Below are 60,486 nucleotides of genomic sequence, written 5' to 3'. Positions count from 1 at the left end.
GGGAGTTCTTATAGTGTTTTTGAATTAATGATGCTAAACATGTACTCCGATCTTAAATTAACAATTCCTTTAGCTTTAAAAAACTATCTCAAAAATAATTGTCATTGATTCTCCGCCTTGTAATTTCCTACCCCGTACGTATAAGGAAATTTAAAACAAAAACTTAAATTATTCAAGACTAAAGTTGATAATTATTTTCAACTGCACACTTAACATTAAAAAAGCAGTTATTTTTTATACTGCTCAATTCTCAAACAAAAAAAAACATCTAGTAATAAATAAGGATAATTTTCTGAACAAAATTTTGTGTTTATATATTTATTTATTAATGGGCATGAAAAGAATTAAAGCGACAATTATAGAATAAAAGGAATAAAAGGATATTTCCTACGATTGATTTTAGGTCTTAAAACTTCGACTAGCACAAAATTTAAGAAAATATGGGAGACTTTTCCATAAAAATTTAATTAGTCAAGCCGTCAAGGATTAAAGCATAATTACAAGTAGAATCCAATACATTAGTTGTTCTTCAATCATATTCCTTCTGGTTCTCCTTTGGTACCTTCTAGTTTACCATCATTATTATAATTTATAGTACCACATAGTAAAATTATAAAATGACTTTGGCCCAGTAAATCATCATTTCTTAGTCAAGAACATCAATTAAAGATGACTACATAAATCATTATTATATGGCCCCTCAATTAGAGCTCTCTTCTTCCATTGTGTTCCCTCAATTGAACAAATGTTTACTACATGTATCCAATTTTATCATTACTTGAATATTAAGAGATTTGGACCTTACTTTGCCACTACATAGTGCTTTTATTTCTTCATGGACTTGTTTTTAATTATTTTTTTCGATTATCATATTATTTGTTGTTGTTATGATTCTCTTTTTCATTAATTTTAGTATGCCTTTGTAATTACTATATTTGTTTTACATACTTGATTTTTGATATGTTTTATGTAAGCCAAGGTTTTATCGAAAATAGCCTCTCAACCTTTTTCTCAAGTTAGTGGTAAGGTTACGTACACACCATCCTATCCAAACCCCACTTGTGGATACATTGAAAATGTTATTGTTGTTGTATTTCTTCACGGACTTTCATTAGTGTTTAATTTACTATTTTTCTTTATGCATTTCTTCGTTCATAATTTGATATTCTGGTATCCTTGGCATAAAGAGCTTACACAAATTTATATCAAACTTGGAGGTTAATCTATACAACAATAACGATACTATGAGAGAGGTCTTGCAGAAAAATAGTTCGATATCAGGATGATGAAAAGTTTAACGGCTCTCATTTATATTACTTTTCAAACATTGATCCTTTTAGTCGAAACTAAAAATACCTTCTTAAACAAGGTTAATTAGCACACTGATGGATAGAGCTTACATCTTGTGGTATATAGTTCCATAAAATATGTATTTCGCAAGAGGCCTTTTTCACTATACAATAATTGTTATGCCTCAGTCCCTAACAAATAGGGTCAATTAGCATATTGGTAGAGCTTATGCCTTGTGGTATATATATAGTTTCATATTCCGCGTCAAAAAAATTCCACTGTATAATAGTTACATCCCAATATCTAACAATTAGGGGTCCATTAGCGCATTGATAGCGCTTACACCTTGTGGTATAATTCATATTTAGCATCAGGGGTTTTTGCGCTATATAACAATTACGGCTCAATATCTAACAAATAGGGGTCAATTAACACATTGGTAGAGCTTACACCTTAAGGTATAGTTCCATATTTAGCGAGTTTTTCACTAAACAATATTTGTTATGCCTCAACTCCTAACAAGTAGCTAGGGGTTAATTAGCGCACTAGTAGTGATTACACCTCATGATATATATAATTTCATACTAGTGAGTTTTCACTATACAATAACTACGTCTTAATCCCTAGCAAGTAAGGATAAGCTACATGAATTTTCATCATTAAATGTCCACATAAAATAACATCATCAACAACAACAAGCCTAGTATAATCCCACCATGTGGGGTCTGGGGAGGGTAGAGTGTGCGCAGACCTAACCCCACCTTGAAAGGTAGGGCGGTTGTTTCCGAAAGACCCTCGGCTTAAGAGAGAAGAACAAGAGAGGAGAAACAAGGAAAACAAGACATAGGTCAGTAGAGCCAAGCATATCGAAAACAATATAAAAATATGAGAAATGAGAGCGAGAAAGTCAGAGTAGGAAAGACCAAAAAGAAAGGAGCATTAACTACTATAGATAAATAGGATACCCAAAGTAAACCGGACCAACAAATACAAGCAGTAATCAAATGCAGAAATCAAATGTTAATAAACAAATGAGCAAAACTACGGCTACTATGGAGAAAAGATAAGCCACCTAGCCCACTATCTTAGTCTGAATCCTCCACAGCCTCCTATCTAAGGTCATGTCCGCTGCAACTGTGTCATATCATGTCTAATCACATCTTCCCAATACTTCTTCAGCCTCCCTTTGCCCCTCCTGAAACCGTCCATAGCCAACCTCTCGCACCTCCGCACTGGAGCATATGTGTCTCTCCTCTTCACATGCCCAAACCATCTCAGTCTCGCTTCCCGCATCTTGTCCTCCACCGATGTCACTCCCACCTTGTCTCGGATATCTTCATTCCTAATTCTATCTATCCTAGTGTGCCCACACATCCACCGCAGCATTTGCATTTCCACATAAAATAACATCAAAGATTCAAAATATATGCAATTAAGTTCATGCAATTGTACATATTGACTAATTAAGAGGATTCTTGATATAGTTGATCCTTCACCAACACATAAGCTAACAGTATCTCAAGTCACCAATACATATTACAGAATTTCTCATTGTGACAAACAAGATTATTATTTTTTTGTGAGGGATTCAAGTAATTAGTATCTAATTGTAAAAATTAGACATATTAGGGGTAATTGAAACCCCAATAGTAAGATCACTACATGAAAATGCACAGTTTTTGTCACTTTCTCTAACGATCCATTAGGTCGTTTGGAGTACTAGGGCTTTTTATTTCATAAAACTCATTCCGTAAATTTTTAATGGGTATTTTGGACTATTCGATAACTACGATTAATTAATTGAGGGTGATTTTAGATAATTAATTTAGTTGGTGGACTAAATTGCTAATTTATTTAATATCCTATACCACTTTATTTATTAAAATAAGTAGTAGGGTTTATCACTTTTAGTACATAATTATTTTAGAAAAGAAAAAAAAAAGGGGGAGGAAATTAGGTTAAGAAGACTTACCTGTGTGGCGTGAATGCAGAACAACGAGGAAGAGAGAGCATAAAGTTCAGGTAACAAAATCTCAAAATCAACCTTTGATTCTTGTGCATATTGATTGTTAGTTGGATAACGTATTAATTTAATGAATTTGGTTGAAAAATTTAGGTGGACAGTAAGGTAAGTATTAATTAAAATAATGGTATATGAATATAGGGTAAACGAGCCATGGGGAATTAGTGGTAGAACAATGATCGCATATTGATCTTCCAATTTTATTTACTACTCACACACTTATCTTAGTGTTATACACTATTCTTTTGTCAGTTTGAGGCCAGCAAGGTAAGCTTATAGGATATAGCATATAATTCATGGTTTAATATATTGAGATAGATAATTAAATATCAGGTGTATTGTATTATATGAATACCATCAAATTTATGATATTGGAGGAATTGAGGCGTAACCCTAGGCTTGAATTTTAGAAAATTGATTATAGAATTAGATGAATTGTTGGATCTACGTTAAACATATAATAATATGGGTTCTACAGACTCGATTACTTACGAATATTATATATTTGATAGATTGAAAACGTTTTGAGGCATCAAAAAAAGGAAAGATATTGGTGAATTAGCTTGCTTGGATTCGTTTCTTCGGTTAAGGTAGGTTATGGTTTATTCTATATCATAGATAGACTCTTAATAGCGATTGATAGTCATTGAGTAATGTGTGAAGTTTACTATGCATTTAATTTTTGTGGTTTGGATGGTTGATATGTTATTGTGATTGGTCTAAAATCCCGAGGCCATGAAATCCACAATCTTGAACTTGCCCTATCAAAAATGGTGCCTTGAATAAAGAAGGCTTGATGAAATATTGTTAATGAAGTGGAATATAATCATAAGGAATGATAAATTAATTATATTTGGATCGGGTATCATGAGCCGACACGGTATGTTTGGATCGAGTGTCACATTCCGGCGCGATATATTTGGATCGGGTGTCACGTTTCGACACGGTATATTTGAATCGGGTGTTACGTTCCGACACGATAATATTAAAGGAAAACAAATTAAAATGACTTAATGCTACCCAATCTCCAATAACTCATTTTCCAAAAGAGCGTGATGTGGAGGCCTAAGTCCTCATGTGTGATCTTAATATTGTTGATTGGTTATGTAATTGTTCATTGTGTTGTCACTTGATCTTGATCTTGTTGGTTGTCACCTCTTAAGTGTTATAGTTGATTTCCCGCTATTACTTTATGCATATTGATTTCTATTTTGAGTCGGTCGATGATACCTACTCAGTACATGTTGTCCCGTACTGACCCCTACTTGTATTTTTCTTTGTTTTATTTTGTGGAGTGCAGCGAGTGTTCCGTCGACTTCGACTCGACCTCAGCTCTAGACAGTGTCCAGCACATCAGGGTGAGCTATTTCTTCTAGCTCGTGTTGGATTCTCTCGGGCATGACATGATGTCCATAGTTTTTGGACACATTAAGTTATTTATTTATTCTGATGTTTGATATTTTCAGACGTAGTATTTTAGAATTAGATGTCCTTGAAGTGATGACTTACAAGTTTTGGGAAGACGTATCTAATAGACTTTAGTGGTTTTATTGTCTCTTACTCTCATAAATTGAGCTTCTGCGTAATTATCATATTTTATAAGTTGGGGTTTGTATCGTTGGTTCTTCCACCTAGGAGGTTAAGTGTGGTGCCACTCATTGCCCATTTTGGATCGTGACACTTTCTTAGGGCAGTCCAACCCCAACACCAAATTTGGTGTAAATCAACTCCAACCCACTGCACCAAATTTTATACCAAAAAAGAATATTTTTTTCTCTTCATTATTATATTATTATTTCTTATTTCATTTATATTTTCTTATTTCATGAAACAAAATTCTTTCTAAAAAACATTCACTATATATAATTTTCATATTGTTTAAATTATAGTCATTTAATATAAAATTAGTTTATATCATAAATTTTTAAATAATATAAATTGCTAGCAAATATTACATATTATACATAATAATGGATAACACAAATAAAAGTGAAATTATTAACGAAATATAATTAAATAAATATTACACAATTGAAAATTTTATTTTAAGTCTACATGAATATTCAACTTTCAAGATCACTACGGTGCTCCCATAAATGCTCTATTAATACATTACGTCGTTCAAAATGAGCTTCTTTGTCCTTAATTTTTTTATATCGAGATTTATATTTTTGCATATTTAATTTTTGTCAAGGTTAATTGTACTTATATTTAATTCAAATTTATAGTAGAATTAACATAAATTTAATTTCAAAAAAATCAAGTAAAGGAAAATAATATATTAAAAAATTAAAATTTTAATCGAAAATTAATAGTATAAAAATATTGCGTAAAATTAATAAAATATTTTAGTTAAAACATACCAATTTATATAATATTTAATTAAAAGTATTTGTATAATAAAATAATAATAAAGAACAATTGGTGTGATAAATCACACACCAAATTTGGTGCAAAATTTGGCGTAAAATTTGACATAGGTTAGAGCAAACTTTCAACCAAATTTTACACCAAATATAATAGATATAAAATTTGACATGAATAGGAGATAACCTTATCAATAAATTTTCAAGAAATCAAACAAGTACAAGTCCACTGATTTTTTTTATATATATATATATATATATATATATATGGAAACACCTGACAAGTCATTGGTTTCTTTTTCTTGTCAACTCTATGATACCTTTAGCTCCAATCATGCATTCCCTTTTTCTCTCTCCTTAGATTAATTAGTAGCACAAGTTTTAGATATTCGGAATTCATCCGGAAAGCTTCGATTAAATTTGAATTGTATATTATAGAATTTATTTGGCGGTAACATTTTCAATAATATTTTTTTTATATTCAGAGCTCAAACTCAAGATCTCTAGTCAATGACGGATCCTGAATTTTCACTTAGGGGGTTCAATTTTTTGGGATTGTTTGATTATTTTTTTTGAGGAAGGGGGGATTAAATCCACTATTTCAGCACTTTTTTGAAAAAAAAAATAATTAATGGTGAAAGATTTGGCCGGGCTAGTAGTTGTTTCCAAAATTAAACGAAAAGAAATAACAAAAGCAAAAAAACATAATATAGACAATGAGATTCGATCCCTAAACATGTGTGTTCATTTGAAGGTATTGTACCACTACACACACTTTGTTTCTTGTTTAAGGGTTCATCAAAATTAATATAGGTATATAAATACATAAAATTTACTTTAAATATACAATGTAATTTTTTACTGAAAGAATTGAGATAAACTTCCTCCCCGCCTCCTAGATCCTTCTCTGTCTTTAATTAAGGGTGAATCAATCCACTTCTGGGTTATCAAGTACCTCAAGCTCTTATGATGCGTAAAGATCTGGCAGACCACAACTCAGATTGGTCTTTATTAGCACAAATTAGTCAGTCAACAAACATATGTACTCCAAATCAAACCCCACCCAACCCCACCTCCCTCTGCCCCTACCCCACACAAACTCTTCAAATAATTCTTTATATTTATTTTATAATGATAATCTTTGTAAAAGCTTATGCACCTTAATTCTTTTCAGGAAAATGATTTTTCGTAGAAAAGAAAATTAAAAATAAATGTATTTCTTACTTATTTTTTTTATATTATAAGTAAGCAAAAAAAAAAGAATTCAAGAACATTTATACGTAACTTAAGAGGATAATATGAAGTGAGGTGAGGGGGAGGGGGGTCAGGGGTGGTCAAGAGGTGGGGTTGGGGGCATCGTGGGAGTGGGGAGAAGATAATGAGATTGAAATGCTTTTTATCGAACTTATTTTTTCTACTTCTAGTAAGGATTATTTTTTTTAATTTGTGTGCTAGGATTTTGTTTTTTTTAATAAAAATATTTTTTGAGAAGAATATTTTGATCAATCAAACATGATAAAAAAAATAGAAAATATATTTTCTCCCTTCCAAAAACACACACAAACTTCTTTTATTTTTTGTTTTTCCTTAGTATGTAGGAGGGTCTTGAAGGGAAAAGGTAGTCAAACAAATTGAGTGGAGCTAATATAATTGAGCATAGTCTTATATTAAAGATTTTCACTTAGTGGGGTGGGTACCAAAATGAGTAGGAAATAATTGTTATTTTTAACTAGTTGGCTTTGTATGAGAGGGGAATAGAGCAACTATTTAGCTAGTACTTTATAGCAAATTCACATGATTCTTTGCTTTGGGCTTGTCTTCTAAAGTAGAGGAACAATTGTAAAAAGCATCCAATATAGTTGACAACCCTAGCCCCACATTTGTCTCCCTCACTTTTAGGTTACTTTAATTTGATATATCTAGAGAAATAATTATCATGATCTATAATTCTATATATATGACTTCTATTACTTGAAAATGTAGCTAAGGGAACCCCTAGCACCCTTTTTGAAAAATAGGAATTTTCAAGAGTTTATTGTCAAAAAATATATTTAAATTATTTATTTTTTTGTGAGTTTTATACCTTAATTATATATTTATTTGTTCTTTTTACCTATTTATATTATTATTCTCTTTATATTAAAACACATTTCGATATTGAGTTATTGTTCAAAGTATTTATTCTCAAACGAGAATATGCATGTATAAGTCAACTCAGTATCGAGGTGTGTTTATAGTTGAGGTATGAAACTCATAAAAATGTGATAGTTTAGGCAGACAAATAGAACAATGGATAGTTGAGGTATGAAAGTCGCAAAATGTGATAATTTAGGTATGTTTTTTTACCATTATCTCAATTTTAGATGAATATTCGAACTTCATACAAAAATATGATATTTTTGACTCAAAGTTCTTTGAAAACATTTCTAACAAGCTATAATAATAACATACTCAATATGATTCCACGAAATCTGAAAAGAATAGTGTGTATGCAACACTTGAAACACTTCTTACAAACTAATTTTGTGTTTTTTTTATAAGTGAACCCCTTTTGCCTTTAAAATTCAATCTTATATAAGTTACTATAGTATTTTCAAGAAATGATATGTGAAGAGAAAAACAAAGGAAAGAACATCTTCACGACCTTCATGTAAAAATTTGTAATAACCTATCCTCTTATTAGTTATGAATTGAATATCAATCAAATAATTTTACCTCCATTCAATACTAGTTAAGTTAATTCATGTGAATTCTCTGGATTCATTTTACTCTATTTAGATCCGCTATATATACAGAATACCTCGAAAGGCATTCATCATAGTAAAACTATTTTTATATTTATCACTTTCACCCTACCACCGCAATAATTCGAATATTTAACTCACTACACTTTGGAAAACACATAAATAATAAAAATTCAACTTAATGAAAGCCAAAACCTTTTTGGTGAGAATAAGAATATATTTAAAGGGATTTTTTGCCATATGGTTTGCTTATTTGAACGAAATTGGTATTTATTCCCATTACTTTAAATCCTTTTTCAAAAAAAAAAAATCTTCTAAACCTTTAGTTGTCCCTCCCTTTATTAGTGCTACCTTTTACAATCCAAATTCCTACTCCCACCAAATAAAGTAGAAGGAAGAACATTTAGTTATCTTCTAAATACACCCCCACCCACCCCTTCTTGTCTCAAAAAAAGTTCCCTCTATTTCTACACTTCATTAAATCCATTTATATCCTTTTTATAAGAGTTTAAATTATATATATTAAAAATATAATTAATAATATTTGCACAAGTCGTCACTTATTAGATAATTATAAGTAAATCTCTTGATAAACATCAATCGGTGTCGTGTTACAAAAAAATATTATAGTAACTTACCCTCTATCACTATATATTTTAAATTCAATTAGAGAAAATAAATTTACACTATTAGTGTTAATACGGGTACAAGAGATCCATCCAAACTTCTTTCGCCGAAAAATTAAACTATATATATGGTTAAAGTATTATCTATGTATATATATATATAGTTAATTTTGAAATTTTTAGTAAAATTTCTAATTCTGTTATTGATAAATGTGATACTTTAATTCGATTATTTCATTGAGTATTAATTGAGTTTTCATTAGAATATGTATCAAATAACTTTTGAGACAATGAATTATAATTGGCCTACAACTATATATTATCAAGATAGACCATGTTGATCCCTAAAGAGACTTTTTATGATGCCTCAAGACATCTAAGTGCTATGCACTTTTCTATAAATCTAGTAGTACATCAACTTTCATTGAAGAAAATTTGTTGTGCTTTTTCCCTTCTCCATTATTCTCTTTGGCTTTTTTGATTGTACAATCACTAAAATTGTATATTGCCCTATATTATATTGAAGGCCCCAATAGCCAATTTGTTCCATTTTCCCCACTTGTCCCATTGATGTTACTAAAGACGTACCACCTAATCTTCTTTAAATAAAATAATAATCTGATTAAACATTTCTTTAGAAACATTAGAGAAGAAATAGTGCAAGAATTTATTTATAACTTGTTCTCGGCTAAATTATCAAAATTTGTTTATCTTAAAAAGTATTTTTATTACAATTTTGGAGAATATCATTTTGTGTTTGGCTAAATAATTTGAAAAGCATTTTTATTAATATTAGAGCGGCAATTTGTACTTGATCAAAGTTTCAAGAATAATTTAACTTTTTTCAGCTTCTGATACTATTGGAAATCACTTATTTCCCCTCTAAAAGCTTGATCAAGTACTATAACTCCTTAAATAAATATTTTAAGAAATAAGAATTTTAATTTCCTAAAAGCTTAGTCAAACATTAAACTATAAGACAATAACAAATTATATATATAACTTATTACAAGGAATAACAAATAGACAAACAACATTTGTAACAAAATCTAACCATTGGGATCCATGCATACATTAATCATCACTAATACCATCTAATCAATTTGTTAAGGAGAAAATATCCTGTCTTTCAACAGGATAATCTTTCAAACAATAATTATACAAAACGTGAGGCAATCATTGAAGCAACAATAATTAATTAATTAGTTAATTTGCTTAAGGAACATTTGCATAATGATTAAAATAAATGAAATTATTAACTACGAGCTTTGTTGTTAATCCATCGATCACTAATTTGTTTGTAGCGGACAAAATTTTGTAATAATTCGTTCGCTATATAAGATTAACAACGAATTTTGTTGTGTAATTATAAAATTTGTCTAGTCGCTAATTCCTGCTCTCTTTTTTTTTGGTGTATCCCCTTGGTCAAGATATTTTTGATTCATCATCTCATGGTTTAAGGCTATAACATTATTATCCAGAATTTAAGGGTGACTATAGTTGTAATTATTAGAATTATTGTTAAATATTGTTAATCCTGCTGAAAATTGGGTAGAATTAGCATAATAGAAACAAAATGATGCTTTACATATCCCCCAAAATGAGGGTGTCTTTTAGTATTATTTGAGTAAGAAATAATCAAAACATGCACAAGATCCAATGCAGGAATTAAAAAATATGCTTGAGAATTAAACAGTAAATAAAAATTTAATCTAGTATATGTTGTCATTGTATTAAAAACTTTCCTCTTTTATTCATCAATATGCATGTTCAAACCTTAATTTTTGGGATTCTAATGTAGCGGGAGCTTAGCATATTAGACAGACTATTTATTCCTTATCGTAACTTTAAATCAAAATCCATCGAATATATATCGAGATAATTAATTAATAAATAAATATCATGATCCAAAAAAATAATTGAATGAGATCAAAATAACCTATGTTGCTCAAATTTTATGAAAATGTCAAAGGATCATGTGTGTCGAATTCTCTAAATATATAATATATTTTGGAAACTATCTAACATGAATGCGATAATTAATTTTTTTTGAAAAGTCCGAACAACACAAGTCATGGTTAAGCTCACGGTTGAAAACTTTCCATCATGTAAAGTAATTCTTACTGAATTTGTTCATTTGTTGTTATAGGTACAAACACGTGAAATGTTGAGAAATCAAGAACCTAACAAAAATTGGCATCACCTTTGATCAACCATTCTTGAATTTTGAGGATTCATGTCAATCAACAACCATATCTCATCCTCAGATTTTCGTCAACCTAACATTCATATATATATATATATATATAGGACGGGCAAGTGACGATTGGTCGAGGCCCGAGGGACCCTTGGGCCTAAGGGAATAGACTGTACCTGGATACAAATAAGTTGAAACGAGTAGACATGCATGACGTGTGAGAGAGTCATTGTAAGAATCTTTCTTACTTAGGTTATTCAAAGACTATATATATACATGTTAGCCTTCTTAAAATGTGGGATTTATAATCTTAAAGTAAGATAGATCTGCCGCTACAATATATAAATATAACTTCATAATAAAATAATGTTTGTCTTCATAATGCTTTTTATGTAACTCACTATCTCATTTTATATGTTGGTGTATGGTTGAGCACGTATATATAATTTATGATAAGAAAGAGATTATCTTTTACACATACAAAAAGTGTCATATGTAACATGAACTCAACATGCACACCTAGACTCGTGGTCTTATTGCATGTTGGCTTACAGAAGAGGATTCATTCAAACTCTCTTTAATTTTTGAAAATTTATGTGTATATAATATTAAAATTATTATTTACTTAGGTTTGGATTCTGTTAGTTTTTCCGTATGCTTACTTCTTTAAAGAAAGAAAGTTAAAAAGGTCGCTAAAGGAAGGATTTCAATTTTCAAGTATGTTTCTGATTCTTCCGACCTTGAATTTAAGTTTCCCGTAATACTCCTAGCTTGTTGCTTTTAAAGTTAAACTTAACCTATATATGTCCTTACTTCACAATTTTTTTTGGCTCTTTGTGAAGGGTACTAAAACTTTGGCTTGACTCAAAAAAATGAGTGTCCTTTGTTCCTAGCTATAAGAAAGGCTTTTTGTCCCTTGTTTGGATCACCCTATGGCTATAGAAAGGGGAATTGGCTATTGGGCTTTCCCCTCTTCTGTTTAGGGGTAATATAGTGTTACTATAATTTACACCAAGCCCAAACTCTGACTAGATATAACCACTCATGCAGAGAATAAGAGTAAAACTTTGCTTTCTTATTTGGATAAAACTATCCATTGGTCCTTGGTCAGGGTCCCCTCCTCTCCCACTCCACTAGCGATAGATTCAGAATTTGAAGTTTATGAGTTTTATATCCACTTCATTTACATACGCGAGGTTCACAGTTAAATATTTATGGATATTTTAATAGATTTCTTAATACTTGTATGGGTCTGAACAAGAAGTCATGAGTGGAGTTACCTTAGGCAAAGGGTGGTCTAATTTTCACCCTTCGCCGGAAAATTACGTTGTATACAGAGGTTAAATGTTAGTTATTATGAGTGTATTTATATTTAATTTTTGCACGCTCTTTGTCAAATTTCTAGCTCTGACACTGCAAGAAGTTACTAGGTTCCCATGAACTTACAAGTTATACGTTGATAGATCCGCCTCTACCCTCGTTGAATTCAAGTTGAATTTTATGAGTTTCGAGTTTCAATTTGGGTTCTGAAATGAGAATAAGTAATATCGACAAGGGTCGGGAAGGACCGGATACACACTATTTGAGCCAAAACTTTTACAAAAGAATTTCTCAGCAGCTTCTAACATATAGAGGGTGAAAACAGAAGTTACACAACTCTATTGCTTGTCTTTATATACAGGAAATGAAAAAAATTCAGAGTACACATTGACGATTTCATATTTTAATTATTGTAACCTATGAACAAGTCATGTATTTTAATTGGTCGCAATTCAACTTGGCCAAACCGTAGAGGATTGATTTCTTTGATGGTTACTCAATTAATACTTTCTCCGTTTCTATTTTTATTGTCACCATTTTAGATTTCGCGCTCTTTAAAAAATTAGGTAAGTTTATCATTATATTCTTATTTAGTGTTCCCTTGAAGTTAAGTTTTTAATAAATAAACATGGATTAATTCTTTTTTATTATTAATTTGACCAATGAACATAATTTTTTTTACTGATTTTTCTTATGTTGGTCAAATGCATACTCTCAAAGCTAATCTCTCAAGGATAAAATAGAAAAAATAGTGTCATTTGTGCATCGATTTTGTGAAATGACAACTATTAAGAAACATCTATTATTAGTAAGTAGAACATGTAAATAAGAACGGAGGGAGTAGTTGTTATTTCAGGGAAAAAAAATCAACAAAGAAAGTGACTTTCTGAGATAATAATTAATTTCTTCGTTTTTAATTTGTTTGTATGATCTTCACTTGACACAGAATTCAAAAAAGTAAATAAGACTCTCGAATCTTGTGATCTTAAATTAAAGAGGCGTAGAATGCACCAAAATGTTCATTAAAGTGAAGAATGGACTCAAGACAGATTTTTAGTTGGCTTATACAACCATCTACCTTGAAGGCAAATACATAGGGAAATAGTCTATAAAAAAAAGGGGTATTGATGAAACCATCAAAATGAAAAAAAGATACATATATACAAGTCAAATAGTATCATACAAAACTCAGTACATTTTGTGAGGTCATTTGAGAAAAGATAAAGAGGTATACAATTATACATTAGATCTTGGTCCCTTCCCTTCCTGGTGCTGCAATTATCACCGTTAAGTTGGTCTCAGATTAAAATAATCTAGAAAAGCAATTAAGTGTACACCTATTTTATTATGAATATACTGGTCTAGAAATCTATTTCACAAAAATGCAGAAAAGTCATATATCCGTAGCCATATATGTGATATTCCTTGAATACATTGATTTGAAACTCGCCCATTAGACTTGTTTTGCTTCGATAGAGGCAGACGATAGTGGCTTAGCTGTAAGTCGCATAAATTATTGATCCATTCATTCTTTTTCATTATGCAGTTTGAAAATATACTTGGGAGTAGGAATTGTTTGTATGATCAACAAATATTTGAGTGACGAATTAGGAGCGCTTCAACATACCTCAAGGTTTCAAATATTTTCATATATGGTTCACCAATAGTCACAGCTAAAATGGCGTTTTCAGTATACGACTTTGTTAATTCATTTATATAGTTTTTGTTCTTTAAATCATTCATAATAATACCTTCCTTCTGAAATTATTTGGCTGCCAACAGCTACCACAATAATGAAAGTAACAAGCAGTTGCAAACTTGAATAAAGGAGAGGCCAAGAAATACACACAACAAACTTACTTTTATTAGACACAACGGAACAGAGAACCAACAACAAGAAACAATTTAAAATGAATGTAGACACATAAAGGCATCTGGTGAAACACCAAGAGGCCAGACTAGTTCAGAATTTGCACACAAACGTTACAAATCCGACAGACATGACACAAGTTTGGACATATAAGTCCTTTATTCTGAGAAAACAAGGAAAACATATGCAAACGACACTGACACAGACACTAAAACAGAAGCAAAACGACCCTCAAGACAACACTACTCCTTTTCTTCTTTCTCGTTCTCTTTCCAGCAGCCCTTCAGAACAGACTTGGGAGATCCACAGTAAGGAGTCCTAGTGAACTTCTGGTAGACAATGGAACCACCCTTGCCAAACTCTTCTGGACTCCACTCGGCAAGAGAGTAGCCCTTAACATCAACAGAGCAAATACGCTCCAGTAACTTGGTAGCAACATCAGCATGCAGAGCAATAGAGAACTCAGCTGGCTCAAAACATCCAAGCACCCTCTCAACCAAGGGACCCAACTTCATGATTTTAGGATCATATCCAACAGATTCAAAGCTAGCATAGCTAAAGCCGTCCTCTGGGGTAATGTGAATGGTTGAAACAGCACCTCCTTCAATAGAATTCATGGAATAACCACAGGGTTCAAACTCAAAATCGCATATCTCAGACTTGGGGAGGATCTTCCTTATGCCAGATCTAACAGTCATGTGAGCAGCCGAGCTTCCTTCAGTCTTGTAAAAGACAGATGCCTTCTCCCTGTCCAAACCAGTCATGCACATCTCAAGAGTGTAAACAGGGTCATTAGACTGAACAGGCCCAGCTGAGGCAGAGTAAACATGCCATTTCTGTGTTTTGTCAGGACTGCCCATAATCACAGCCTTGCTACCGGCAGCAAGCTTTCCAAAATATCCATCGAGGACAGCAACTTCTTCAGAAAAGTGACGGTGAGGGAACGATTGAGCACCAGGGAAAATGAAGCTCCCACGGGTATACCTCACGTCTTGTACTTTGAGAAACAAGGTCTCAGCCAACCTTAGAATGGGCGGAATTGCGAGAAGCAACTTTGTGGTGCCGCATGTTTTGATGATTATCTTGTAAGAATAAACAAAGAGGCTCGACTCGGACAGCACATAGGAATCAACATAGTCATTTGATAGGTTATCAACAATGGTGCACTCAGCAGGTCCGAGAATTTCATCCAACTGTGCCTTCGAGAGAGATCGAAGTCCTTTTCCATTAGGATCAGCAAACAGACCAGGCTCGAAGAAAGAAATTTCGAGCCTCTTTTCAAAACCTTCAAAACCAATGGCAGAGACTGGCAAGTCCATTTCCATTATGAAAAAGTTCACAGCAGCAAAGGAAGTTAAAGCGGAAAATGTTCAGAGCAATGAGCGCAAAAGCAGGAAGTAGTAAAAGAAGGAAGAAAAGGAGTGAGGGCTTAACTAAAATAGAAATTGAAAGCAGAAATTCTTTTTGTTTTTTTTTTGGTTGCGTCTATTGACGCGTTAAGGACAGAAGTGTAGGGAATATCAGGATGGTTTGCGTGCGCACTGCATACAAAGGTAGAAAAAAGAGAAGTGTCAGTTACAATATTCTTAACTCTCATTATCTATGGCTCATGGAGTTTTAAAACAAATGAGAACCAGATACTTACGTTGGAGTAAGCAGCAGATCGGAACTTCTTCACTCCACCGTTTGGTCGAACGTCTTCAATGCTGTAGCCGAGGGGAGCTTCGTAAAATAAGGAACTACTACTACTAGACTTCTTATTACCACCTTTTGACTCCATTAGATCATTCACCTGTACATGCCAACAACTTGAAAGTCAAATTCAGTGGACGCACAGCGAGGCAATAAGAAAACTGAAATCCCAAAAGGGAACTGCAGATAACAGCCATGGAATTCTAGTAGAGTGAAAAGTAAACATAAATATTTAGGCAATCAATGCTTTTGACTACAGATAACTAATATACCATCTGTAGATACACATAAAACTTTTGGATGGGGAAGGTTTCTTTCATGAGACAATTCAACTTGATGGATGATTAATGAAAATGGACAGTCTTGTCACCAAATCAGGTGATACAACGATAATCAGGAACCAAATCATGTGCAAAAGAAAACACAACTACAGGGCTAAGAAAATACCTAGAAAAAAAATACTACAATTTAACAAGCCTTTGTGCCAACTATCCTTAAAGTAACCATGTGAATGCCACAGATACAGATATATTTCTAAAAGTGAGATGCTTTTTTTTTTGGATAAGGAATGCTTCATGTCATGATCAGACTACACACCCATTGAATAGGAGCTGAAGATTTAGAGGAAAACTAAAGAAGACCACCCAAGTAACTCTTTCAGCTAGGCATCTAGAAACAATAGAATTTTTACTAATCAAACCCCAGGAAGAACTGTAAAAAATATTTCCTATCACCATATGGCAAAGCCATTGGCTCATGGACCTATGGTCCAAGACCAGAAAATTGTCATTTTTGTACCAATCCCAACATCTTAGAATACCTAGCTCCTCTTTTTCATTTTTTTACTCAACTATTTTTAGTGATGAAAATGTTGGTTCATGTATAATTATGAAATGCATCTAAAACTAACAATTACAAGTCATTTAAGATAGTACATGAACTTACTAGATCAAATACCATGTAACAACTATTCAATTAAGGTTAACAATAAGTTCAAAAGAGCCTTAGATTCAGAAACTATATCACTATTACTACTTTGAATTTTAAAATAAGGAAAATAGACAAAAGCTTTTGGTTGAAGTAGTTCTCCAAATTGAACAAGTCATATCATCCAGTTAAGAGTAAACTCACGCAATCATGGAAACTGACAAATCAAATCTTCCACATATATATATATATATATATATATATATATAAATAATTAACCTAAAGAAGATATGATTCTCTCACGCAATTATAGATGGGGAAGGAGGGTCAAGTAAAGCTGCCAGGGTGGGTCCGACTGTTCAGCTAGAAAACATTAATCTTTGGAATGTGTCCACAATAAACAATTGTAGCACAATTTCATAAAGAAAAAATCTTTCAGGAAAAGAACAAAAGAAAAAAACATATACCTAAAATCCCAAGCTTTCCCCAGTTGTAGATACTTAAAAAGAATTAAGTTTTAATTTTTGAATATAGTGATTTTATTATAAAATAATGACCTTTTCAAAGATCATCTTAAATTTTATACAAGCACAAGTCTATCAAAACACAAATCCCATAATTTCCATACACCAAAAAACTAAATCAATCATATCAACAACAACTTTCACCATAAAACAAGACAATCATAGCCCACTTTTCATTTTCAAAGGGAAGCAAAAAGGTCTGCAGAAAGGAAAAAACAACAGTAATGATATCTATGAAAAGGTAAATTTCATTGGTAACCATCATTAATCAATTACTAACAACTCAGATCTACCTTTAAAACCACAAAATCCTGAATCATTTAACACCACAATCTAATCATATCAACAACATTCACCATAAATCATATCCACAAAACAAAAAATCCAACAGTTTTCATGATGAAACAAAGATCGTCATACTTACAATATCAAAATTTGATGTTTGATCCAAATCCAACTTTTCTCCAACAAATCACGATTTTTCCAAATCCTACACAAAAATTTGAATCAACAAACAATCGAATCACACAACAAATTCATCATCAACAACAACAACATGGATCCAAAAGTCACAACTCATCGGAAAAAAATACTTACAGAAAATTCCGAAGAAGAGAGAAAAACCCTAGAAATTTGGAGAGGAGAAAAGAGTATACAAGAAGCAATAAAAATTGTTAAAACACAGAATTCTCGTGAGCGTTTTGGAGAGGCAGCAAGTTGGGTTATTTATATATGCCGTGATAACATGATAGGTCCCTGTAATCTTTGTTATATTATATTTAAGCCCCTATACATTCGACCATTCGGAGAATTTTCGCCCACATATTAAAATGACGATATTACCCTTCAAAATGGACAAAATGGTAGGTAGCTGGCTATGACTAGGAGTCTTATTAAAATAGAAACTTTATTTATTTACCGAAAATGTCCTTATATTTAATTTAATTCCATTTTAAGATATTTAAAAGTTGTTGAAAATTCAATTTCTTTCTTTTTCTGAAATAGTTGATCAAGATTAATTTTTGACCATATTTGATATCGTTATATAAAATTGGTTAACAGTTGAATTACTTTCTTTCTTGGAAAATATATTCTTGATTTTATGTTAATCATTAAGATTTTTTTAAGACCATATTTTATATTGTTATATAAAATTGGTTAATAATTCAATTTCTTTCCTTCTTGGAAAATATATTCATGATTTCTTGCAAATTATTAAGTTATAGCTAGTCATTTATTATTTTTTCCCTTTTATTGAATTGGTAAAAAGGTGTTCACATTATATAACTTCTTTACTCCTACATCATTTAATAACAGCCAAGGCCACATTTGTCAAAAGAAAATAGAACAAGGTTATTAAATCTTAATAGGATTACACTTAATATTACATGAACTTCCAAATAGAAAATACCGGAAAGAGAATAAAAATATGAATCATAGTTAAATTAAAAATTAAGCTGAATATTATTGTCTTATATCTTGATCATATTTGTGTGGTTTACATGGTTATGAACATGTTTTGAGTTTAAAATATGTTTGAGGTATTACGATTTATTAAGGTTAATACGTATAATTAAAAGATATGGCATAGTTTAAATGATTAATTTATTTACGTGATGAATATTTAAAAATATATATGTAAAAATCTAATAAAAATATTTTATCATATGTTCACTACTCACTTGCAATAAAAATACAACTTTGAGTATTGAAATAAAATTTCTTGCACGACAGTAACTACTCCATGACTTTGTTAGGATATTTTCATGATAAATAAAACTTATTGGTATAGATCGTTTTCAATTTCAATTAAATCTACACCATGTGAATCACAAGTTGAGTTGGTGGATACAATTCTAATTTTCCATATGATCAACTATAACAATATATTTAATTTAATTTGAATGAAACGGTAAAATCAAAGATGGATAGTATGAGAGTAATAAAAACAATGATGATAAGGAAACTAAATAATGTTCACCTACCTAATAACATTTTATCCTAATCATCGACCTCCAAATCTACATATATAGAATCATGTCGTCGGTGAGCTACATATGTGTCATGTCATGTCTAATCGCCTTGATCTTCCCAATATTTCGGCCAATCTCTATCTCTCATCATATCCGCTATAGCCAACCTCTCACCTCTCCTCACTAGGACGTTTGTGCATCTCCTCTTCATAAGCTGAACCATCTCAGTCTCGCCTTTCCCATATTATCCATCTCAGAGGTCACTCTCACCTTGTATTGAGTATCTTCATTTCTAATCCTATATATATATATATATATATATATATATATATATCATTGTATGCCGACACAATTCATCTCAACATCCTCAATTCCATTACTTTCATATTATGAACGTGCGAGTTCTTGACCGACAACACTCTATCTCATACAATATAGTTAATATAATGACCATCACTTTATAAAACTTACTTTTAAGACTTAGTAGCACATTCTTAATTATAACACAACACATCAAAAACGAGCCTCCATTAACATTTAATCACATATCTAAATTACACAAATCACATATTGAAGTTTAAATTCGTTTGCACTTATTTTGTGGTAGGTGAGAATTTTCATTCTCGAATTCATTATTGAGAAGGGGCAAAAGGACAATGTCATGGTTCACCAAATAAAGTAACTTCAATTAAATGGACAACCACACAATATGATGCATTGAATATAGAGCTCGTTTGGATTAGCTTAAAAGCTGCGTATAAGTTGTTTTCAGTTTTTTTGACTGTTTGGCTAGCTAATTTAAAATCATTTTGTACTTAAAATAAGCCTCAAAAAATATTTGAGTTTATTTGACTTAGCTTATCTAAAACAGCTTATAAGTTGAAAATAATTTATAAGCCAAAAAATTAAGTTGGGTTACCTCATTATTTTTTTACCTTAAAATAAATAATTTTCAGCTTATAAACAGCTTAAAAAAACTTATCCCAACAGGCTGATATTAAGGAGTACCAAACTAAGAAATGTTTTTTTCTTTTTTCTTTTGACTCTTTTTCTTTCAAAAAATATTAATATTTTCTTTTACATGATGAGGATATAGAGAAGGGAAAGGAGATGTAGAAAATTGAAACACACGTGTTATGGTGAACTTCCATCAGTATCACTGGACTTAATTCAATCATGAATTTTGTTTTTGTTTCACATCTTACATTAGAAGGAACAAGACATGTGTTATTCAATTTTAATTTAATGTTTAAATGGAACAAGATATTTGTCATTCAATTTTAATTTATGTTTAATGTTCAAACTCTCCAATTGCTTTTTGTCTATACTAAATTGGTTATGTATAATGTTTAAAGTTTCTTCTAACTTCAAAGATTAAGGTACTACTAAATTTCTTGCAATAAAATAATATTATTAATATCCATAATGAAAAATTGACAATTCACAAATATTAGATTACTTCCTCATCTTGGATCCTTTTCCTCATATATTCAAATAAAATATAATAATGTTATTTCTCTCTTTTGGGATGTCCATTAAATACATGTGATTTCTTTAACCCTTTTTCTATTTATTTAGACTTCCTTGTCTACTTTGTAATTTTTTTAATTTACCCAATATGGTAGGTGAGGGTTCCCAATGGAATTTTACATTACTATTTCGAAGTGGTACAATATTGGACCACATAATATAAATGCTACTTTAATTCATCAATGAATGACCAAATTATAGACAAGTATACAACACGAAAAATGTACGTGTCCTTATTCCCTCCTTTATAGCGGTGGATGTATCACGTAAGTTATGAGTTAAACAAAATTTAATATTTTTGACATCAAGTGTAGAATATTTATATAATATCATTAAAAAATTTAAAAGATATTGAGTTTAAATATATCGTGTGAAAAATATTGAGTTTAAAGGAACTCAATGTTATAACGTTGCATCCGCCTTTGGGTTCAGAGGTAAGAACCAGAAAATTAAATCTATAATACTCAAATTCTGAATTTATCGCTAATTTTTATTTAATTAAAAAAATAAATTAAAAGGGACCTTTCCTCCCTTTTTTTCTCTAGGTGAGAAAAATATTATATTCTTTCACATTATTAATTAATTAATAGGAACAAAGCAGGTCAACAGTGCAATGATTTACTATGTGACCAAAAAGATTTTATCTAAATTAAATATATGATGCAAATCACAATATCTTAATTAACCACTAATCTTAGCATGCACCTTAGAAATCATGAGGCAAAATATCTCCATTACATTACATTATTGAGCAGCAATAACTATCTAATGTAATATTCTTACAAATGGGTTTGAGAAGATGTTGTATACGTAACCCAATTTCTGTCTTATAAAGATAGAGATATTAATTTTGATAAATCTTTGATTTTAATAAAATATATCAAAATTAATAAAAAAAAATATAACATAAAAGAAGCTATATAGAAAATAATGAAGAAAAAAATAATAGCAATAATTAACAATACAATAATGAAGCAAGGAAAATAATAAATAATAATTAAATCAAAAGATAATAATAATAATAACTAACTAATGGCATCCGACTCATTGAACTGCAATTTGATTTATCGTTTACTCCTTACCAATTGGCATGTTCTCATGAGGGCCATGAGAATGTTTAGATATATATTGTGTTTGAGTCAGCTCATACGTTTTGGATTAATTTTTTAAAAATCTGTCATTTTTTATCAAAATAGATACTTAAGAATGTTATACACATTAATTTTACAGAATATCAATTATGTTTTATTAATATAAATATCAAACATCAAAATTTGAATAAATAAAAAAGAAATTACCTACTTAGTATTTTTAACGTACATTGAAATTTAAACATAAAATTTTACATATAATTTTTGTTGTACTTTATTAATCACCAACACTATTAGAAACAAAGCCTTTTCCTATTGTGAATTAATGTGAAATTTATGCTACAAAAAATGATTTTTTTTTCAACCTATTTTCACTGAACTAACTCACTAAGAAAATGCATGGTGGAAAACAGATTTTCGTTGAAATATGAGGATAGCCATTGAACATTTTTTTCTTTTCTCACCATTTAAATCATAATATCTGTAGAAATATTCACCAAATATTTTCAATGGGAGATTGTAATTAAAAAAATAATGATTTTCTTAGTAGGGTAGGCAATAAACTTAATTAGGTTCAAATAAGAAAACATTCCCTTGACAAATATTTTTTTAAAATAAATATATGACTTTTGAAATATATCTATAAAAAATTGTCACTAGAAGGAACATGATGCATCTTAATTAAATTAAAAACGTTTAATCACACGATAAGTTTGTGAGTTTTGAATAAATAAATTATATTTGTTTGTATAGACCAGGCACAATATGATATCATATATTTTATTAGCAGATCCGATTTTTCAGCAGATAATGTGGATATGCTTCTAGCATAGGAGTAGTTCAATAATGTGGATTTAGTAATATATATATATTGAAAGTGACTTTTTTGGATGTTGACTCATTCAATAGAGTCGTGGATTCTTTTATTTTTTATTAGAGGTCGAAATTAAATTTTATTTGTTATTAATTTTAAATTTTAAAACGATGACTTCAAATAATAATAGTTAGGCTCTAGATTTAATATTTATGTGTATTGAATAAGTTTTAATATAAATATATTTTTGTATAAAATATCTCTATTGAATTAGATTGGATCAATATACGATTTTTTATCTCTGCTGCTCTTACGATAGAGCTCTGATAAGGAGAATCTTGTGAATGGAATCACTTCTCTTTAATGCGCCTTATGGACCACGCAGTGATGGAAAAATATTCTTGACGGAAATTTTAACCTTTTTTCCCTTGTAATTTGAATGAAAGAAGTAAAGAGATAGACAAATGTTTAAACGCTTATCAAGATTTTCTCCTCTAGCCAAGGAGGTTTACCTGAACCTTCTACACTTTCTAACTTTATTTTTAATGATACGAATCTAAATTAATTAAATCAGTAGATACTGAATATATATACCAAATAAATAAAGGCTCTTGAGTGTTATTCTTATTATTCTTAAAGGGTTATATGATAAGATGCTTTTTTGGTAATTTGGTGGGACTATATATGTGAAGAAAAGGAAGAGACAATAAAAGGACCAAATTGTCCCCGTGTGCATGAGCTATAGCCCAAAAGTAAGGGATCGTTTGGTTGAAAACTAACTTATCTAGGAATTAATTATTTTGGGATAACGTGGATAACTTATCCCGCCATGTATATATATGAGATAACTTATCCCATCATTATGATATAAATGGTGGATAAGTTATCCCAAACTTGCCAACCAAACGAGACACCAAAATTTTACCTCTAGACAATTTTTTTTATCTCAAAACTATTTATGTATATCCCGTACACCAAATGATCTCTTAGTTCCTTTTTTTCTTCTTATTTTCAACCAAGTTTGTCTTTCACATTTGTTTTTCCCGGTGGATAATATTCTTATTAAAAATTGGTTAAATTTAAATTTATGTATTATAAGACTTATTTTTTTAACGGTGTTATAAGATTTTATTTCATTTTCAGAGGTTCAAATTCATTTATTTTTTTTAAATGGATAAATCTCAATCATCTCATCATGACACATTAAGGTTTCACATTTTTGTTGTTTTCTTATAAACCTAAGTACCCCCAAAAGTGCAAGCATGCATCATTCACTTTCATCATTTCATGTTTAATTTGGCAATCAGATGTTCATTTCGTGTGATGAATAATCATAGTACTTATGCTGCCTAAACACAGGTTTATTGCTTGATTAGCTATTCATAGGAAACTAATGACTAATGATAGGAATTAAAACACGAATAAGGAGCACATAGCTCACGCTCAAAACTCTTCTAACACGAGTTTCAGCCATTGAGTTGCAATTCATTTATCTATTTTGCTTGCGCGATTTGCACTCCTAATTATAAAAAGATAGGTACGTCAAGGGTTAACTAGGAAGTACATGAGATGTAGAGTTTTTATGGAGAAAAATTTGTTCCTTGAGACTTCATTACCTTGGCACCCTTCTTTGAAGGTTTTCTGGATATTGTTGATATGGTAATATTTCACATTTGTTATGAAAGAAAATAATCAAATTAAGCACCTAACATGACCAAAAAAAAAGTCATTAATGTTAATATTTTAGATGCCATACTCTATTATAACAATGTACTAGCTAGTTTTATTCATCATGTAACAATTGTTGTGTTATTATTTGCCGTCCTACCTTGGTAGGAGTCAGGTATGCGTACACTTTACCCTTTTCAGACCCCACGTTGTGGGATTTTACTGGATCGTTGTTGTTGTTGTATATTAATTATTTTATTATTAAGTATTATTATTATTATTATTATATTCGTGATATTCCATAACAAATTCAAATTTGACGGAATTAGTTATTATTATTTTTTAAAAAGAAAGTGAACAAATGATGAAAAACATAAAGTAAAAGTTAGATAAACGGATCTTCTTCTTTTTTCTTTCATGAGAAAAAGTTTTTAACTTTGTCATAAACAAAGCTCAAATATTCTATTTGATGTGATATAAGATACTTTACTATTTTCTTATGTTCTGTTTAGGTATAAGAGAATTGTGTAAAGAATTTTCTTGGTGATAAACATTTTTGTGTAGCTTTTTTTGAGTAAATTGAAGTTTTTTTTATTCTTTTCGGGGCTACTATCTTATTTTGCGTCATTGGTGATTCAAATCGATAATTTTAGGATTGAAGATGAGGGTGTTTATCATCAAAATAATTCATTCTTATCGGTAATAGAAGTCAAGCTCTCATGTGTACGATTCGACCTATTGATAGAACGAGAAAAGGAAAATTAGCATTTTTAGACCTTTAAATATAAATAAATTATGAATCTAATTTTTATAATTTTTTATTAGCCACATTTAATCTTTAATTATTTTATACGTGCACTTTACATCCTTTTCACTATGGATTTACATAAATTTAATAATTTCTTAAGTGCTAAAATAGTTAATTATTAGTACGTTAAGTTTTTATTGTTATTTCTTATTTGAGGGTAATATAATTTTCAAACAAAAGTCTAAATATCATATATTTTCTATATAAAAGAATTAAAACAACATATTTTAATAATTAAATATTTGATTTACTTAATCGAATATTATAAGGATCAAAAGTTCAATTAAAATAGGAAAACAGAAAAAATGAGAGAAAAAACATGCATATCCTAAAATCTGGATATAATTCAAAAAATATATATTCTTCTTTTTATAATAAAATATAAAGAATACCATATTTTTTAAATAAAAGAATATCATGTGGTCTTGGAGCTCTTTTTCATATTTTAATATAAAAAAAATTGTGTGGTGTTAAATCTTTTTAGTTATATGTGGCTTATATTTGTTCTTGGGAATTGTTATCGAATCTTTGCAATTGATTAGATCAACTTTATTGGTAGATACAAATTTACCACAAATATAATATAATAATTTTATTTATTTAATTTTTTTTAATTTGGGATGATGGTAGAAAATTAATTCACGAGAAAATAAATTTGCCACGTTAGTTACAATAACTTTTCAGAAAGGAAACCTTTTTTGGAATATAGTGATGGAGCCAAACAAAATTCTTTTAAAAAAAGGTGAAACTATAAAAAAATAAACACACAAAAAAATAAAAAAAAATAATATATAGGGTGTGTTTATATTTATTTATGTCTACCACCAATCCCAAAAGTATAAAACAAAAAACAAAGTATAATTAACAAAAATATAATTTGAATAACTCGTGAAAGTATTGTAATATAATCATTACAAATATCATGTTTTTAGCTCATGCATGGCTTTTAAAATATCAAATTCGAATCCAATAGTTATTTCTAATAAATAAAATTGGAAAAAAAACAGAATATTTGGTAATGATTAGGTACTAATTCTAGAGAAATCATTGCTTTTAGATCTTTTTACTAAATTCACTATTGATTAATTCAATAATTGTAAAAGTGATCCACACGTTAAAAAGCTAGTCAAAAAGGTAGCATTAACACGTTAAAATGCATTTAAACAAATCAATTTATAATTCTATACGCATTTCTGTAACAACCCATCAGATCGTTTTGAGAACTAGAGCTTTTTATTTCATAAAAGACTCATTCCGTAAATTTTTAATGGATATTTTGGATTATTCAATAAGTATGATTATTTAGTTGAGGGTTGAATTTAAATAACTAAATAAATTAATGGGTTAAAGTGTTAATTTAATTAATACTATATATCAATTATTAAAGGAAAAGGATAGGGTTTATAAATTTTTTATACATAATTAGTTGGAGCAAAAAGAAAGGAAAAAAATGAATGAAGAGAACAGCGACCAAGACAAAGCAGAACGCTGGGGAAATAAAATACGGAGGAAGAAAGAAAAGAAAGGAGAAAAGAAAAATAAAGGAGAAGAGAAAAATAGGGATTTTTATTCCAAAGCGTCAAGGTAATTATTCTCATCCTTTCCATTAAATTTTTATGTGATTATGAACATATTTTTAGGGTATATTGGTGGAGAAATAATGCTGAAATAAGAAAATATGACTCTAGGGTTCTTCACATAAAATCTTGATTTGGAGGTCGAATAACGATCCGTTTAAGCTAAAATTTGACAGGTGGGTTTATTTTATCATGAGTAAATATAATCGGAAAGAAAATTTTAGATTTGACTTTAATGACTCAGGATGACTTTTTGACCCAATTTTTTATCCGAAAATAAATATAGCTATATGGGTGTCATTGGATTCGTATTTTTATGAAGATTATGTATTTGAATAGATTTTGATCGTTCAGAAGAATTACGAAAAACTCAAGTTTTAAAGTGATTATTTAATTTAATTGAGATTTAACCCTAGTTTTGAAATTTAGAAAATATAGGAGTTGACATGTTAAGTGGCATCAAGATTAGGAACGTATTTATAGAATTAGGTGAGTTATTGAGTCTAGGTTAAACATATATATAATATTGGTGTTTACGGATTGATTTACTTATAAATATTATATATTGATAGATTGAAATTGGTCTGAGGCATTGAAGAAAGGAAAGACATTGGTGGATTAGCTTGCTTTACTTCGGTTCTTCGATTGAGGTAGGTTATGGTTTTTATTCTATATCATAGATAGACTCTTAATAGTGATTGATATTCATTGAGTAATGTGTGAAGTTTATTACGCATTTAATTATTGTGGTTTGGATGGTTGATATGTTGTTGTGATTGGTCTGAAATCCCGAGGCCATAAATCCATAATCTTGAACTTGCCTTATCAAAAATGGTGCCTTAAATAAAGAAGGCTTGATAAAATATTGTTAATGAAGGGGAATGTAATCATGAAGAATGATAAATTAATTTGGATCGGGTGTCACGTTCCGACACGGTATATTTGGATCGGGGTGTCATATTCCGACACGGTACATTTGGATCGGGTGTCACGTTCCGACACAGTATAATTGGATCGGGTGTTACCTTCCGGCACGGTAATATTAAAGGAAAATAAATTAAAATGACTTAATACTACCCAATCTCTAATAACTCATTTTCCAAAAGGGTGTGATATGGAGGCTTGAGTCCTCATGTGTGATCTTAATATTGTTGATTGGTTATGAAATTGTTCATTGTGTTGTCACTTGATCTTGATCTTGTTGGTTGCCACCTGTTAAGTGTTACGGTTGATTTTCCGCTATTACTTATTGCATATTGATTCCTATTTTGAGTCGGCCGATGATACCTACTCAATACATGTTATCCTGTACTGACCCCTACTTGTATCTTTCTTTGTTTTATTTGTGGAGTGCAGCGAGTGTTCCACAAACTTCGACTCGACCTCAGCTCTAGTCAGTCTCAAGATCATCAGATTTCAGGGTGAGCTATCCTTCTAGCTCGTGATGAATTCTCTCGGTTATGGCATAGTGTCTTTAGTTTTTGGACACATTTTGTTATTTGTTCATTTTGGTGCTTGATGTTTCCAGACTTAGTTTTAGAATTTAGATGTCCTTGATGTGATGACTTTCAGGTTTTGGGGAAAATGTATTTATTTGAGCTTCCGCGTTATTGTTATATTTATTAGTTGAGATTTGTATCGTTGGTTCTCCCACCTAGGAGGTTAAGTGTGGGTGCCACTCATGACCCATTTTGAGTCGTGACAATTTCAATTATTTTATTGATATATTATTTTTCATAATTAAGAAAATATAAATATCTTATAAAATAGTCGAGATACGTACTAATGATATTTAAGAAGCTATGAAATTATCATATGTTAGATATCTCAGGATTCTCAATTATGTCGTGTTTTCCATTTCAAAATACTATGAAAAGTTTGATTTATTTTATGAAATAATTATCTCAATGATTAATACATTAAATAGAAAATCATTATCATGCATATGTTTGAACTTTCTCCATTTTAAATCCATCTGCCGTTAAATATTTCTAAAACAGTTATCCTCTATAATAACATTTTGTTATAATAATCATATTTTTTGTGAAACTGATTTTTTATGTTAAGTTTTATTTGTATTTTCGCTATAATAACATGAGGAAAAAATACATAAATACACTACTTATTTTACCATATTCTCTAAAATTTTCTACCATTTGAAAAAATTACAAAAATTTCTACTCTCTCCCATTATCTAATACATCACTGTACGCGATGTATCGATCGGATACATCACTATACGCGATGTATCGATCGGATATATCACTTTACGTGATGTATCAGGACGTCTACGTGATGTATCAGGACATCAGATATATCACTTTACACGATGTATTAGTCTGATATATTACTTTACGTGATGTATCAAAAGGTACGTGATGCATCCGAAAGTAATCAAAAAGAAGAGATTTCGAGTAATTTTTTAAAGAATAGAAATATAGTGTAATTGGGAAGAATCACTATGGAATTTAAGCAAAATTTTACATAGCATAATACAAGAGATTCAATAGTGTATCCCCATGATGTTATTAGAAAGCCCATATACTTCTTAGGCTGCAAGCCCAATATCATCCATTTGGGTTTTAGACTGGATGTCACAAAATGGCCCAATTTGAAAGAGGTTTTAAAGCCCATTGTTGAATAAGCTTTTGTTACCAAAAGGCCTAAAATAATGCTCGAGTTACTACTTTAGATTTTGACACCATTCTTCATGGTTTACTACTTTATATTTTAATACCTTTAATTGAAAATTTTGACTACGCCATTGACTGTCAGCAAGAAATTCTATTGAAACTGTGATGTAAGAATTTCATTTGAAATATATTGAGTATAATCAAATATTTATAAAATTAATGATTGACTAAGAATTTAAGATTAAATCTGTCAACTCCTGATAATGAGCTTAAACGCTACATTTTCATGAATTATAAATAAATAACTATGACCTCATGAAATTGATTGATAGAAGAAAAGTGTTTCTTAGGTCATTAAATGTTTAATTATGTTTTACAATTGACATGTACACATATTGGTCACTTAAAGCTATAAAAACAAAAGAAAACACGATAGTATATATTATTTTGCATGTTCTTAAGAGTATATTTTTACCACTCATTGGCTATTGCCAAGCAACTACAATTTAATAGATCTTACGTGAATTTGAATAAATCATGATTTTAATACAAATATCGAATATAGCTAAATTAATAATGATAAAATGTTTAGCTGTGAATACATGAATAAATGTGCATAGTATTGTGTGCATGGTTGACTGTCCAAAGAATATTATGTGTGACACTGGTCCAGAAAATATAAAAAATAATTAGTTGCCAGTTGGAACTTGGAACACTTGCTCATTTTTTTTTTTTTTAAGCTTTAGGTATTCCTCCCACCATTATTTTTTTTCAATTCCCCTCACCATTTCAATTTAAATTAAAGTTAAAAGATTAAGAAAATAAGAGAGTAATTTCAAATTATATTATTCCTTTTAAAATAGACTAATAAAAAAAGAATTTTATATAAGAGGGACGGATGATCCCTATTTCAATATGTGTTTTGTGGTTCGATTAATTTGATTCGTGTTGAGAGATCTTGCTTCAGAAATATAACGTTTTTTACTAAAGACAATTTCATATTCAGAGCTCAAATCTGATACTTTTAAATTAAGAATAAAGTATAAAAAAGTTCTTTTTCCTCCAACCTAATCTTTGTTGATTTTATATAGAGCATTTGTTCTTTTTGATTAAGTAAAATATTCATATTCCCTAATTAAGGCATATTCGAATTTCTGAACCCTTTCACCTTTATTTTTCTTGATGTGAATGTTTGTGTCCCTAACACAATTCATATGAACCAATACTAGGTTCTAAAATTTTTCATCCACCAATGAGAATTATGATGAAGTGATAAGTATTTATTTATTTTTAATCAGATATTTTATTTTCAATATGAATTTTTTTGATATAAATTTAAATTTAGTCGAATTTCAATACTAATACTAAACATCGAGCGAATTCCCTCCCCCTTCCTCCTCAATTGTCAATAATCTTTTGGTCCTTCAAGTTTGAGATTTGAGAAACCCAACAAAATATGCCATTCCAACAAAATTTCCTACTGAATTTGTAACCAAAATTCACAGAGCAGCCTCCCAAAATTTGAAATACTTAACATAAATACATAACATGCCAATTAATGTCAGAGTCAAGATTTTTACCAAAATGAATTCAAAATATAAAGTAATTTTGAACCAAAGTTCATGTAGCCATCAATTAGCTCTTTGCAATCAAATATTTTTTTCCTTCGACTCACAAAATAGGAAAGGGCCAAATATATCCTTATACTATTAAAAATAATTTAAATATACCCTTTATTATATTTTGGATCTATATATAGCACTCTCGTTATATTTTAACACTGATTTATCCTTCTATTTAATGGATTGATTGACACATGGCAGCTTAGAACAAAACAACCGATTTTCAATTTAAAATAGGAAAAATTACACCTAATAGATTAATTGTGAAACTATTTATCCAAATTGGATCCAACCAAACTATTTATCCTTAATAGACTCATGATCTAAACTATTTACACTCTTACCCCACTTTTTTCCTTTTAATTTCGCGCTGACATTAGCATCATTGCTCCTCTAATACACTGTGATGATATCAAACAGTTTCGCTGAAACATTATCTCGTCCTTCTTATACCATCAGAGTATATATACTCTCATGGTATTAAGCGTGTATTCATGCCAATGCCCCTTCCCTTGTTCCTCTTTGATACCATGAGAGTATAATATATTCTGATGGTATAAGAAGGATGAGACAGTGCTACAGTGAAACTGTTTGATACCATCAGAGTATATTATATATTTTTATGATATCAAATGCGCGAAATAATTAAAAATAAAAGGTATGAATATAATGAGATATCCAATAATAAATAGTTTCATTTTTTTGGGTATAACAATAATTATGCTTTAAAATATCTAACAATAATTATGCTTTAAAATATCCAATTCAATTTACTACCCCCCCCCCCCCCCCCCCCCCAATTTTCTCTCCTTTTGCTCCTTTTGTTAAAATTCTTCTTTTTTAAATTATGAAACAGAAAGTATTTGCTCATTGCTTCTCCAAAGATCACTCCCCTGCGTTCTATTTCCGCAGAGGTTAGTCTTAGATGTTGAAGAATCTCTCAAAGTTTCAATTTTTCTTTCAAGAATTGGCTATTTCTTCTCAAATTCTTGTATTATAAAGATGCCATTTTGGTATTTCTACTTTGAATCTTAGATTTGATCTTCAAAAACCCATCTTTATACTTCCCATCAATTGTTTATCGAGAATTTGTCATATTCTTACATTCTAAGCATACCCTTTTCGTATTTGGGCTTAATTTGTAGATTCAATGTTCAAAATCTTTTTTTCATACCCATCAAGTTTGTTTGCTCTGGAATTGGTGATGGGAAAGTTCTGATGTTCTTGCTATTTCGAGCATACCTTTTTCGTGTTGCTAACTTTGTCTTTCTAATTCAATGTTCAAATTCCCATTTTGATTGCCCTGTCAAATTTGTTCTTTATCTCTCTTAACTATGGAATTGGTTTTAGAAAATTTGTCTTAATTTGCAGTTCCAAGCATACCCTTTTCATAATTGTACTTTTTTTCTCAGATTAAATGTTGAAGATCCGGTTTTTTGAGTCCCCATCAAATTTTGTTTTGTTTCTGTTCACTTTAGTATTGGTTCTGAAAGTTGGTCATTATCCTACAACTAGGCATGTGTGTTTCTACTTTCATTTTCAGACTGAATGTTCAAATTTAAAATTTGTTCATATGTTCGCCTATATGTAAATTTGGCCTATATGTGTTCTATGGCAGTCAGAATATATCTCTGCACATCCTAACTGCTCTTGTTTACAGTTGTGAGATCTCTTTGAGAACTGTCCCCAAATCATCATTTGCTCTTTTCATAAAAAAACTGAAATGTTTAATTCCATTAATAGAGTAGTTTTTTAAGGTAAATTCCGTTAACAGATTATGAGATGCTACAAATTTCACCACTTAACAAAAGAAATATTCGGAAACAACTTGTTTGAGGAATGTTAAAAAATCATTTCAAGATATAGAAAGCATGGTGCCTTGGGGATAAAATGAAATTTTGCATTTGGGCACCTTTACTACAAGTCAAATCTGAATTCTGTTATTCTTGAGGATACTCCAGTTTCACTACTGTCATTTTGTGGGATAGCTAGCTAGCTCGGTTGGTGTTTGCGCACAACTTGTACTCAAATCTCTTTGGTGCTATGCTCAAAATTTATTTTACCATTGAGCAGGAAGCAAGTCAGCAGTAGATTCAGTGACCGAGAGGCTGCGCCTCCTTTGATGATATTGATAGCTTCTATGCATTTATGCTTGTCATACAATTTGTCATATGCTTGTCGTAGTCCCTATCAATTGTGTTTCTGTTAACTTTGGTATTGGTTTTAGAGACTTTTAACCCAATTGTTTTTGTGCAGATTCCAATTGGTTTATAGGTGATTTCAGAGGGAGCAAGAGGAGGTAAAGGAAGGATGGGTTACATAGGGGCACATGGAGTGCAAGCCCTTCATAGGTACAAATACAGTGGTGTGGATCACTCCTATGTTGCTAAGTATGTGTTGCAGCCCTTTTGGAGTCGCTGTGTCAATTTCTTCCCCCTTTGGATGCCGTAAGTTTTTATCTAAATTTTCTGATGATATTTTTTTTCTTGACAATTTGTGCATGTCTGCAAATTACGGGTGTTCAAATTTCTAGTGTTTGTGTAGTGATGTATCTTGTATAGTGGTATTCATTATTTACTTCCTTAATGACCTCATAGAATCTTGCTGTCAATTCATTTGGCAAATTGGAGTACCAGAGCTTCTTTTATGACCTCTTAGGGGAAAAGAGAGAATAAAGAACTCGTTTCTATTAGGAATTTAGAAGATATGGTAACGTGGAAAGAGGAGATACATGAGATTTTTCAGGATGAATTTTGTCTATGGGGAGTCTAACAGACTTCCACTCGTAATGTGAATTGCTTGAATACCCTAGGATAGAAGAGCAGATCTCAGAATTGAAATGTAACAGAAGTATTGTGTGTTGAATGTTGATTGAGGGATATGGATCCAAGGAATTTTTTTTTCTCGTTTTTCTTTGAATATACAGAAAGCTGTATTCTATAATGCTGATGTCAATAAAAACAACTTTCAGGATCATGGTTATCGAAAGGAAATAAAAAAAGCTTTCAGGATCTTCGTACTGAGACAAAAATTTTGCCACTCATACAGCATCCTTAATGATGACGATTACGATAACGATAACGATAATGACAATAAAAAAATAAATGAACAATTTGTTATGACAACTTTGGGAGTACTTGGAAAGCACAAACCATTTCCTTCTGAGACGTTACAATCGGCTTTGATTCAGTTTCATACATACTTACGTACACATACACACACACACATGTACCGAGTGTATACTCATCAGGTGCCAGAATAAATATCTAACATGAATTTGTTACCTGTTTTAACAATTAATTGATAATGGCTTTAGCCTGGTTATCATGCTGTATCTTTTTTTCTGTTTCCGGAGTCAACTGACAATTTTTCTTTTTGGTGTGCATGTTCTGTATATGTTTCCCAGACCGAATATGGTATGTCCCACTGTAAACTAAGTTCTTTGTTGCAACATTATTTTTGTCATTAATGCATTCTCCGCGAGGTCTGATATATAACTTCCGTTGCAGATTACACTTACAGGATTTTTGTTCTTGGTCACATCTGCGCTGCTCGGATATGTGAGTTGGACTTGTCTCTCGAGAACATGTATCCATTGTCTTTATAATAGATGGCTTTTTGTTACTTTTCCTAGGGGAAGGGGATATTTTCTTCGGCCTCTGCTTTGGTTTTTCCTGCTTATTGTTTTGAATTTTCAGTTTATATCTGCTGCTACAGAATAGCTGCTGAAAGTTTGCTTTAGGTCCAGTAAAACAGACTGTATCTTTGTGTCTTGATTAGAAAGCGTGTGAAGTTTTATACAGTTAGATCAGAATTAAAGATTGATGCTGAATTTCCTAATTACTAGTCAATATGTCATAATACATGAGTATAGGCTTCCAAAGGATTTAGATTTTAGTATCTAAAATTTATGATATGGAGGTGAGTTGGATTGTCAGCAGATCATGCCTTTCCACTGGATATGCTCCTCGGACACTAGTCTTTTTTTTCCTTCTCTTTTTACTCTAAAAGAGGAATGGATTAACAATGTTGACAAGGATTAGGAAATGGTGTTATTCAATTTGTTATACGTGCTGCATCCTTATATATTATTGCAGAAAGCTTTTTTCTAGCTTTCCTGATGATATAACTCATGAGTCTGTCCCACCTTGAATCGTTCTGTTGTCATTCTCATGATCTCCTCATACAAAGGAAGCTGCCGAAAACGAGCCTTTATAATTCATACTTGCCACCGCTTGTATGTTTCTGGCTTTTCATTCTCTCAGCACCTTCGCACGCGATGACATTCATCGCCTCCCGACCAAGTATATTCTTTTGAACCAGCATTCTCTCGTGCACTTCTGGGGGAATAATAGCTTCAAGCATATCAAACAAGGATGAGTAGTGAAAAAGAGCCTCGCAGAATTGTGAGATAAATAATAGGGCATTATTAGCACCATTTACAGTCTCCTGTATGAAAACATCTGGATTATACCTTCTGATAAGATTCAGAGAAACATCTCTTGGATTATTCACCACCACAGTCTCATCAAGGCTTATTGATCTTAAGATCCTCGAGTTTAACTGTTTCCCACTTTTGCGCTATAGCATTGAACTCAAAAGGAACTTTGAAGCTCTCAGCATAATTAGCTAACCGCCTCCCTGTTTCCTAAACCCTTTCTGCTGGTCGGAAACTAGGTTGTGGAAAATCATCCCAGTTATACAAAGCTTGGGAGATCCTACTACATCTCTTTTACCCCGTTTTTTCTTTCCTTGTAACTTCTTACCATTAGAACCCTTAGAAGGGCCATTCTCTAATGCATTTTGCCTTGATATAGCCTGCAAGATTTCCCGAAGAGCAGTTTCATTTTTCCCTGCACTGGATAGCAGCACCCTATCAAACATTTCTGATTGAGCAGTTGATTCAGAAACAGTGCAGACTGCTTGTTGTTTCTCCCTTTTGTTGAATCTACTATAGCTTCATGAAGGGTGTTGTTCTTCCCTCTCGACCTTTCAGGAGGTTGTGTTTCCCCATACTTCTCAACCTTTACTACTGCATCTCTTCTCTCTTCTTACTGCTCCTTTCTCACTACATTATACCTCACATCAGCAAGCAAGCTACTGCCCATAGGAAGGAACTTACTTGCCTCCTCCACCCCTTTCTTTAACTGCATAATAGACTCTCTGTCACTAAATATGTCGGGATTCTAATTGTGCTCACAGGATAATCCACAGGCACATCCGTGACAGTGCAACATTTAAAAGTTTGTGGTTTTACTTTTTTAAAGTTTTTTGATTGCATATTCTACTTCTCTTACTGGATAATTTTTCTCCCCAGATTTATTCTCCACTGTTGGATTCACCTCCTCCAAGATGGGTTAATTTTGCGCATGGATTGCTTCTCTTCCTTTATCAGGTTTGCTGTCTTAGCCACCATCCTAATCTTCTCAATTTTTTCTTGTAGCAGTAATGTTTTGATAGTTGATATGTGTGTCACGGTCATGATTATTTTAACCAGGTATGCACTTTTTGAGTTTCATGTTGACCTAATGACCCGTTAGGTTGTTTTGAGCACTAAAACTATGTTGACTCTTCCCCTAAAATCTTAAATGACAATTTGAGCTATCCGTTTAAATTAATTATTTAAAAGAATGGTCACGACCCAATTTCAGAAGTCGTGATGGAACCTATGTTCCCAACCGATAGGTGAGCCAACCCAAACAATTTATCAATTTAATTAAATATATAAAGTAAAGAATAAGCGACAAACAGGATATCCATATGTTAAGTCTTTCATAAGTATGAAATGTGGAAAGCTAAAAATATCACCAAAGATTTGGTGTCATAAATACAAGAGCTTCTAAACTAGGATGCAAATATGAAACTAAACTGACCAGCCTAGACGTAATAAATATCCTGTCTGAATACTAAAACAATAGAATAAATAAGAGATAGAGGGAGGTGTGGGTCGCGGAACAACCAAGCAGCTCACCACAACTCCAAGGTAACCGAAGCTCGGAATCAAAAGGCTTTATGAGATGCGCTCGTATTCGGAATCGAATCTGCACCACAAAAGAGTGCAACAAGTGTAGTATGAGTACGAATCTACGTGTACTCAATATGTCTCATTGACCGACAACGAAGAAGTAGTGACAAGAGTATATATAAAATTCATTCTCAAATCTTATAATTCTACATTATACTTATCAGTCAAGTCTCACCAAAATAGGGGTAATCAAATATCACAAAATATTTAACACATAATCAAGTAAAAATGAAGAAGATAATGAGATGCAATGCAACCCCATGAGATGATATGCCTCAAATACCAAGTATTCTCACAACCGTATATACACAATACTTATAGGAATATACTTCGAGAGTTTGTGACCCATGGGGGACTCACGAGGTCCATATACCGACACGGACGATATCCACGTGTCTTTGCAGACGATTTCAACGCACTATCATAAAATCAAACCATCCCCAGCACGGACGATCTCCACGTGCCCAACTTATAACCATAAAATGCTCTCTCACGAACGATTTTCATGTGTCAGACCTTTATTCATACTCAATCCCATGTCAATGCATGTGCACAATATAATTTCAACAACATAGGGGATGATGATGCATCTCAATAAATCGAATATCATTCTGACATATAATCACCTCAACTATCATACGAAAGGTGCCAAATAAATAATACATCAGCTAATGCCCATATACTTTGGCATTCTCGAATTACAATTCTTCATTCTATAGTAATAAACTTTCCCTTTATAACACCGGTATTCGTACCAATGTCCGTTACACCATTGGCATGAGACCCCCATCTTTCGCCCTTACCCGTTATTATTTCAATTTTTAATCTTTAATTAGAAAAAACATCCTTCTACGAAGTCTGAAAGTCTTAACATACCTCGAATGCCGAACACGTGTCACAAATTCTCAAGATTTTGCCTTTCCTTTTCGCAAAGCTTCAGAACGTTCCCAATCTACCAAATATGCATTATTCATAAGTAAATGAATCTATAAACACCCATATTACTACACATCTAGCCTAGACCCCAAACGATCATCAAAATCTATAATCAAGTTCCTAATCTTGATGCCAATTAATATACCAAGTCCCATGTTTACTAAATTTCAAGCCTAGGGTTAAGTCCCAATTCTCCAAACAACATGATTCTAATAATATTTATATAATACAATACACCTACTATTTAATTACATAAATCAATATGTCAAAACTTGAATCGTAATATGATACTTAAAAGAAAATAATTTAGGGCGGAACTAACTGGTTACAAAACCAGTGTGCACTACGAAAACAAATTTCAGGAGTAACTTAAAAGTAAATGCTTCCATCTTATACAAAGATCCACCCAAAATTGGCCATAATCATTGCCCAATGATTGCCATAGTTATCCATAATATACTACCCCCAATTCCCAAGTATACTACCCACGTGATGGCAGCAAATTTCCCTTCAATTTTCCCTTTTTTCTTCTTTCGAACACCAGAATGACCACTATTTTCTTTCTTTTATTCCTTTTCTTTTTTCAATCTTCCACCCTACATCTGAACAATAATGTCCTTTGTTCTTATATATAAAAAAGTATATACAGATTCTTACCTGAAGCACACCAAGAAAAATTCTCTGATCCACGCTCTGCAGCTAGCCGTTTTGGTCTTTGTATTTTTTTCCCTCAAGTATAGGTTATAAAGTAACTACTCCTATTTTATCTAACCTATATATATGGACTTTAAGGAGTAGTGGGTATGACCCATTTTTTTAATTTTTAAAAAAACTATTGTCTTCCATAAGAAATAAATTATAAAAATTTAAATCACCACATAAATTAATTATTTAAAATAATACCCTTCAACTAAATAACCATAGTTAAACGGATAGCTCAAATTTTCATTGAAGATTTTAGGGGAATAGTCAAAATAGTTTTAGTGCTCAAAACGACCTAACGGGTCGTTACAGTTTAATTTATACATGGAACTGTGTTTAGTGTATTTTAAATTGGTGAACATAGAGGATAACAGGCGTCACTAGATGTACTCTTCAACATTTTTGACTTTGGACGGGTGGGAAACATAGGCTACAAGAAGTAAGTTTCTGAGGGCATGATTCAATCTTTTAGTTTTCCCTTATTTTTTCCTTAGCATGTGCATGATCCAATTACCACATCCTGTGTTGGTCTAGAAGTGACACTTTAGATAAACTTGTATCTGGGGATCACTTGTTTCATTACCACATATAGAATGCTCTCTTATGAGTGTACTTTTCTATTGGTTATTTGTACTTGCATTTGAGGGACAATTTTAATCTGTATGTCATGTGATTTTGACTATGTTACATGACTTTGGAATGCACATTTATCCTATATTGGTATGTTGAATTATTTGACATGGTTATAACATTTTTATGTTAATTTTCCTGTTATTTTGAAGAATCGTAGCTTACCCATTTCACACTCATTCGACATAGTTACAACAAGGTAAAGAAGGATCCATGTAACATAGGAATTTTACCTTTAATCACACACGCAAAAAAGGGAAACTTTGGAGTTGAGCCATATGGTTTCTCTGCATAACTGTCATCGTGTGTGGTTTGTATTTGTTAGAGGTCCCTAAGAGTATTCGACTTTGATGCACTGATGAGAGTATTCGCTTTTGATGCACTGATGAGAGTAATCGCTTTTGATGCAGTGATTGTTCTCTATACCCTATTCTTTGAATATTTAGACAGCATACCTAGGTAAATATTGAAAATAAAAGAGTCAATGCTCTTGATGTAACTACTAAGCAGTTCTATCATCATGAGCCTGAAAATTAGGTATAAGAATTCAACGTAGATCTTTGCAGATGAATTCTGATGACCACAATGGCCTGTCCCATTGTGTTTAGTTCTCGTCAGAATGTAAGTATTTTTCTTGCAATTAATGTGTAAAATAGAAATTAAGTCTGCACTCTGTGATCTTTTGTTTTGTCAGCCTCCTTTGTGCTACTGTCTTAAAAAATCTGAGATCTTGAAAGTCCCAATCCCTAATTCACATCTGCGAAAGAACTCTAATAAGTTTAGGCCTCGTAAGTATGTTCAGGATTGAATTAATTTGTTCAACTCGGGGAAAACATGAACCTTATTATATTAACTCCATTCTGTAGTGTAAAAAGTTTATAGGGAAATGATAAAATTGAACTGAGATTACATTAAATTCTAAAAATGGAACAGTAATTACAAGAGGCAAACTTTCAAATGAATATCCACAGATTTCTAACTGATAGATTATATCATTTCGGACGACTGGAATTTCACTGGAAACAGGGTTCACATAGGGGAGTTGTCCTTTGAGTTTGGCTTGAGAAATTTTTTATGGAGAAAAGGTTACAAAGATAAGATGCGAGCTTGTTCTGTAGCAAGAGTTATTAAGTGTTTTTGGTTCAAGGTCAATCTATTCACTTGTTACTGAGATGGTGGCAGAAGATAAAACTTACAGATGTAACTGTTCAGTTTATTAGTTAGGTTTCCATTATTTTTGCATATAGTATGGCCTTTGAACTATGCAGCATTGAGCTCATGTCGGAGCAACTTACCACTAAGTTTGTGCGTAGTATTGGGGAACTGTTGGATGGACCAAAATATTGTTATCTCTGACTTTAGATTCATCTTTAGTGCTGCCCTTTGTTAGTAAAAGCTATTTCATAAAACTTTACATTTCATAATCTTTTTTTGGAATGGCTTTAGTAATGAGATCTATTGGTTTTTTCTTCTGTTGGAGTTCGTTTTTGATTGTATTGTTTGGTTGGATTCTTAATGGATGTAGACCTTTGATGCTGTTGATGGTAAACAAGCAAGACGAACAAATTCCTCTAGTCCACTAGGAGAGCTTTTCGATCATGGTGATTGTTCCTCTCCTTTTTCATTTATATATTTTTATGTTATTCTCTCTCTAAGTTGCGTGTGTGAGAACTGCTGTGATTCTGATTAAATTTCTTGCTATGATTCTAATCAGATGTCTTGGCTTTCACAATTTGCAGGATGTGATGCGCTTGCATGTGCAGTATGTACTGTTTTCTAATATTCCTTTTTCTTTCCCTAGAAAGACTTGTGACTTACAGATTTTGTGTTTAATATGAACAGTTCGAAGCCTTGGCTTTTGGGAGCTCTGCTATGTGTGGACGGGATGCTTTCTGGTTCTGGGTTATATCCGCTGTTCCTTTCTACTTTGCTACTTGGGAAAGGTAGGTGTTTCGATGCAACTCTTCAGTATATTTAGTTTTTGGATATCTTGGCTTAGAATATTAGAAGGGCGGATTAGTAAGAGGAAATATAAATCAAATGCCGTGCACCAGTTGCCATAGCTATTTGAATAGTAATGAATTCAACACTTCTACAAGATACATGGATTTAGAAGATAATTTGATTAAACTATATAGGAGAGAATTGCCCTGGGATTTTGGTGCAATGGCGAAGGTAATACAACACGAGATATGTTGTTGGTGGCGAGGTGCACATCACAAGTTCGAATGCTAGCTGGTCAATCAAGTCTTGTATTTAAGTGTATAAGGGTAGAGGGGGGGCCCATTTGCTCCCGAGTTTCAAAGCCGGAAACAACTGATCTCTTGGTTATCAGGGGAAAAAACCTTTATGAGATAGATATCTGGATCAATGTTTCATCCTAGTTTTTATGAGATTTTTAAGTATCTTGATTAAATCTTGTTTTTGGATTTTGCTCCCTTTTGCAGCTATTTCACCAACACACTAGTTCTTCCGGTAGTAAATGGACCGACAGAGGGTCTCATGTTGATATATCTCAGCCATTTCTTTACAGCTCTTGTGGGTAAGCTTAGTTTTTCTTTCTCGCCCCACCTCCTTTTGAGATACATGTGAAACTTCCCAATAGGACATCCCTTCTGATGTCCTTCCTCATTCCTGGCTACCCCAGCCTATTGTTTAGGGCACATTCTACCAGTTTTCTTTATTAACAGCTTGACACTTCATGATTCAGGGTCTGAGTGGTGGGCTCAACCGTTTGGGAAGTCTATGCCACTCGTGAGTTGGGTTCCTTTTCTAAACGGTGAGGCTTACATAAAGTGTCCTTTTGTTTTTCAGCTTTTAAGTTTCTCCCCAACCCTCTCTCTGTCTCTCTCTCTCTCTATGTATAATGAAGTGCTGAGTATTGATAGAAGGTACTTTATCTGATATGATTTTTGTGTAGTTATATAGTTTATATTAACTTTGTGAGCTCTGTGCCTCTATACCTGCTTTCAGATGATTGTTGCTTCCATGAGCCTATCTATACATATTATTTATGGATATTGACTATGTTTCCTGTCAGTTCCAAAGTTGATTTTACTGTTTCTTATTATTCTTATTCCTATTATCCTCTGACTTCAGAAATTCTGACCGATAGAGCCGTTTTGTTGCTGATGGTAGCTTTTGCTGTTATTCCAACAGTCTATTGCAAGTGAGTAATTTTTCATTTTTCGATGGATCTCTTCCTTTTTCTCCCATAATTTTTTCTGATAATGGGCTTGAAATAGACGTGTTTTCTTTATCAGATCATGGTAAATGGCTTATTAGCAATAGGCAACATCCATCATTTTTACAGATCTTGGCTATGTCCATCATTAGCACTGTAGTATTGCATCTCTTTGGATTGTTAAACTTTATTCTGCGCCGTTTCACCTTTCTGGTGAAAGCATCGACTACTTCTTCCATATTCATCATCTAAAGATTCTGGATTTTAGCTATTATAGTACTTTAGTCTGCTGTAACATTTAAGACCAGTTGAAGAGTATAACGTCAATTCTTTTTGGCAGTATTAACAATGTTCATAAGGTTGTTCAGGCAACAAAAGGAAGTATGCCGCGGGCACTGGCCATGGTAAATGCTTTTCTTAGATTATAATATGTGATTTGGTGATTATAGTCATCTTTGAAAAATTTCTCTTCTCTTGTTGACAGCTTTACCCATTTGTTGTGCTACTGGGAGGAGTACTTCTGTGGTATTTCTCACTTTCAGAATACTAATTATTTTTGGGACCATATCATGGTATTTAATATTGGCTGTTATGCAGGGACTATTTATCTCCATCTGATTTAATGAAGAACTATCCTCATCTTGTGGTAGTTGGAACTGGGCTTGCATTCGGATTTCTTGTGGTAATTGATCTCTTTCTTGCCCTTGGTTTTATGCATTTTTACATTTTCTTGCTGTGCAACCTATTCTAAAATGAGATATCCAGAAAACTGATAATTTCTGTATACCGACATTTTCTGCTCTCTTAGATGTTTTGTCATCTCAATTATTGAATATGAGTTGCTTCCTGAAGATACATGCACAAATGAGTAGTTGCATATCTTTAGCGGCATTGTTGACTCTCATCTCTTGCTACTTAAACCAATGCCATGCTCAAAATCTATTTGAAGTTCATCTTAAATTTTTTCTAAGTAAGGTTTTTTTCTTCAGGGAAGGATGATTTTGGCTCACCTGTGTGATGAACCCAAGGGTCTGAAAACAAATATGTGCATGGTATGCTGCTTTTTCTGATGTGCTAAATTAATTTTATACGGTCTTTAGATTGGCCAACTGTCTAGAAGTTATCTGGTTTAAACTAATCCTTCTTTTCTTTAAGTTGATATCTATGAATTACGATTTCAGCCATCGACTCTGACATATATATCCTCGATTAATAACTCCTATTCTTTATCAAAGAGAAGATGTATTTTGCCATGCAAAAAAACAGATATTTTGGCCCCCATCACACACATTCTGGTGGCTCCTTCAAGTAATGAATCATCGATAGTCCATTGGAAGTTATTCCAATGGGCTTTGTCAAGGATTTGGCAATTGGGTCTACCGAGTCCCATGTGCTGTGTAGGTGCAATCCTCATTGAAGTCTTGCATTCTGTTACATCAGGTTTTAAGTTTTGCTCGGTTACATCAACCTTTTGGTCTTTGAAATACCTAAGCTGCTCTCGCCCTCTCGTTCTCCTGAAAAACAAAAAGAAACCAAAAAAAAAAATCAGACCTTGTGAGCTTGCATTCATGCACTTTCTGCATTCAACTCTCAACCCCTAACAACATGCCTCCCATCACCTTAATCTCAGCTCTGGAAAGCTTTCATCCCAATTTGTAGTCAATGATTAGGAGCAGCAGTGATATTAGCCGAATAGTTAGGGGCAGAAGTGATGTGAGGTCCTTGGGGGATGAGTTGATAGGTGATGTTGAAGGTGCTCTGGAGGGCTTATATGCAGTTCAAGTTTAGTTGTGGGACTAACCAATTGATTGTGATGGTCACCTGGAAACTTGGAGATTTTACGTAAAATCTAATTAATTCCATCAGTGGGAGAGTTAAATGCGCTCTTTTGAGAAACAATGAAGCTTCAATGCTTTGTGTGGAGTAATACACAGGCAAAAATTTCAGCTGCCTCAGAGCATTCTGAAAAAAACGTGTAAAACCATCTATATTTCTTCAATTGACACACTTAAATGTATCAGTTGGAGAACTGGATCCTCCGAGTTAGTCTTGACAGAGAATCTGTGTTGTTCCATTGTTGTGGATAATCTCTCCATTGAATATTGAATGAGATGGTATGGTAGAGTACAATTTATTGAAAGAAGAAGACAAGTAAATAGATGATGCTTTGAGTAGTGCGGTTTCAGTGCTTTTGAAATGTAACTTTATGTTTGCAGTCTCTGCTTTGTCTACCTTTTGCCGTTGCAAATGCGCTCACTGCCAGACTTAATGATGGGTAAGTTGAAACCAGTCTCATTCGTTCAAGGTAATATTCTTTTCTGGGAATTCTTGTATTTCTGTAAGCTCATGAGAATCTCTTCTTTGCAGAGTTCCTATGGTTGATGAGTTCTGGGTTCTTCTCGCTTACACTGCATTCTCAGGTATTACATCTGCTTTAGCGATTCAGATGGAAATGATATGCTGTTTCGTTGAGCTATATTTGGAGAAGTTATAAGTTTAGCTGGATCTGCAAACATGCTTTTTTGTCGATCAAGGAAGAGAAGAACAAATTGATAGATCAGCCAATCATTAGAGCTGATGATTTAATACTGTCTGCTCCATGTTCTACTTTTGATCAAGAAATCTCCGATCAAGTGTCTTTATCTTGGTTTTTTTAAAAAAAAAAACTCTTATCAATTATTGGCTGATTATTATTATTTCTTCCCATCTTTTTCAGTATCACTCTATCTGCATTTTGCCACATCTGTTGTTCATGAAATCACATCAGCTCTCGGGATATACTGTTTCAGGTGAGAATTATTGTTCTTGATTCTTATTGTACCCCGCGCCCAACTATATATTATTTGATTTCAGTGCAATATCTAGAGTAGAGAGTTCCCAGTCTACCACTAAAACCAAAATCAACCTTGAAGTTTGTTACAAAGATCCAAGAACCATTTCAGTATCCAGCTTCCTTTATTAACATTTCTGGTGTAGAGTAAATATGAAGATTCTCATCTCTCTACTTTATCGAGCATATGAAACGTTTCATGTCAACAATGTATTGAACGCCTTATTCACTAGTTATCCATTTCTGGCTCATGCTGATATACTTACATACTGTAAACAATTGATTCCTAATTCTTCTCACTTTTGAATGACAGGATAACAAGGAAAGAAGCTTGAGCCATTTTATGCTCTAATTTTTGGTACACCTTTAACATTTTTTCTCGTTCTTGATGAACTCGAGGGTATATTTTCCTTCAATGAGTGTATGACACAGTTGTGATTTTCTTGATGTTCTTGTTTCTAGCTTTCAACCTGGGAACTACCTGTGATTGAAGTTCGACTTTCCTTACCAAGTCGATTCCTGAACCAGGACGTTTGGGGTTCAACGAGTGCCTCTCTGACTTTTCACGGGCTGAGAGCATTATTGTTTGAACTGGCCTTCATTTTCAAATAGCTTAAACGAATTTCTTTTTGAATTTTCCGTTTCGATTTTAGTTGACTAAGATGTTTGTCTAGGATTTTTGGATGAGTTGACCTTACTAATGGTGTCATGTTTTGACAACATTTATCTCTCTGTCTTGAAGAATTGCTGGTTATTGTATTTGAATTGATTTAGATTTGTTGATACTTGGAAGGAGTATATATCTCCCTTCTTCTCCCCTCTCTATTTCTTTGATTAGTTGCTTTTTAAAAAAAACTGAAATCATTATAAAGTTAGATAACCTTAATATCGTAAACTACGAAGGAGGGTTTTGAAATTTCCTTTATATCCAATTTTTCCTCAAGTCAATAATCAGGTCCACATCAATATTGAAACAAGTATAGACACAAAAATATTACTATCTCCCATCAGATCAGATGGAGTTTTCAGTGCATTAGGATACTGGCCAATATGCATTACAAATACATGTACAAGTAAACTGGACAACTAAATTTTGTTGCTGACTTTATATTGCTTTGATAGATGAAGTTGATGGCGATTCAAATCGACAGTCTTGAATAAATGATGATCAAAATAACCTTGTATTAACCATCGCCGTGGTGTAGTACCTGCGCAAAGTCCCATATTTATCGCGTCTTGAATGAGATTGCTCTTTTTAGCCTGTTTAAATTGCTACGGCTAACCACCTTGGCAGTCTTAAATTAGCTTTCATGCCAAATTTAGTAAGAAAAATGGCATAGAGAAGATGCAGCAAGGACACAAAGAAGGCACAATTTATCAAAAGCTGCATTTAGGAAGCAGAAATGTAGAAGGAAGAAAACATTAGCTTTCTACACGTCAAACGGAAAAAGAAATTCACTTTCTTGCCAAAGCAAACAGATAAGAGGAAATCATACGTACCAGAGTCCCGAATAAGGTGTATATAAAATTCATAGATGGAACTATCGGACTGCCTAAGGATGTAAGGATGTACGAGAGAGAAGCATGAATATTTATCGTGATCTACAAGCGAAGAATCAACATATGAGTGATCATTTCAATTGTAAGAGAAGATCATTGAAGTTAAAAATTACCAGAGCAAGGATGTTTTCTCCTATTAAAAATGAGGATAATATAACGTATCCGAGAGCACCTACAGCCCGAGCCTGCAACTCAAAATAGATGTTTCTAGTTGGAATTGACTGTGATTTATTAAAACACTCTCAAAGAGGGAAAACGGTGGAGGGAGACAACATACAAGAGCACACAAGAAGATCGAGGCACCCCAACTTGTTCTCAACCTGGCGAGAAATAGAAGAGCAAGCAATCATTAAATTATCAGACAGCAGCAACATTTCATGTGAAGGATGAACAATATATGGTCCAGTGGATAACTTTGTATGTAGTGAACCCCAGAACATCTCAACACAGAAGTCACTACACTATTAATCATTTCTGCACACGACAAAGCAATCGACTTACAAGGCTACAACTCCTTTTGGTACTTTTTGGATGTAAAATGGAGCAGCAACTGCAAATTTCTGTCCTAGGGAAAAGTAACCTGTCCGCATATTTTTCTCCATTTATTTGGGGGCTCCGGGGTTGAAAGAGGGAAGGGTTCAAAACAGAGAATGGGATCAGTGAATATGTATTGCAGAAGACTGCAGATTAATGTTTGTCCCTTTATTTGTTACCTATTTTGTTCTTTTTCGGGGGGTGGGGAAAGGAGGTGGTGTTTTCCGGTGAGGGGTTGCAACAAGGCATATAGCCCTTGCAAGACTTCCAGTCAAAATGGATTCCATTGCAAAGACTTGACGAATAAGCATTCAGATATGGAGAGACATAACAAACTAACAACATACCTCCATAAGGAACCCATTGTGAAGCCAAGTAAACCATGCATTAGCTGAATCAGGAGAGAAGAAGTGTAGCAAATTTAGTAAGAAACATCACAGAAACATGAATAGTACTTTTTTTGTTTGGTGGAAATACGAATAATAATACTTTTGTGAACATAAAGTATTGGAGCACAAGAACGGAGAACAAGGATAATAACTAACAAAAGTAAGCAATGATAAAATTTGACAATCACTAGCCTATATATACATCTTTTATGATTTATAAGATATAACTCACCATGTAATTTAATGCTTTGACTGGACCAGACAAGACAAACAAGAGTACAACAGTTGCCACCTAATGAAATGGGATAAATGTCGTTAGAGAATGTAGATGAACAAGTTCCAGGAATAAATGAATGTCCAATCTAAGAGGCATGTGGAGAAGACAAACCATGGTTTTCCTGCCAGCTGCGACACCCCATCTCATCGAGGATATAACAATTGGCAATGCGAAGAAGCAGCCGAAGTAATTCTGTGCTACATGCAAAGCCAAATTTCCTTTAGGAGATCAAAAGCACCAGCAAGAACTGACAGATAATACAAAACAAGCTCATACAAACTAGTAACTGGATACAAACTAAAACTATGATGCAACAGGTCTGAGCTTATGTCACTTAACATCAAACGAAGTCATAGACTAACGTTGGATAGCTAACAAAAATACAGAATGCTCAACCTAACTAACCCTGAATTGATTGGTTCTTTTGCTCCAGTACTACAAATTCCTCGAAACCACCAACGAGTCAAACATAGATAGTAAAAGATTTAGAACAATTGAAACAGTTAAGGAAATAGAAGCTCGACTGTTTACACCATTATCACAAAAAAAAAAAAAGAAGCTCGATTAATCAAGTAACATAAGCTTCGATGTTGGCAACAGACACGGGTGGAGCTAACTTCTAAGTTACAGGTTCATGTGAACCAAGTAGCTTTTGCCAAAATCCTGATTATGTATTAAGAATTCTACTAAAATATCCATAAATATTCGACTATGAACCCGAATATTATTATAAATATATAGAGAGGGGTTTCGTAAGAACTCATCTAAGTGATATCAAAGCTACCATTGTTTTCTATCAAACAACTTTTCACCAAGATTAGGTCCACATTTTTTTTCCAACCAAACAGTTCTTCACCAAGATTAGTTCCACCCTCACTAGTAACATACATCACTGTAGAATTCAAGTACTACATTACAGGATGAAGAACTTCCCTTACTGCACCATATTCAACAGTAATTCACAAACTACAAATTAACACAAAAAAACAATTTCTCTACAAAACCCATCAAATTTCCAAATTTCAAGAACCATAAGTACCTCAATAGCAAGAGAATTGCTCAAGAGATAAGCCAATCCTGAAACAGCAGCAAACATAGCACCCTCTACTAGTCTCAAAGTCTTCTTATAAACAACCCCATCTGGAGCTAAGTACTCATACTCTTCTGAATTTTCCTCTTCTTTGTCACTCCACATTTGGGTTTTTACAGTTGAAGTTCTCACATATTTTTGCTTAAAATTGTCCACAAGAGTTAAAGGCAATTTTTTTGGTTTGTGGGTAGGAAAAAAGAGAAAACGGGGTGCTGAAAAAGATGAATGGGGTGATAAATTCCCAGAAATTGAAGAGAATTTGCTATGGTAATGAAGTTTGAGGAGATTCATGATGGATTTTTTTTTTACAGAAATTCTTGTTTTTTTTGTGTTCTTCTATAGAGAATAAAAGGTTCTTGTTTTGGATAGGAGTGTTTTATGGGCTTTTAGGATTTTTTTGGTTGGCCCATTAAGGCCCATTAATTTGATTTGATTAGCCCATGTACCAATGTAATATCCAAATAGCCCAACCAATATGTTATGTATATAATTGATTTTGGGATCACCATTTAAAACATAAATCATGTATATAAATTTGCAAGTTTAATCATTCACTCAACTTCAGGCATATACGATTGAAAGTGTAGAAATTTGCGTCTGAATATTGACAACTAACTTTCAACATTCTTACTTGAAATTTGGCTTTCATATGTATGTTTGAAGTTTCGAACATATAAGTTCAAAATTGAAAGTAGTTTTTCTGAAATTTGAACTATTACTCTTTGTATTTGTTGATGTTTTTGAGTTTTTTTCAATTATAACTACTTGATTTAAACTTAATTTTCATATTTAAAATTCAAGAGGAAATTGCATATTGCATTGTACAATAGGCTACATGTGCAAATGTTCGAATTAAAATGAGAATATGTATTGGTTAGTCGTATTATAAAATCCAATATAGATTGAAATTTAGACATATTTATTGTTACCATTATGTTGTACTATTGAACATAATGGTGAGGTTTGCAAAGGCGAGGGAGCAAATTCAACTTGTCTGGTCTTCTTGTGCGCTCATTCCTATTATGATGGAGAATCAAATGACGTTCCAAATTGACTCGAGACCTAGACTTCTTACAACTCGCAATGATAGAAGTACTGAGCGACTCCTATAAGTGAGGGAGCGACTCTAGGACAAATTTTTAATGTATTTGGAGAGTCTATTGATAATTTAGGACCTGTAAATACTAGTACAACATATTTATTCATAGATCTACGCAAATAGGAGTTTTAAGTTTTAACAATGAGCTTTCAGTCTATTGTCCTTGGAAGCTTATACTTTCATGGAAAAAGAAGTTGAAATAATTGATTGATCTATTTTTCCCCAATCTTCCACCCAAAAAAATTCAATAAGATACACGGAAACAGAGTTAGAATTTTGAGTTTATGAATTCTAATTTGTTAAGATTTGAATAAACTATTTTTATATATTAAGTGATTTTTTCAACGTAAGTACAAAGTCTAGACCAAACTACAACAAAATGATCCTGTAAGCAGAACTGTAATTTTGCCATGCAATTTTTTTAGGTTAGATTATTACATTAGTTGGACATGGGAGGAGTGGTGAGACAGGTAGGTGCTGTGGACCTAACAAAATTTGGGTATATTTTGTACGATAGACGTGTTACAGTCATAATATATATAATTAAAGTGCAAGCTGTCATGAGTGTTGTTAATCATCATCAAATGACATAAATGTACCTTTTTGTTAATAATTGTAAAGTTAAACATTGAGTTTTGTGATAAACAAAGCTATTTCAGTTAACTTTAAATTCAATCTTCAAACTAAAACCCACTAACATAAACATATTGTGAATTTTAATATATAGAGTACTTATTACTATATACACCATTCCAACAAGTGGGTGCCAACTTATTTCATAATTAATATAACCACAGGAAATTAAATGTGATCTACAAAATTCATGAAAATCACAAATATAAAATATATTTCAAGTCGTGAAATCAATCATAAATATTTGTATTAAAATAGATGTTTACATTATATTTTTGAGGGCGCGAACGTTTTTTGAATTTAGCGTGAACGCGGAAGAATGCTTCATGCATTATGCATTAAGTTGTCTTTTTTAGATACATAATGTACTTGTTTTGGGGTCCCAATTAATTCATATTCGTATTATGTAAGTGTCATTAAAAGAGAATTAATCACTCTCTATTCAGATTCTTTTCATTTTTATGATTCGATCCAGCAGGGACCTAATTAAATATACATCCTATCATAATTTTTAAATGTGGTAAATATAAAAATTAGAAAAAAGGTTCAAGAACCAAAAGGGTTCGTGTGACGGTTTTGATTTTAATAAAACCAACAATTGAAATAAATATTTGGAAAGGGACACAACCAAAAAAAAAAAAAAAAATTGTTAGCTTTTGTTGTTGTCATTACAATGATGCACTTGGAATTGGGCGTGCAATGAGCCTGCATTCTTTGGTATAATAAACAAACACCAAACATGCTATAGTGCATGTAAATGTGGCATGGCTTTAGGCGCTGTGCTATAAAAAATGGTTGTTTATATATTCTTAGCATATATAGTAAAAATATGATAATCGAGTCTAACTCAACCTCAAAAGCTAGTTCATTATAGAAGGATTGTCCAAGTTCATATAAGGAATCCAATTTCTTGATTTGGGAATTCTTAACATATATTATACATTTATACTTCTTTCATTTCATTTTACTTGACTTCAATATTAAGAATGAATGTTGTAATTTACTCGGCCATTTTTTCGCAAATCAAGAGAATTTGTTACTTCTTTCTCATACATAAAATAGTAATAGTTAAATTAACAGTTGCAAATACGATTAATAATATTGATCTAATAAAATACATTTATTATTAAAGTTTTCTTACAACGTATGCCAAGTCAATAGAATTCAAATAATATTAGACAAAGAGATCGAATATTTTCGCCCCCAACCCACCTTTTTTTCTCCTTTCTAAAAAGAGACCTTTTTTTTTGGAAAGATAAAAAGAGACTACTTGCTTGTATTTAAAGATACTGCACACGTGTGTGTGTTTGTAGGGCCTAAGGCAAAAGATGAGCATGGATGTGTGATAAACTAGATTTTAAAAGGTAGAGACAGAGAAGCCGATTCAAAATTTAAAGTTTATAATTTTTTTAAATGATTTCAAATAATATATAATAATTGAATTCACTTTCTAGCTTAATACATACATATGATTTGGATAATTAAATTTGTGTGAACCAGTATCGTCTTAACAAAATTGGGGGCCTATAGACAAACTTTATTAAGAAGTCTTTATTTTTTTAGGTGACATACATAAATTGAATGACAATAATATACCATGTGTAATCCTACAAGTAAGTTCTGCGGAAGGTAGGATGTACACAGATTTATGAAGTAAGAAGGTAAACAATGCAAATTTTCAAAATAAAATCTAGCTTAAGAATTTAATAAATTGATATAGCCATATCGAAATAGAATCACGCTAAATCTGATAAATTGATATAATGGTATCAAAATAGTATTGTGTTACTTTAATATAATAATAACTTGTTGCAATGCTTGAAATTTGAAGAAGACATTAAAAAGCAAAATTGATCTTTTTGAAAACAGGCAATAGTATATAGATTTTGCATAATGCAAAAGATTTAACTTTTGAGAGACTTCAGTATTTTAAATAATAAGTAAATTTTTCGGGGCGGTAAGCACCCCTCAATTCCAACCCTAAAGTTGTAAGTTTGAGTCATCAAAAGGGAGCAAAAAAGGCGGGAGCTAAGAAAAAAGAAAGGGAAGGATAAGAAAGGCAAATATAGAAACAATGATGTGGGATCATGTTAATAATCATAATATAATTAATGAGACAATAAAATAGGTAGCCACGTAAAAACGAATACTATAATTACCTAAAAAAATATTTTATTTCTCACTTATTATAATGATCTCCACATTAAATAAGATAAAAAATTATTATATTTTCTACCCAAAAGTTCTTTACAAATTTAATAATACATGATTATTTTTTTAACTATATATATAAAATACATCTTTAAAAAAAATTAGAGGCCCCAAGCGATTGCTTTAGTGGCCTTATGATCGAGACGATCCCGTGTGAACCTGTAAACAATACTTTAGATTTGTCCCTAATTATTAAAAAAAAAATCCTTTCATAAGGCACTACGAGTAAATAAGCCTCGTGAACTTTTAACTTTTAATGTTCTTAAAAATAAAATAACATTTAAAATTATAATATTATATATATTTATGAAATTATAGATAGTTAATTAAGTTGAATAAATTTGAGAAATTGTAAACAAAATCAATTTAACTATCTAGTAATAAATGAATAAAAAGAATAATCTAATTCACCAAATTCATAAATTATAGAATAACATATTAATCTGTAACTTCTAGTCAAATATTTAAAAAGATGCAAAAATAAAAGATGCTATATAATGTTGTTGTACAAGTCAACTTAGGTGCACCTAAGTTTGATCAACAAATAATTTAAAGATAAAATGTTATGGGGCGTGCAGACGATATATTTTCATATTTCAATTTCAAGAATTAAGAGTCTAGTTACTCTTATTATAGGTTGACTGGTCCGAGTTAGTAATGCAGAAATTAATTATGTATATATATATTTTTAATTTTATATAAAATAATATATAAATTTACATACATATTTTATTTATGTGGAGTTGTAAGATAATAACCAAAACAGTACCATATTTAATGTGCTATATTTTGTACCAAACATAAATATTAATTGTACTGATTTTAATATATGAACAAACCCCTTCCTAACCAGTAATCAAATGACAATATTTCTCTATGCACCAAGATTGTGGTGCGCGCAATGGTGAAACTGCTTCACTATTAACTAAATATTTCAAATTCGAGCTTTAAATATGGAGAAAATTTTGTTGGGAGAGCCATCTAAATAAGCTCCGCATTTCGTAATTTAAATTTAACTAAGATTTTAATGTGGATTTCGAACATTAAAAAAAATAATCTCTATGCGAGCACCTTTTTTTTTCTTTCTCCTAGCCTATGAATTATATATTGAATTTCATAATCTTGAACTTTATTTAATTTCTTGAGTTGAAACGTGTGATGCCTTTCAAATCAATGCATGTATCTTTCTACAATTTGATCAAGTTTTCTCTGACTACAAGCATAGTAAAGTGAAAACTCAATGGAAAGAAAGAAACATCATCGAAGATTGTTGTGGAATAAATATGCATAATAATATATTTAAGTTAAATTAAACGTTTCAGATTTAAATTCTAAATATATAAAAAAAATCCAATAAAAGCCCTTTCTTCCTTAATAAGCCTTACACTGTATAAATTTAAATTAATTAGATTCTAATACAAATGTTGAACATTGCAAAAAATAAAAGAAGACAATGAAAAAAAAGATACACCAACATAAATTGAGGTGGGATGAATAAGATTCCTCCATAAAAAATCATGATAAAAAGTGTTTCTTTCTTAATACACCTAACATAATGTAAATTCAGATTAATCAAACTCTAATATAAATATTAAATACCGGGAGAATTGAGGTGGAAGGAATAGGATTCCTCCTTTCCTAAATCATCGGGTTCTAATTCTAGCTAGGTATTTTTTGTTTTTTGTTAATATTAACGACCTTTTTAATTCCTTTAGTAAGCTCTATATTGTACAAATTCAAATTAGTCGAATTTTAATATAAACATCGAACACATAAAAAATAAAAGAAGTGACCCTCGAAGTGAAATGAGTAAATCCACCACGACACGACACATAAATACATCAAAATGACTACACATTCCAATTTCATTTTTTTCATGTTGAGATAGTGGGGTGTGTGTGTATATATATATATACACATATATACTCAAATCAACATTCCTTGATTGAGTGTCACCAAATTTTGCAACATATCAATATGATGAATCTAAATTAATTGAAAAAAGTTAGAGAAACGTTACATTAAGCAACTTAAAATAGTTAAATCCAAGAAGAAGATGCTAAAATTGTACTATAAAACTAAAATAACATATGGGAAAAAAACATTCATATAATATATTGTATTAAATTGCAAACTTAAGGTGGACTATTATTTGATAATAAAAAGACAAACAAATAAAGTCTAAACACAATATGTTTAATAATCTCAATAGATAAATCAGGATGATGAGTAAGTTAGTCGAATTGATGGCAACACATCAGTTGAAATTATTAGAAACACCTTTTTTAGTTTTGTAATATTAAATAATTTTAAGTTATACAAAATAATTTCATATTTGTTATTCAATTAACTCAACTTTAAATAAAATTTCTGGTGATTACTGTTTATTTGTCTTGTCATTATAGTAGAAGATAAAAAATATAGGTGAAAAGTCAATGATTTTTTTTTTGTGGCCTATTGTAATCTCTGGACTCTGATGGTACAACTAAAAAAAATTATATTAAAGTTTTGAAATTTAATGAGGGTGGCAGTAGGTCCGTATTCAAACTTAGAAAAAACTTATTGAAAAAAATATAGTCAGTTTAGTAATTTTTAGAGGTTGGGTTAGATTTAACCAATTGAAAATTTTTGTGATTGATATTAGAACGCTGGATATTAATGAGTCGTGTTACAATAGTTGAATTTTTTTTATTCTTAATCAAAAAATTCGAATTTGAATTTTTATGAATAAAAAAAAAAATCTTGTTCAAAACACCATTTTCAAAAATGACCTCATAATACACGAATTTGAATTTAATCAAGACTTTCATGCGAATTCGAATAATCGATATTTTGCTATTTAATATTGATACCTTTAATTTTTATAAGATTGAATTTAAAATTTTCGATTTATAGTGAAAAAATCTCAATTATTCCGACAACGTCTTATAATGTGCAGCAGCAAATTTCATGTTACAAGTAGCTAGGGGATCCAATACAAAAATATACATGTCAAGGGGACACGTGTATAAGGTGAACATATTTATTTCTCTAATAAATTCTAATGAATCATAATTGTAAAAAAATAAATAATCAAAATAGTGGGGACAAAAAAATAAAAAATGCTTATGCCTCTCTGATTTGTTACTTTCAACTTTCATCCCCACTTGCCTTCAAGTTATTGTGAAAAAGTTTATATATTATGGGTAATTAAATAAGTTAAATTAAATACTTCCCTCATTTTAATTTATTTATTTTACTTTTTTAAAATCCATTTATAGAAAAATATTTTTTTATTAATAATTCTTTAATTTTAACTTTTCACACATCATGTTTAAGATCATAAATTAAAAAATATTTTGAGACATTCTACATACTTTTAGTTTACATTCACAATATTTAATCTTAAATTTTTTATCAAGTCAAAATTAAACAAACAAATTGAAACAAAAAAAGTATATAATAATAATACTGCAAGATTATGTATAATTAGATTTTTTTGAGGCATAATAATATTTTTTATCCTTGAATTATTAGTTTATTTTAACTTTGATTTTTATAATAGATGACTCACATTTAATCTTATTAAAATATACATTTTAGACTCTTTAGATAAAAAATATATTATATATTTTAAAAAATTCATAAACTTTTAATTCTGAATCAACTCGTCAATACGATAAAATTGGTAAAAAGATACAAAGACAACTATGAAAATGGCATAGCATTGATAAGTTTGATAGATTGATTGATGAAATTCTTTTTTACATAGGACAAAAGACTAATTATATGATATGATCATGTAGATTAATTCTCACTACATTTTTCTCAAGTTTCTTTATGGCATTTTGCATTTATCTATCTCTGTAGTTAGAAAAAAAGAAAAGTTGACTTTGATTGATTTAAATAAATACATTTTCAAAATAATCATTATGGCATTTTGTATTAATCTTTTTCAGTACTTAAGAAAATGGAAAGTTGATTCTGATGGATAATCACATGCAAAATCCAATTCATGATTTCTTTATCCAAATTAATACTCCTTCAATTTATATTACATTTTTTGTTTTTTGAGATCCAAATTGCGTAAATTTTAATAACATCTTACAATATTTCCCCCCAATTATATCGTGTGTTGAAAAAATTACAATTTATAGTACTCTTAATCAAATTTAATTTAGCTTCAAATATTAGTTAAATTGATTCGGAAAATCAAAAGGTGTTACAAAAATTTATACACAATAATATTTTTTCCTCAGTAAACTAGTTATTTACTACATTGTGATATTGATAAGATATTGATAGGATTTGAACTTTCTACCTTAATTAAGGAAGACAGAAAACTCACCAAGTGAACTAGTCTTCAACCCCATATTAGTCATTGTTAAAAAGTCAATTTGATAATAAAAATTCCGTCAAATCAATGTTTAAAATTTGAGTAACTAAAATAAATTTGAATTCCGAAAAGTTGTAAACATTTTTTGTGGAATAATTCATTAAGTACTTTAAAAATATTTTAGAATCGTAGGCGGAGGAGCAAAAGGAGGATTCCGTCCGAGGAGGGGCTCACATTTAATTAGCTAATTGGTGAGGCAATAGCTTATCAAGACAATAAGCTGGTCCGAGAGGATAATCAGTCACACTGAGACTAAGACACTATCCAGACTCGCAATGAATTTTTTTCCACAATGGGCGAAAGCCCAATGATGCAATACCACGAGGAGGCAGAAGGCCCGCGAGTGGTGAATTTTTTTTTTCGAAGAAGAAGCCATGACGGTATCTAAAAAACAAATAATATCATCAGATACCAAATAGGAAAAATAATTATAAAGTAAAGAATTTTAATCTTTTTTTTTGCTAAAAAAAATTTGGTAAGCAAAAAAAAAAAAAGAGATTATCCCCGCCCCCCCCCCGGCAACACCCAACCCCCAAATCCCCAACCCCTCGCTATTTCTTTCATAAATAAACGTAAAGTGAACGCCTCCATTCTCTTTTTCCCCTTAAAAAAAGCTCACTTATCCTTCAAAAATCACTTCTTTTGATTAACAAAATCAAGAATTGCCATGAAAGACAGAGGCAAAGCTGCAGTTATAGAAACCATTTATGGTGAAAACAACAAAAATTCAGATTTCAATTACTCTGTTTCATCAGATATCCCCTGTTTGAAACACCCAAATTCATTCCCTATTGGGATTTGTTCTTTTTGTCTCAAAGAAAAATTGGTCAATCTAATTTGTTCTAATCAGTTCTTGTCTGATGAAACTGAAAGAAACTCTTCTTCTTCTTGTTCTGTTGAAGTTGGTAGTGTTGGGAGGATTTCATTTTTGCTAGAAAATGAAAAACAGAGCAAAACAGAGCAAGTAATCTTGCTGAGGAGCAGCAGCAACAGTGTTGAAATCAAGAAGAATCGTAACGGTTTTTGGAAAATCAAGAGATTTTTCAAGAAGAATAGAGAAAAGGGTGATGAAAAAAGTGAAATTTCAGGACCCATAGAAGGAGTTGTTTCAAGATCAAGATCACTCTGTAGTTTCAGAGGTGGTGGGGGTGGTGATGATGGTAGCAGTGATTACAGATTTTCAAGTGCAAAAATCTCTGATGTTACTGGTGGTTTGTTATTTGATGATTTCAAGAATCTAAAGAAAAAATGTTGCTCGGACTCTCCAAATTTGTTGCCTGTCCTTCAAAAACGAACTATGTTTAGAGGATCCGATGCATTTTTAAAGAGTCCGAGCAACAAAACAACTACTACTACTATCATGGATGATGATGATGAAGGTTTTATAGATTTGAAACTTGATTTATTATCGGAGCCAAAATTAGAACTTTTTTCAGAATCTACAAATTCAATGGGGAATTTAAGAGGTGGATCTTGTAGAATGAATGAATATGACAGACGGATGAAAAAAGGTAACAATGGAAAAGGAAACAGAGTATGGAAATGGATTTTCAAGAAAAGTAAAAGGGATGAAATTAATAGTAATTTGATTATTAAGTCTTAATAATTTTTTTAGATTTGGTTACTTTTGTTGTAGTAAGCAAAGTAAATATACAAACTTTACCTTTAATTTGCTTTAAATTTAGTTTACTTCTCTTTTTCCTTTTAACTATGGTTTATTCTTCTTCTACATGCTGTAGTTTTTCTAGTTGATTTTTATTAAAAATAGTACATACAAAAGGATGGTCTCTTTTTCTTTTGCCAAATTATGTTTGTTGGTGTGTATGAATATCTCGAGTTTGAGCTTTAAAATAGATTTTCATTTTGGATAGGAGGCATTTTTTCTTTAGTAGATTTTACACGACGGAAAAATAAATTAATAATAGCTCAAAGTGAAAATCGAAAATCAGGGGCAGAAGGTAACATATAATATATGTATTTGACAGAATCTAATGGTTCTGGTCTAAATAATGTATCAGTTTAAGAAGTCACTAAGGTTGAAAAATAAAATTTAAAATTTAATTACTTAACACTTAAAATCGTGTCTTAGATTTTAGAATTCTTAAAATTCATACTCTGACTACACTTTTGCGGCGGTGGAAAATAAAAATACATTTTATTTTATGGTTATTAAGTTGTTGGGGGAAAGCTAAAAGAAAATCAACAAGGCGGGCAACCCAAAGTTAACGATGGAAGAGTAAGAATCCGTTTGGATGGGATTAAAAAAAGTAATTTTTATGTATGAAATATTTTTAGAACTTTGAAGTACTGAAAGTTATTTTTATAAATAAGCAGTTGAGTGTTTGGATAAAAGTGCTTAACTGAGGAAAATAATGTAAATTTTAGGGTTAAAAGAATAAAAAGGGTAGTTTGGGAATTTAGTTAAAATATAAGGGATATAAAAGTAATTTCCATGGTCAAAGAAAATGACTTTAAGCACTTAGGAAAAAAAAGTTAGGAATCCTAACTTTTCATTTTTGACTGACTTTAAGAATTTTATGGCTTAAAGTTAGCACTAGGCAAACACGTCCAAAAGCTAAAAAGGAGTTTTAAGTTGGTTTTGACCAACTTAAAGCCCATCCAAACGGGCTCTAAAGCCCTTTGTATGAATTCACTTTTAGTAGAGGTCATTTTACCTCCAAACTAAATTTTTTTATTGCGAATTCAAATTAGTTGG

At 31.5% G+C, this 60,486-nt stretch overlaps 4 protein-coding genes and 1 long non-coding RNA gene across 7 annotated transcripts; 3 read left to right on the top strand and 2 right to left on the bottom strand.

Moving 5' to 3' along the window:
* Positions 1-3,845: 3,845 nt before the first annotated feature.
* On the top strand, positions 3,846-4,868 carry LOC129874440 (uncharacterized). The gene is made up of 2 exons (XR_008762891.1): positions 3,846-3,903; positions 4,609-4,868. It is a non-coding gene; the product is annotated as an uncharacterized LOC129874440 (long non-coding RNA).
* Positions 4,869-14,408: 9,540 nt separating this feature from the next.
* LOC129880023 (S-adenosylmethionine decarboxylase proenzyme) lies at positions 14,409-18,310 on the bottom strand. The gene is made up of 4 exons (XM_055953832.1): positions 18,177-18,310; positions 18,004-18,069; positions 16,082-16,228; positions 14,409-15,977 (listed from the first exon to the last, which is right to left on the bottom strand). Exon 4 carries the CDS (start codon positions 15,759-15,761, stop codon positions 14,679-14,681), a length of 1,083 nt encoding a protein of 360 aa, XP_055809807.1. The 5' UTR covers positions 15,762-15,977; positions 16,082-16,228; positions 18,004-18,069; positions 18,177-18,310; the 3' UTR covers positions 14,409-14,678.
* Positions 18,311-32,104: 13,794 nt separating this feature from the next.
* LOC129880021 (choline/ethanolaminephosphotransferase 1) lies at positions 32,105-46,427 on the top strand. 2 transcript variants are annotated; one of them, XM_055953829.1, is made up of 20 exons: positions 32,105-32,209; positions 33,552-33,742; positions 34,702-34,711; positions 34,805-34,855; positions 36,613-36,690; positions 41,114-41,189; positions 41,328-41,350; positions 41,431-41,531; positions 42,036-42,130; positions 42,299-42,367; positions 42,688-42,757; positions 43,113-43,176; positions 43,257-43,297; positions 43,370-43,454; positions 43,762-43,824; positions 44,989-45,047; positions 45,140-45,192; positions 45,489-45,561; positions 45,916-45,960; positions 46,065-46,427. In XM_055953829.1, the coding sequence occupies exons 2-19, from the start codon at positions 33,606-33,608 to the stop codon at positions 45,935-45,937; spliced, it is 1,170 nt and encodes a 389-aa protein (XP_055809804.1). In that variant the 5' UTR covers positions 32,105-32,209; positions 33,552-33,605; the 3' UTR covers positions 45,938-45,960; positions 46,065-46,427. The 2 variants fall into 2 exon arrangements, with proteins under 2 accessions (XP_055809804.1, XP_055809803.1); XM_055953828.1 differs by lacking the exons at positions 32,105-32,209; positions 33,552-33,742 and having other exon boundaries at positions 34,607-34,711.
* Positions 46,428-46,582: 155 nt separating this feature from the next.
* Positions 46,583-49,889, bottom strand: LOC129880022 (uncharacterized). Of its 2 annotated transcripts, none has more exons than XM_055953830.1 (8): positions 49,402-49,889; positions 48,474-48,554; positions 48,318-48,377; positions 48,044-48,087; positions 47,440-47,482; positions 47,276-47,347; positions 47,103-47,204; positions 46,583-46,986 (listed from the first exon to the last, which is right to left on the bottom strand). In XM_055953830.1, the coding sequence occupies exons 1-8, from the start codon at positions 49,741-49,743 to the stop codon at positions 46,867-46,869; spliced, it is 864 nt and encodes a 287-aa protein (XP_055809805.1). In that variant the 5' UTR covers positions 49,744-49,889; the 3' UTR covers positions 46,583-46,866. The 2 variants fall into 2 exon arrangements, with proteins under 2 accessions (XP_055809805.1, XP_055809806.1); XM_055953831.1 differs by having other exon boundaries at positions 48,474-48,559; positions 49,402-49,808.
* An 8,447-nt stretch (positions 49,890-58,336) lies between these two features.
* On the top strand, positions 58,337-59,439 carry LOC129874431 (uncharacterized). Its single transcript, XM_055949722.1, has one exon. It carries the CDS (start codon positions 58,438-58,440, stop codon positions 59,371-59,373), a length of 936 nt encoding a protein of 311 aa, XP_055805697.1. The 5' UTR covers positions 58,337-58,437; the 3' UTR covers positions 59,374-59,439.
* The last annotated feature ends 1,047 nt before the right edge of the window (positions 59,440-60,486 follow it).

Source organism: Solanum dulcamara, chromosome 2 (genome assembly GCF_947179165.1).
Source record: "Solanum dulcamara chromosome 2, daSolDulc1.2, whole genome shotgun sequence".
NCBI lineage: Eukaryota > Viridiplantae > Streptophyta > Magnoliopsida > Solanales > Solanaceae > Solanum > Solanum dulcamara.
The sequence above is the reverse complement of the archived record's forward strand: the minus strand, read 5'-3'. Positions and strand labels throughout refer to the sequence as shown.

Excerpts from the sequence above, each read along its gene's own strand:
- LOC129880023 (XM_055953832.1), bottom strand. The coding sequence starts at position 15,761 with ATGGAAATGGACTTGCCAGTCTCTGCCATTGGTTTTGAAGGTTTTGAA.
- LOC129880021 (XM_055953829.1), top strand. The coding sequence starts at position 33,606 with ATGGGTTACATAGGGGCACATGGAGTGCAAGCCCTTCATAGGTACAAA. Across the intron at positions 36,691-41,113 it reads TGCTTCTCTTCCTTTATCAG|ACCTTTGATGCTGTTGATGG; the intron begins GTTTGCTGTCTT and ends TAATGGATGTAG. Across the intron at positions 43,825-44,988 it reads TGAAAACAAATATGTGCATG|TCTCTGCTTTGTCTACCTTT; the intron begins GTATGCTGCTTT and ends TTATGTTTGCAG.
- LOC129880022 (XM_055953830.1), bottom strand. The coding sequence starts at position 49,743 with ATGAATCTCCTCAAACTTCATTACCATAGCAAATTCTCTTCAATTTCT. Across the intron at positions 48,088-48,317 it reads TCAAAGCATTAAATTACATG|CTAATGCATGGTTTACTTGG; the intron begins GTGAGTTATATC and ends CTCCTGATTCAG. Across the intron at positions 47,348-47,439 it reads CGATCTTCTTGTGTGCTCTT|GCTCGGGCTGTAGGTGCTCT; the intron begins GTATGTTGTCTC and ends TTTGAGTTGCAG.
- LOC129874431 (XM_055949722.1), top strand. The coding sequence starts at position 58,438 with ATGAAAGACAGAGGCAAAGCTGCAGTTATAGAAACCATTTATGGTGAA.